General features: G+C 31.4%; 7 protein-coding genes and 2 long non-coding RNA genes across 12 annotated transcripts in view; 4 read left to right on the top strand and 5 right to left on the bottom strand.

Moving 5' to 3' along the window:
- Positions 1-10,193: 10,193 nt before the first annotated feature.
- On the bottom strand, positions 10,194-12,618 carry LOC128280838 (uncharacterized). Its single transcript, XR_008271020.1, has 3 exons — positions 12,494-12,618; positions 11,938-12,021; positions 10,194-10,549 (listed from the first exon to the last, which is right to left on the bottom strand). It is a non-coding gene; the product is annotated as an uncharacterized LOC128280838 (long non-coding RNA).
- A 1,943-nt stretch (positions 12,619-14,561) lies between these two features.
- Positions 14,562-19,654, top strand: LOC108457491 (protein FAR1-RELATED SEQUENCE 11). Of its 3 annotated transcripts, none has more exons than XM_017756595.2 (5): positions 14,562-14,880; positions 15,222-15,260; positions 15,489-16,557; positions 17,223-17,666; positions 18,687-19,654. In XM_017756595.2, the coding sequence occupies exons 3-5, from the start codon at positions 15,577-15,579 to the stop codon at positions 19,302-19,304; spliced, it is 2,043 nt and encodes a 680-aa protein (XP_017612084.1). In that variant the 5' UTR covers positions 14,562-14,880; positions 15,222-15,260; positions 15,489-15,576; the 3' UTR covers positions 19,305-19,654. The 3 variants fall into 3 exon arrangements, with proteins under 3 accessions (XP_017612084.1, XP_017612083.1, XP_017612082.1); XM_017756594.2 differs by having other exon boundaries at positions 15,222-15,353; XM_017756593.2 differs by lacking the exon at positions 15,222-15,260 and having other exon boundaries at positions 14,563-14,880.
- A 3,516-nt stretch (positions 19,655-23,170) lies between these two features.
- On the top strand, positions 23,171-26,464 carry LOC108454081 (probable NADH dehydrogenase [ubiquinone] 1 alpha subcomplex subunit 12). Its single transcript, XM_017752395.2, has 5 exons — positions 23,171-23,332; positions 23,459-23,485; positions 25,513-25,604; positions 25,923-26,032; positions 26,117-26,464. The coding sequence occupies exons 1-5, from the start codon at positions 23,241-23,243 to the stop codon at positions 26,273-26,275; spliced, it is 480 nt and encodes a 159-aa protein (XP_017607884.1). The 5' UTR covers positions 23,171-23,240; the 3' UTR covers positions 26,276-26,464.
- Positions 26,465-27,623: 1,159 nt separating this feature from the next.
- Positions 27,624-29,057, top strand: LOC108455857 (uncharacterized). The gene is made up of 4 exons (XM_017754423.2): positions 27,624-27,877; positions 28,038-28,104; positions 28,530-28,631; positions 28,812-29,057. The coding sequence occupies exons 1-4, from the start codon at positions 27,713-27,715 to the stop codon at positions 28,877-28,879; spliced, it is 402 nt and encodes a 133-aa protein (XP_017609912.1). The 5' UTR covers positions 27,624-27,712; the 3' UTR covers positions 28,880-29,057.
- Positions 29,058-31,320: 2,263 nt separating this feature from the next.
- Positions 31,321-36,137, bottom strand: LOC108454116 (tryptophan--tRNA ligase, cytoplasmic). Its single transcript, XM_017752440.2, has 11 exons — positions 35,590-36,137; positions 35,042-35,227; positions 34,881-34,932; positions 34,729-34,794; positions 34,388-34,474; positions 33,847-33,939; positions 33,010-33,090; positions 32,570-32,641; positions 31,995-32,063; positions 31,777-31,887; positions 31,321-31,680 (listed from the first exon to the last, which is right to left on the bottom strand). Exons 1-11 carry the CDS (start codon positions 35,925-35,927, stop codon positions 31,630-31,632), a joined length of 1,206 nt encoding a protein of 401 aa, XP_017607929.1. The 5' UTR covers positions 35,928-36,137; the 3' UTR covers positions 31,321-31,629.
- A 4,055-nt stretch (positions 36,138-40,192) lies between these two features.
- On the top strand, positions 40,193-43,410 carry LOC108454917 (uncharacterized). 2 transcript variants are annotated; one of them, XM_053019243.1, is made up of 8 exons: positions 40,193-40,481; positions 40,584-40,711; positions 40,876-40,923; positions 41,055-41,168; positions 41,639-41,865; positions 41,953-41,977; positions 42,147-42,302; positions 43,190-43,410. In XM_053019243.1, exons 1-5 carry the CDS (start codon positions 40,361-40,363, stop codon positions 41,765-41,767), a joined length of 540 nt encoding a protein of 179 aa, XP_052875203.1. In that variant the 5' UTR covers positions 40,193-40,360; the 3' UTR covers positions 41,768-41,865; positions 41,953-41,977; positions 42,147-42,302; positions 43,190-43,410. The 2 variants fall into 2 exon arrangements, with proteins under 2 accessions (XP_052875203.1, XP_052875202.1); XM_053019242.1 differs by having other exon boundaries at positions 41,639-42,302.
- A 2,055-nt stretch (positions 43,411-45,465) lies between these two features.
- Positions 45,466-49,330, bottom strand: LOC108455533 (integrin-linked protein kinase 1-like). The gene is made up of 11 exons (XM_017754080.2): positions 48,770-49,330; positions 48,544-48,672; positions 48,380-48,463; positions 48,200-48,291; positions 47,953-48,073; positions 47,002-47,081; positions 46,754-46,816; positions 46,301-46,392; positions 46,152-46,216; positions 45,722-45,825; positions 45,466-45,631 (listed from the first exon to the last, which is right to left on the bottom strand). The coding sequence occupies exons 1-11, from the start codon at positions 49,028-49,030 to the stop codon at positions 45,517-45,519; spliced, it is 1,206 nt and encodes a 401-aa protein (XP_017609569.1). The 5' UTR covers positions 49,031-49,330; the 3' UTR covers positions 45,466-45,516.
- Positions 49,331-62,910: 13,580 nt separating this feature from the next.
- Positions 62,911-64,977, bottom strand: LOC108457000 (calmodulin-7). Its single transcript, XM_017755788.2, has 2 exons — positions 64,768-64,977; positions 62,911-63,610 (listed from the first exon to the last, which is right to left on the bottom strand). Exons 1-2 carry the CDS (start codon positions 64,841-64,843, stop codon positions 63,237-63,239), a joined length of 450 nt encoding a protein of 149 aa, XP_017611277.1. The 5' UTR covers positions 64,844-64,977; the 3' UTR covers positions 62,911-63,236.
- Positions 64,978-70,680: 5,703 nt separating this feature from the next.
- Positions 70,681-70,957, bottom strand: part of LOC128280543 (uncharacterized) — a 724-nt gene continuing 447 nt past the window's right edge. Inside the window, exons 3-4 of the long non-coding RNA XR_008270638.1 lie at positions 70,798-70,890; positions 70,681-70,720 (exon numbers count right to left, since the gene is read on the bottom strand). This is a non-coding gene — a long non-coding RNA (uncharacterized LOC128280543). The remainder of the gene's footprint in view (positions 70,721-70,797; positions 70,891-70,957) is intronic.

Below are 70,957 nucleotides of genomic sequence, written 5' to 3'. Positions count from 1 at the left end.
GGTTTGGTTTCCTTTTCTTCCATTGTTCATAAGGGGTTATTTTAGTTTCTTTATTAGGAACTCTATTCAATATATGACAAGCTGTTAGAACAGCTTCTCCCCAAAAACCTTGTCCAAGACCTGAATATGATAACATTGAATTTACCATTTCAGTCAAAACTCTATTTTTCCTTTCAGCTACACCATTTTGTTATGGTGTGCAAGGGGCTAAAACTTGATGGATAATCCCATTGGATTCAAAATAACTTGGATTATAGTATTCTCCACCTCTATCCAATCTTAAACACTTGATAAATGATTCACACTGAAGTTCAACTTCAGATTTATAAAATTTAAATTTATCAAGTGCTTCATCTTTTGAATGCAATAAATATACATAACAATATCTAGAACAATCATCAATAAAAGTAAAAAAATATTTCTTTCCACCTAATGTAGGAGTATTATGCATGTCACATAAATCACTATGTATCAAATCAAGCAATTTTGTATTTCTTTTAACCTTAGGGAAAGGGTTTCTTGTAATTTTAGTCAACATACATGTTTTGCATTTTCCAATATTATTATTAAAAACAAGAATTAAATCTAACTTATACATGTCATTCAATTTCCTATAATTCAAATGACCTAATCTATAATGCCATAAACAAAAAGACTCAACCATATAAGCAGAAATAATATTTTTATTCTTATTAATAATATTTAGTTTGAACATACTCTCATACATATACCCTTTCCCGACAAAAATTCCTCCCTTAGACAAAATAAACTTATCTGCCTCAAAAACAAGTTTGAAACCAAACTTATTTATCAGACTTCCAGACATTAAATTCTTTCTAACTTCTGGTACATAATATACATCATTTAAGGTTAAAACTTTTCCAGAAGTGAATTGTAGCAGACCCTTTGCCTTTGATTGCTGTGGTGGAAGAATTTCCCATGTATAAGACATTGTCATTTTCACATTGTGTGAACTTTGTGAACATGCTTTTGTCTTTGCACACATGTTTGGTTGCTCCGGTATCAATCCACCATGTATTATCATCTTGAGCCATATTAATTTTAGATATCATTGCAACGAACTTTTCGTTATTATCAGCCTTAGAAGATGATTTCTTCTTAAAAATAGACATTCATTCTTGAAATGTCCCGGCTTACCACAATGATAGCATGAGCCCTTTTGTTTCTTTTTGAACTTAGGTGCTCTATCAATCTGTTTGAACTTTCTCTTCAATGGTTTAGTAGTCTGTACTTCCTCCGTAACATGCACTTTGGCATTTTCAGAATTTAGATTCTGATCTTGCTTTCGATATTCTTCTTCAATACAAAGATGATTTGCCAAAGCCTCAAGAGATATTTCCTCTTTCTTATGTTTTAGAATTCTTTTAAAGTCTTTCCAAGATGGATGAAGTTTGTCTATTATGGAAGATACAACAATCATTTCATCCATTTTCATATCATATTGCTTGAATTGATTCAGCATCTTTTCAATATCGCGGAATTGTTCCATAACAGAACGACCATCAACCATTTGATAATTATTGAAATGATTGACAAGAAATTTCTTACTTGTAACATCCTCGGTCATGTATCTTGTCTCCAATTTGTCTTATAATTCTTTAGCGGTGACCTCATTTTGGTAGGTATCGAACAAACCATCAGATAAACCATTCAATATGTGGCCCATGCACATGTAATCAGTATTGTCCCATTTTTGTCTTTCTTGGGTTGCAGCAATAGATTCGTTTTCAGTCTCGTCAGGTCTTGGAGTATCCAAAACATAAGCAATCTTCAAAGTTGATAATAAGAAGTGCATCTTTTTCTGCCATCGTCGAAAATTGCCACCATCAAACCGATCAAGTTTGACAAAATTGGAAGCCAACTCCCTTAGTGTTCCACTTTCATGAGTTGTGGTAGTCATCGTGAAATATAACCTTAAATTTGTTAGTACAAATCTTCAGTGAGGAAAATCTCGAACACACGAACATAACTCGAATAGAAGAATAAATAGGTCAGGCTCCAAGGCGTGTATCAAGCAACTATCTTTAAGGTTATATTTGCCCCCACCTATCTTCGGTGTGCAAACGAGTTCTAAGCAAATTAACCTCGAGGATACAATGAAGCCAATGACTATTTGCGTTTTGCACTGACGAGAATAGCCCACTACACACTGTGCAATGTATGACAAGAAACTCAATTTCTATAAAGGATTTCCGCAGTAATATTTTATAGAATAATCTAATAATATTAGAAAACGAAGGAAGGAAAGAAAGAATCTTAGAATTTGATGGTATGATTTCCAAATGAAATCTCATTCCTATTTATAGGAATTTTCATGTCTCTTCATAGAGACATCTTTCATTAATAGGTGTCTTTCTGAATAATAATGTCTTTAAATTATTCATTTAATTATAACTATTCAAATAAAATTAATTAAATAGTTATAATTATTTTTCAAAAATCAAACAATATAATATTTTGATTAATTACACCTATTCATTTATAGTTATTGGAACACTATAAATATTTGAAAATGTTCCAACATGTTATGTATACGTAAATTTCTTAATGTAACAAATCAATTGTTGCTTCACGATTGATTTTTATCTTTTTGAAAATTTATTAGTTTTAAAGGAAATTTTAAAATTTCATTATACTTATTTTCATTGTTCTTAATTTTTTTTTAAACAGATTCACCTCATTGAGCTGAGCTCCATAGACGTAAGAAAATTGAATTGTGTAATCAATTTGTTGTCCCCTGTGCAGCCTTAGGCAATTTATTCGTTTCAAATGCGCTTAAGTTAACCTAATTCTCGCAAAATGAGAATTCTCGCAAAATTTCTCTAAGACACTGAAAATATAGCAGAAACAACTCAAAGACAAAAGAAAGCTCGAAAGAACAGCATAGCCACAAAAAAAAGGCAATGCCCACAAGGTGTTTGAGTAAATGCTTTCAATTAATAATCACTACTAAAGAAAAGAATACAATGAATGATTACAAATGAGGGGGAGGCCCTCTATTTATAGTTGAGCTCCCCCAAATCCAACAGTATAGCTAGCTATACATCAACAAACAAGATCGAAGCATATCTACAATTAAGGGATTTACATAATCCCTATGATTACAAAATGAAAATTTTATCAGATTACAAATAAGATTACTTTCCCTATTTATCAAGGTAGCCCTAATTTTCCATAAGTACTTCCTTTGGGTAATTGGCATAATACTACTAATTATTTTCATTAGTTTATTAAATCTACAATTTAAATTAGTTTATTATTTTTATTTTCATTTTGTTTCCAATTTAATACTAGTAATTTGTGACTCAAGTATATTAGTAATTATTTCTGGTAATTGGCATAATAGCAGTTTTCTCCAAACTACAATCCTTTGGGTACGACCCTCAAAGTACTCTCAGTACTTTGTTGTACTAATAAACTATATTACAAATTAACTCGTACACTTGAGGACACTGTCTAATTTCCTATCTTTTATAGTAGTATACACACTCTTGACGTTAGCACGTCAAGAGGCAGTCAATAACTTAGGAAAAAGAATTGAGGACCACCATCTTAGGTTAAGAGAAATTGTTTCAAGATGATCAGAGAGTTAAATGTGTTTAATTTCTTTTTATTATTTTATTACTACCCCAGCAAGATTGAGGGCTATTTTGTGTAGTGAAGTAAATAAACTCATTGAGTTCAATTAAACTTACATAAGTTTTGGACTTGTGTTTATAGGGCTTGTTGGATAAGGAACTCAATGATGGACTAAGCCAAACTCTGTGAGACCAAAGGATATCAACAGTTAGATGTCATGCACATAAAAAGGGTACCTTTAGAGGCTTCGTCTAGGGGCTAAACACATTGTAATTAAGAGTTTCCTTAAAGAATAAAATTTCAACGTAGTTAATTATGTTTAGGTTAAATGACCTATTGTAATAATTATTCGAAATAAATTAGTAAAGGCTTTTGGATAGATTTCTGACCTAAGCTGTAACATCCCCACGCCCGAAACCGTCACCGGAGTCAAGCTTGAGGTGTTACTAAACTTATCTTACCTTTTAAACAACTCTAAACCACTTATTTTAATTTTCGGAATAAACTATTTTTCTGCATCATGGTTGCTTAAAAATTCATTTCTCGAGTTTCAAAACTCGAAATTAAGATCCGTAAATTTTTCCTGAAACTAGACTCATGTATATATCTACTGATTTTTTTCTAGAATTTTTGACTTAGCCAATTAGTACAGTTTATTAGTTAAAGTTACCCCTGTTTTAGAATTCGACTGCACTGACCTCTACTTACTACGAACCACTTTTCTCCCTGTACAAAATTCATATGACTATACCGTTTGTTTCTATTAAAACTAGATTCAATAAGGATTCTAACCATATAAAGTAAAACACCTAATTATTTTTTTAAAATTTATGGTGAATTTCCAAATTTGGAACAGGGGATCCAGAAATCACTCTGGCCCTATTTCACTAAAACTCAGATACCCTATAAAATACAAAACATTTACCTGTTTTGCTTATTCCATATGAAAATAGACACAACAAGCTTTAATTTCATATATTATTCACCATCAAACCATGTCTCTACAATTTTTTTTGTGATTTTTCAAAGTCACGTTATTTCTGATACTTGAATCCGTTTTTAAGTTACTTTCACATTTTTCATAGTTTTCATGTGATAGTTACTACTTAATCATACATACTATTAAATATGTATATCATCAGCCATTCTATTAGCTAATCACTAGCAAGTATTTACACATCATTCATTGATCATATCATATCAAAAGAAACCAAGTTCCTATACATGCCATACACAAAACGAAACGTCTAACTATACCAATGTGATTTCTTCGATAGTGTGATCGGGTCTCCGACGTTTCCTTCAATCCCCGAGTGGTTTGATAAAAACTATAAGAAAAAGAAAATAAAGAGAGTAAGCACTAGGCTTAGTAAGCTTACAAGCAAATAAATTACAACATTCAACATAATGAATAATTATACATAATGTCACCTAGCCTCATAAACTTTCTTTACTTCTCATTTTCTACCTTCTTCTTTACTCACTTACCTTCTTTCTTACCTGACCTTTCACTATTCATAAATATAATCTACCTTCCCTTTTGCTGATAATTCACTGCAATTTAACGTGTACAATGACCCGTTGAACCACTCGAATACTAAGGATACTAGGTCGTTCTTGTCTATCAATATCTCGCTAATGCCATGTCTTCGACATGGACTTACATGAATTATTCCTGCTCCAATGCCATATATATATCTAATATGGGCTTACATGGCTCATTCCTGTCTCCAAAGCCATATATCGATCTGAGACTTACATGGCTCATTTCATCTGTCTTATCCTGTCAACCCCAATATCCTAACATTCCTAAGGTTCAAACGGGCTTCCTAATGCTTTTTCTCCGTCACTTACGCCATTAATTCGACTTTAAATATTCTCAAAAAATAAGTATATAAATGCTGAAATTGACAATAATAATGTAAAATAAAAGAATATTGCATTTATTTCATCAGAAACTTACCTCGATACAAAATGTGACTAAACTTTACAATTTAGTCCTTTACTTTTTCTTTTCCCCGATCTACTCCCGAATTTCGCTCTTCTTGATCTATAATAGCAAATTTAACTTATTTAATATTCACATTTATCAAAACATTCATTGACCCAAACTTTGGCAGAATTACATTTTGCCCTTAAACTTTTGCATATTTACACTTTTGCCCCAAATCTCGTAAATTAAACTTCAGCCTATTTTCTTATGTTTTATGACATACTGATCATTTTTTCCCTTCTATAGCAAAATCAAATTCTCACTCTAACATATACTTATGACTATTAGGTATTTTTACCGATTAAGCCCTTTTTACTCGTTTTCACTTAAAACCGAGTAGCACAAGTTGTCTAACATAATCTAAGACCTCATATTCTATCATAAAACATCAAAATAAACACTTTTCACCTATGGGTATTTTTCCAAATATGAACCCTAACTTAAATTATTGCTAGCATAAGCTTTATCGACCTACCGGAACTCCGAAAACGTAAAGAACATTAAAAACGGGGCTTGGAATCACTTACTATGGAGCTTGAAAGCTTGAAACAAAATCCTAGCTATGGAGAACCCTTGAAATTTCGTGCTAATGAAGAAGATGATGAATTTTGTGTTATTTTTCCCTTTTTATTTCATTTTATTAACTAAATGACCAAAATGCCCTTACTACTAAACTTTCCAAAAATTCCATCCATGTCCAAGTTTTGTCCATAGACTTAGAAATTGGTCAAATTGCTATTTAATACCTCCTCATTGATATTCCAAAGCAATTTCATACTAAAAACTTCTAGAATGTAGGTTTTGCAAATTATTCGATTTAGTCCCTAATCTCAACTTAAGCACTTTATGCATAGAATTTCATCACGAAATTTTCACACAATCATGCAATCATATCATGAACCTCAAAATAATAATAAAATAAAATTTTCTACCTCAAATTTGTGGTTTCGCAACCACTGTTTCGTTTAGGCCCTATTTCGGGATGTTACATAAGCTTAGTGTTAGATAAATCCGGTTAGTTGGTGACACCTCATACTCGAATTCAGCGATCGGGTCGAGTAAAGGTGTTACAACTTGCCTCAGATTCCATTGTCTCTTAATTCAAACCTTTTCGCTCTTCTTTGGTATATCTCGTTTGCAAGAGCCCACTACTCTTATTTCTCCATATTGTGACTTGCCTCAATTAAAATTCTCTTAATCCTCACAAATAGGCTTCGATATGCCCACATTGAACACCGAGTTAACCTTGAGTATTCCTGCTAACTCTAGTTTGTAAGCCCCTCGGCTTTCCCGCTTCAGAACTTTAAAAAGGCCCTTATGTCCTTGCCAAGCCAACAAGTCAAAATGAATAACACTATTAAAGTGTTTGAGACGTACCTCACTCGTAGCATTTACTCATCTCAACTGCCTAGTTTGCATCACCACTTCACCCTCAAAATTTGATGCATAACTCACCTCTCTTGTAGGTGGCAGCCTTATTGATAACTCAACAGGCTTCATATCAATTTTCTACGTTACTAGCATTTTCAAGGGTTTCAAGTTCTTGCCATCATGAACATTTTTGACTAGCTGGGTTGCCAACAATACCCTGGTCCCAACCTTAATGTCTAGATTTTACTAGCATAACCTATCGTGGTTGCAAATCATCAAATATATTAATACATTCAGCAAAAGGAAAAAGACGCGCCTTAATCTTGTCAAAGAAGTTGAAGCCAAGAATAATGTCGTAATCATCTAAGTGGATTGCCTTGAAATCTTTATTGCCCTTCTACTCGCTGATTTATAGCTACACTCCTTGTGCTACTCCTATAGTTGGAGCCTTTTTGGAATTTACCGTATTGATCTTCTTAGTTAGTTTTCTAATCGACATCATCTAAGTTTGATGCTCTCGTATCAACAAGAGCACTCCTTCTTCGACCTACGATGTTAATGTCCACAAACATCAACCATACCTACCTGTTATTCCTCTTTGCAAGAGAGAGTGTTATTGACCCAAGCTTTGAAGCCTTACTCTCATAAGACTTATCTTTTTCTCCTTTACTAATTTATCTTTTTCTCCTTTACTAATTGCGAATGTAACACCCCTCGCCCGCATCCGACGCCTGTACGGGGTTCGAGGTGCTACCTGACTTTTACTAACACTTCCATACTAAACAAGGCCATGAAATCTCAAATAATTAAAAACTTTTCTTTTCTCATGCAATCTGTCCTTTATGCGAGCTTACGAGGCCCAATACATGCATTCGGGGTGGTTCGGGACCCAACCGAGAACTCATGAAAAACTTAGGAAATCTCTTGTATCAAGGCTCCACATGCCCGTGTAGGTATAGAACACACGCCCGGGTGCTAAGAACACGCCCGTGTCCCGAACCCATGTCCAAAACCTGGACAAATACAAGCTATTTTCCAAGCCATTTTGTCACACTCACAACACATGCACGCATACTTATACAATAGCATACAACATGGCAAAATTAGACACTTAAACCTTCCTAACATGACATGACCATGGTAATTTCACATGCAACCATTACAATAAGTTTTTCTTTCATCTTTACCATATTAATGCTATAGCTATCAACATGTCATCAAACCTCATGTCCATCACAAAGCATGCATAATCATATCCACAAACCATTCATGAAGCATTATTAACTATTTACCAATCACTTAATCCTGCATTAGTTATTAGCTCATCAATGAATCTCAATTCAATCTCTAGGCATACATGTTGTAAGCCACATCACAAGAGATAATAACATACATGCATAAGAATAATCATATGGGCCCATAACGATATTAGCCGACATAGGCCAATTTACATGACTAATACTACCTTAATAACAAGCCAATGCCTTTGGCTAAATCATAATATTACATACTCACATTAAAACCCTATACATGCCATAGACTAGAATCACTTGAGTTTACTTACGCCGATAGCGTTAACTCGACAGTGTGATAATATCTCTGACGGCCTCCAACCCGAGCTAACACGAAACTCTAGAAAACATGGGAAAGAAGGGGGTAAGCTTTAGCTAGTAAGTTCATATGAAAATAATAAGCAACTCATTAACTTGTTTTATCAATGTTTACAACATATTCTCAAGTTCACTGCAAGCTATCTTCCTGAGCAATAGTCACTAAATTATTTATATCTGGAGCTACGAAACTCCAAATTAAGTTCCGTTAATTTTCCATGAAACTAAACTCATTTATATTTCTTTCATAAAATTTTCAGAATTTTTGACTTAGCCAATTAGTACAGTTTATTCCTCAAGTTTGCTCCTGATTCACTGTCTGACTTAGCCATGTCCCAGACATGGTCTTACACTGGCACACAAATCTCATGTATTGCCACGGTCCAACCATAGTCTTTTCCGTCAATTCATTAGTGAATGATCGTACACATTCCCTGCGTTCCACCCAATTTGATCTTTCATTACAACTTTCATGCTATTGTGACATTTATGATTCTGTAAGTAAGATTATAAGGCATAACATTTCGGCATCTTGACTTCATTAATCTAGACAAAAATGTCAACCTCATGTATATACTGATTACTAATCATGCAATTAAAGCATTCATACATACACTCTGTCACTTCAAGCAAATTTCTTTCTTTTCATAAACACTTGGCCAAATCAAGTTGGACATTTAACATCGTATGAATACTAACATGCATAAAAACATTTTTCACAACTTAACTGTGTTTTACTCCACTATTTCACATTCTTTAACTCAAGAGTATCACATAGTGAATACTAGTTCATATGAAAATCATGAATATCTTTTCATACCTTTCCCATTTTCAGCATGTCACAAGCATGATTCAATAATCTCAATTTTACTCTTATCTTTATCAAGATTTGCTCGGTTCGAATTCATTCCTGTCTTAACCAACAGTTTTGTTAGGGCCGAGAGATATCACACTATCACGAGTAATACTTTGGCATGTATAGCTAGACTCTCTTAGGCTAGATTAGTCCGAGAACCGACTAAACCATGCTCTGATACCATTAAATGTAACACCCCTCACCCGCATCCGACGCCTGGACGGGGTTCGAGGTGCTACCTGACTTTTACTAACACTTCCATACTAAACAGGGCCATGAAATCTCAAATAATTAAAAACTTTTCTTTTCTCATGCAATCTGTCCTTTATGCGAGCTTACGAGGCCCAATACATGCATTCGGGGTGGTTCGGGACCCAACCAAGAACTCATGAAAAACTTAGGAAATCTCTTGTATCAAGGCTCCACACGCCCGTGTAGGTATAGAACACACGCTCGGGTGCTAAGAACACGCCCGTGTCCCAAACCCATGTCCAAAACCTAGACAAATACAAGGCTATTTTCCAAGCCATTTTGTCACACTCACAACACATGCACGCATACTTATACAATAGCATACAACATGGCAAAATTAGGCACTTAAACCTTCCTAACATGACATGACCATGGTAATTTCACATGCAACCATTACAATAAGTTTTTCTTTCATCTTTACCATATTAATGCTATAGCTATCAACATGTCATCAAACCTCATGTCCATCACAAAGCATGAATAATCATATCCACAAACTATTCATGAAGCATTATTAACTATTTACCAATCACTTAATCCTGCATTAGTTATTAGCTCATCAATGAATCTCAATTCAATCTCTAGGCATACATGTTGTAAGCCACATCACAAGAGATAATAACATACATGCATAAGAATAATCATATGGGCCCATAACGATATTAGCCGACATAGGCCAATTTACATGACTAATACTACCTTAATAACAAGCTAATGCCTTTGGCTAAATCATAATATTACATACTCACATTAAAACCCTATACATGCCATAGACTAGAATCACTTGAGTTTACTTACGCCGATAACGTTAACTCGACAGTGTGATAATATCTCTGACGGCCTCCAACCCGAGCTAACCTGGAAACTCTAGAAAACATGGGAAAGAAGGGAGGTAAGCTTTCGCTTAGTAAGTTCATATGAAAACAATAAGCAACTCATTAACTTGTTTTATCAATGTTTACAACATATTCTCAAGTTCACTGTAAGCTGTCTTCCTGAGCAATAGTCACTAAATTATTTATATCTGGAGCTACGAAACTCCAAATTAAGTTCCGTTAATTTTCCCTGAAACTAGACTCATTTATCTTTCTTTCATAAAATTTCCAGAATTTTTGACTTAGCCAATTAGTACAGTTTACTACTCAAGTTTGCTCCTGATTCACTGTCTGACAGTTTCAACCCTTCTGCACTAAAGTTCAATTATCTCATAGTACAAGATTCGAATAATGTTCTCGTCTATTTATCTTGAAACTATACTCATATGTATACTTACTAATTTTTTTCTAGAATTTTTGGTTAAGCCATTTAGTACAGTTTATTAGTTAAAGTCTCCCCTGTTTCAGGGTATGACCACTCTGACCCTTGTGCACTACGAACCGAATTTCTCCCTGTACAAAATTCCAACGATGATGCCATTTTTTCCCTTAAAAATAGACTCAATAAGGAATCCATTCATGTAAGGTATGAATCTTAATAATTTTTTTAAAATTTATGATGAATTTCTAAATTTAGAACAGGGGATCTCGAATTCATTCAGATCCTGTTTTACAAGAATTCAAATATCACACAATATAGAATTCTTTTTCTTCCTCTATTTCTTTCATGTGAAAATAGACTTATTAATCTTTAATCTCATATTTTATTCTGCCTCTAACTAATTTTCCACTATTTTTAGTGTATTTTCAAAGTTACACTACTGCAGTAACTCAAATCTGTCAAGGCTAAGTTACTCATTCATGATCATTGTTCACAAAATTAATACAACATCATTTCATCCATCATGGTAAGAACACATATTATGCATCATAGATCATCACATATCAAGGCATTCTCATAGGCTTAATATACATACTTGCACAACTCGTAACATAACTCAAGTGTATACTCACCAATGACTTACCTCGTTGGGACCATCATCAACTCTTTCCTTGGATTACCCGTTGAACACTTGGAATACTAATTGGATACTCGGAAAAGCCTTTGCACATAAGTGCCTCAATTGTAGCTAAAGCTACCTCATATCTCATGACATTTCAATGCTCACTCTCGAGCTAGTCATCTAGACTCATAATTCCTAGTGACATGTCACTCGTATCCTATTCTATTTCTAAGGTTCAAACAGGATTTTTCCTCGTCTATTAAGGCTTTATCTTATCATATTTCTATTAATCACATACACTTAATATCTGTACAATTCATGTAATGATAACATTTAAATACATGTATAGCATGGTATTGTTTACATACAAACTTACCTCGGTACCACAAAGGTGAAAAGGACATAATCATCCCTTAATCGATTTCTTTCCGTTCTAGGTCCAAATCTCGATTTTCTTGATCTATAATATCACATTTAGCCTACCAATCAGTCACAATATTCATATGGGTCTAAAAATCATATTTTTACAAGTTTTCATTTTGACCCCTAAACTTTTGCATATTTGCACTTTTGCCCCAATGCTCGTAAAATAATTTTTATCACATTTCTTTACTCCTTGAGTCTAGATGAACCATTTTCATAACTATAGAAACTCATAATTTCAACTATTTTACACATTACAACTCATTTTACAACTTAGCAATCTAGCCCTTTTTAAAGGTGTTTTCATGCAATTTCTTTCACAAAAGTTATTTATTAGACAACTAGGACTCATAATCTTCCATAAAAACACAGCAAACAACACATTTACTCTCATGGAAAAACCCTAGACTCTTCATCATTTTGCAAAACAGTCCCCTCTTATGAAAGCTCATGCTTTAGGGGTTCCAAAAATGTAAAAATCATCAAGCAAAGACATTAAAATCACTTACAAGCAAGGGAAATATGTTGCTGAAATTTTCCAGCTTCAAAACCCTTTCTTTGCTGCATATTTCGGTGAAGGAGAAGAGAAAAATGATAGCTTTTTCTTTTTGATTTGTTAATAATAAAACTAGTCAAAATTGGTGACCAAATTTCTCCTAATTTTGACTTTTCAACAATTTTGTCTCCCATGGCCGGCCATCACACTTTCAATGGCCTAATTTCACTTTAAAGACCCCCAATTTAAGATACAAGGCAATTTAACACACCTTTAGGTATTAAAACACAACTTTTACCTTTTACGCGATTTAGTCTTTTTTCGAAATTGGACTAGAAATTGCTAAAATTAACTTACCAAAATTTACATGCACTTATAAAATTATATTATAACACATAAAATAATACTAAAACAATTTTATCTAGCCTCGAAATAGTGGTCCCGAAACCACTGTTCCGACTAGGCCCAAAATCGGGCTGTTACAGCGAATAGCTTAAATCGCTTTGGATAGTTCCGCAACCTATACAGACCATAATACAAGAAACATTCCACTGCTTCTTCTTGTTCTCCTTGACCCTATTGTCTTCAACACCATTCGTAGTCGAACCAAATTTTATAGCCACTTCTTCCAATTCATCATCCCTTTTGATGGCGGAAAGCATGGATCTCTTTAGACAATTCCTTACCATATGCAGACCGTCACAAATGAAGTATTTTATCTCACTCCCCTTCTCCTTCGAGTCGTTGTTAGTTTTCCACTTCCTATTTTGTGGTTTCCCATTACCACTATTGCCACTATTATCGTTGTCATACTCGCAATGTCCTTCTTTATCTTCCCCACCATTGCTCTTCCCATTAGGCTTGGAAGACTTGAACTTGTCTTTCCTCGGCACAAGTTCAATTGAGGACTCCGCTACAGTCATGGCTTTGGTAAGTTCATGAACTCCTCAATGTTGCAACTCATACTTCACCCATGGCTTCAACCTATCCATAAAGGATAAAAATGCCTCTTTCTCACTCAAACCGAAATTTTGGAGCATAAGTTCGCTGAACTCTTGCACATACTCCCCAACTATGCCATGTTGCGTAAGTTGACGCAACTTTGCTAATTTAAATTAAGGTTTCGTGTCATTATTTAGTAGATAAAATTTAACAAAGGGTTAGTTTGCCCATTTTTTCGTAAAGGGGCCGAAATGCAATTTGCCCCTGAGTATAGAGGCTTCCCTAATACTTTAATCATAAAAACTCTATTATTTTAAAAAAGAAACTTATTTATTTAATGTTGATTTAGTAATTAAATAAACATTCAAGGATATTTTATTGATTTAAAAATTTCTCCAAACTCATGCTTTTATTTTATATATATTATATATATGTACTATATAAGTTATTTGGAGTGTGTTTTTATCTTTTATATTTTATATAAATTCTATAAACATTAATTTAAATAAACATATGATAGGATTCATTATAGCTTTCAAAGTCTCAACTTTATCAATTCAACTAAATTCTTATTAGTTTTAGTACAATTTTTTATAAATATATTTCTTATATATTTTTTTCATATACATTATAGATGGGTTATAATATTAATAATATTTAATAATTTAACTTTGTAGTTTCAACCAAAATTAATCTATTCTATTTATAAATTTATTTACTGAATTGGTATTACCCAAGACTCAACTTCGTAAGGAATTATCAAGAAACTTTTTATTTGCAAAGTAAATAATATAATTATGTGAGTGTTTTTACTTTTATATTTTTATAAAAATAAAAATTGTTTATAATGAATTTTGAACCAAAGATACAATAATATATACAATTGTAATTATTTAATATTTTTAATCTAATCTATTTTTATATTTAAATTTTATTTTACTCACAATTTATTTTTTAATTTAATATCATAATATTTATATATAATTATTATTAATTAATTTTAAACTACACATTTTATTTTTTTACAAACCGAAAGAGGTTTGAACTCTGATGATCACGGTATCAACAAAAGAGGCTTTAACCACGGATGAATTTCTAGTTTAATTTAATTTCTTTTGAATTTTTTAATTATTGATTTTAATTTCAACAAATGTCAGCGACGCCGTTTGTTTCTCGCATTTATCCTCACATAATTTTCCACTTCTGTTTTCTCGTCGACCCTCCTTCAGCCAAACGCCTTCTTCCTTTCTGCCTCTCCACTGCAGCAATTCCTCTCATTTTAGTTTCTTTCCTCCATTTCCTTTCCTTTCCCTTCTTTTCTCTCCTACTCTCATATTCTTCTTCCCTGTTTTACTGTTAGTATCAATAATAATATCTTTTTTTATTTATATATATATTTCCTCTTTCTCAGCTTCTTCCTCTCAAACTCCTGCAAACCCACACTCCTTGGTCAAATAGGTAAATTCCTTTTTTATTTCTTCGATTTTTAAGTTACTTTTGGATGACCCAGATTTTATTTCCTCAACTTTTTCCGCTACATGTTTCTGTTTCCTATTTTTACATGAATTTCAATTCATAGCTTATTGAACTTTATGATATTCATATAAGGTGTATAGTTTGGAATTATTGAGTCAACCTTTTGAGCCCATTGAAGATCTTCTTTAATGCTGCTTGTTATTATTGGTTATTTGCACAAATTACCATTTTTTTTTCATTGCATAACTTGATTAAATATTCCATGAATTCTGAATTGATAGTCTAAATGGGTCATCAGCTTAATATAGATTTTTATTGTTCAGGAAGATGGAATTTTAGATGAGAGGGATTGGTTCGATAAGGTCAGTACTCAGTACTGATAGACACTCGAGAATATTCCATTTTGTGAAATGTGAAGTGTTAATGCTTGCGTTTGGGAAATTGGGCATCAAGTGGTCTGTGTTCATGCTTGATTTGGGATTTTAATGAAGTTGAATTGTGATTTACTTTTATACCAATGAACATTCTTTGATAGTTTTAGTTTCTTTATATCATTTTAATTTTGATGTGTTATTAAATTGTATATACAGATTACATTGGTTTACGGAATTTCATTTTCTTCGCTTTCGTGCTGGATACATGATCTTGGTTTGACCTAAACTGGGTTAGTCAGAAAAAATGATGTCTGAAGATGCTGGACAGATGTTGGTCATGTATGATGATCCTTCGGATCAACGGTCCTTGTCTTTAGATGAAACAAGTAGCACAGAGGAATCACCTGATGAAGCCCGACTTTCTCTGGAAACCACTGCTGATTCCGTTCCATATATTGGGCAAAGATTTGCAACTCATGATGCGGCTTATGAATTTTATAGTGAATATGCAAAGCGATGTGGTTTTTCAATCCGTCGTCATCGTACAGAAGGAAAAGATGGGGTTGGAAAAGGACTTACAAGACGTTATTTTGTCTGTCACCGTGCTGGCAATACACCTGTTAAAACCTTAAATGATAGTAAACCACAAAGAAACAGAAAATCGTCCCGATGTGGATGTCAAGCTTACTTGCGGATAAGCAAAGTAACAGACTTAGGACCTGCAGAATGGCGTGTCACAGGTTTTGTGAACCACCACAATCATGAACTTTTGGAACCAAATCAAGTTCGGTTCCTTCCTGCATATCGAACTATCTCAGATGCAGATAAGAACCGAATCCTTATGTTTGCCAAAACTGGAATCTCGGTACAGCAAATGATGAGGCTGATGGAACTTGAGAAGTGTGTGGAGCCAGGATATCTGCCTTTCACTGAGAAGGATGTGAGAAATTTGCTTCAGTCGTTCAGGAAATCAGATCAAGAAGATGAAAGCATAGATTTATTAAGAATGTGTAGAAACAATAAGGATAAGGATCCCAACTTCAAATTTGAGTATACGCTTGATTCAAACAACAGGTTAGACAACATTGCCTGGTCATATGCATCATCAGTCCAGTCATATGAAATCTATGGTGATGCTGTGGTGTTTGACACAACTCATCGTTTGACTGTATTTGACATGCCACTGGGGATATGGGTTGGAGTGAATAATTATGGGATGCCTTGCTTTTTTGGGTGTGTGCTTTTACGAGAAGAAAATTCAAGGTCATTTTCATGGGCTTTAAAGGTAATGTAGTAGGATATAACATATTAATATACTATCATATTATATAATGCAATGTAAAATAATATAGCTTTTCTCAGTCTATCATATGGTATAGCTATGGCTGTCAATTTTGTGTCCTTTGCGCCTCTTGTGACATTGCTGAAAGCAAAGGCGGAAAAGAAATGGGTGAAGGAGGGAAACAATAATTCATTCAAATGATGATTTAGTGTATGGTATGGACTAATAGGGAGCTGGTAGGTTTACACAAGATGAAGACCTTTTTAACAATCTTTGTAGTTGTGCAGGGTTCCTCGGTGGGGAGCATGGAAAAAGAACCTATGTATAAATGGTTTAGTGAGTTCATATGCTTTATTGAAACTGCAAAATGCTAGGCCAATTTTAGCATAAACCTATCTGATTTATAATATATGGTCAATTTCTGCTAAATCAGGATGGGGTGGTGAAAAAGAAGGATGCTGGAACATAATTTTGAATGGAAGCTTTTCCTTATACAGAAGATTAATACACACAGACACAGGCACACACTATGTCTTTATCCTTATAATCTTGTGGTTCTCAAATTTGCTACTGTTCATCTCTTTTCCCCCTATTTCTCCCTTTCTTCTTTATGGTGTTTTAGGGGCTTGCTAAATCAGTGTCTTCTTATTTTTTCTCTTCTCCAAAAGGCTTTCTTAGGATTCATGAATGGCAAGGCACCACAGACGATATTAACTGACCAAAATATGTATCTGAAAGAAGCCATAGCCATTGAAATGCCTTCAACTAAACATGCACTCTGCATATGGATGATTGTGGCGAAGTTTCCATCCTGGTTTAATGCAGTTTTGGGGGAACGTTACAACGAGTGGAAAGCTGAGTTTTATCGACTCTACAATTTAGAGTCAATTGAGGATTTTGAATTGGGCTGGAGGGACATGGTCGACTTTTTCGGGTTACACACTAACAGGCATATCGCCAACTTGTTTGCACTACGTACACTATGGGCTTTGCCATACTTGAGAAGTCATTTCTTTGCAGGAATGACTACAACTGGCCACTCAAAGGCCATCAATTCTTTCATTCAAAGGTTTTTAAGTGCACAGACTCGGCTTGCGCAATTTGTGGAACAGGTATGTTATCTCTATCTGTAATTTCCTTCAAACCCAATTGTGAGTTCTTTATTGAATCTCTTGACTCATGATTCCTGAAGCACATGCATCTGGAATTTTCATTTTCTGATCCTCATTCAAGGTATAAGAAAGAAATTGATTGTTTTAGGATTTCAGAATAAGAAGATTCTATGATAGTAAGTGCATAATTTAGGCTTGTACAAACTTTTGTTTGTCGAGTTGCCTCGCATTGCTTCTTTCATCAACGTAGGAAGTTGGATTTTAATGCCCCTCCACTGTATATCCTGAATCCTGTACACTTAATTGTAAAACTGTTGCTCTTTGAAACATGGATAATGTCATCCATTCAGCGTCTGCATTATCACCTGAAGCTTTGTTTATTCCATTTTTATGGCTACTCAGTTTTAACCAAAGAATAAAAATTGTAGTAGAGGATTTTTCAAGATGTCTAGAAAGGCAATGAATTTTTTAGAGCACCTTTTGGAAGTTATACTTTCTTTATTGTTACAGTTCATCTACATGATTAAACATTAATAATTCTACATCCTGATCTCTAGAGCCTCGATTAGATGCTACGGTTTGATCAACTTGCCTTATATCTGAACTTATGCCTGATTCAGCAGTTAGGGTTAAGATTTCTTTGTGCCAAAGCCTGACAAGTTTATTGAACCATGCTTTAATCAGTTGATGGGGGTCAAATCTTTCCAGTCTAATATTGGTTTTGGAACAATATCTGCCAATTAACATATAAACTTGAACCTCGTGCTGCTCAACGAAATTTCATTATCTTATGATCTCCACACCACCATTATCATGATGGGGTTGGAAATTGGCTTCTATCTGGAATCTGCATTTATCTTGACAAGTATTTTCCTTTTGTTGATTGTTGCACTTGTTTTTGCTTGTAATGCATCAACAATGTGGTTCGCAAAGGTGATTTGGCAATTCTTCATTCTTTGTATTATCAGCTATCATGTAGCATGATTTTGCTTCCCTTGTTGATATAACTTTATCAATTAGGTTGCTGTTGCTGTGGATTTTAAAGATCAAGCAGCAGAACAACAGACAATGCAGCAAAATCTTCAAAATATTTGCCTAAAAACTGGAGCTCCTATGGAATCTCATGCTGCCTCTGTCCTCACTCCTTTTGCCTTCTCCAAGCTTCAAGAGCAACTAGTTTTAGCTGCTCACTATGCATCATTTCAGATGGATGATGGTTTCCTCGTAAGACATCATACAAAACTCGAAGGAGGCCGGAAAGTGTATTGGGTTCCACGAGAAGGCATTATAAGTTGCAGCTGCCATCAGTTTGAGTTCTCCGGAATTCTTTGCCGCCATGCCCTTCGAGTTCTCTCGACAGGAAATTGCTTTCAGATTCCAGACAGATATCTTCCCTTACGGTGGAGAAGGATCAGCACATCACCGGCAAAGCTTCACCAAAGTTCTTCAAGTGATCATATGGAGCGGATTCAACTGTTTCAGAGTATGGTATCAACCCTTGTAACTGAATCTGCCAAGTCAAAGGAGAGGTTGGATATTGCCACCGAGCAAGTCTCCATTCTTTTGTCTCGCATAAGAGAGCAGCCAGTTGCATCACAAGGTGCGCGGGATATTTCCCCTATTCATAGAAATCTTTGAAAATCTTAAGCAATTAGTGCAGAAGGCAATATAAGAAATTTGGAGGAGAGGAAAAAAAATCACTGTTGAGGTTAGAAATGCAAGAGTCGATGAAGGATTCGGCATTTGCATAGTAATTTTGTAGTTATGGAATCAAAGTACATAAGTTGCACTCAATAGGCATCGTTTTGTCCGTTCCTGTCAATGCTTGTTTTCAGTACCTAGACTTTGGTGGAGGGAAGGGGAGGATATGTTCTTGATGATTTCTAAATGTAAAATATATAGACATAGAGAGCTTATTTTGTATTTTCTGATATTGATGTGAATTTTCTTTAGGAAAAAAAGAAAGCATAGGAAGAAATTGTTCTAAATGAACTTGTTTCTTTTCCAAGGCAGCTGATTAGTTCAATAGCTCTCTGTTTTATTATAATTATTATTATTATTATTTTGGTAATACTTGTCTCACACTGGGATACACTTGGATACGAGATTATCCACCAAATATCCATGTCGGACAAGTAAATATCCGCGTAAAAAAATTTTGGAAAAAAAATCATTTTCATTATTGATATGAATTGACAAAAAAAAAACTTCAAATAAAATTTAAATCTTTGGTTTCCATCTTTATAAATAGGATTTTATTATTATTACTATTTTATCTTGTTATTCTATTTTAAGAAAAAAAGCTACAAAACATATATTTAAAAATTTAAAATAGAAAATGAAAAATATTTTTAAAAAACAAATGAAGCTTAATTTCGGTTACCCAAGTTTAATATTTTGGAAGTTGAGATAGTAAAACAATATTAGGGCTCAACCAAAATCAACCAACTCAGGTTAGCTTGTTAATATGGGTTATCAACTTTATTATATCAAATTTTATGAGAGATCAAATTCTAAATTTAAAATAACTTAATCTTTGAAATGTCTAAAGAATTTATATTCAATTTATTATAATGAAAAACAAAATTTACTATTATGGAAGATATATTTTACTCTTTTCTTTTTAAAATTTGTTAGCTCATTTAGTTGGAAGATTCTAGAAATGGGTGAATTTATATATATGTTTTTTAGTTAAAAGAGGAAAAAAGTAAATATTGATTTATATTTTATCTTAATTTATTTATGTCTTTCTCATAATTCTATTTATTAAGGAATTCTCAATTCACTAACTTAAATGGATATCTTTTAAAAATAATGTATGACATTTATAATTTTTTATATTTTTATAGAGGCTAAGATAAAAACATCTCTCTTATCTTTACAATAGCTGGTATAAAAATTACTCTTGCTTTCAATATTCAACTAGCAACCTCTTCAATTACAATTGGTGTTTTGTATAAATAATGAGAACCTCTCTAAGATAGGATGTTTACAAAGTTTATACAAGTATGTCCAACATTACACTAATGTATATGTACAAAGAAAGATGACAGAAATGAATGTTCTGTTGAAGATTTTTGTAAATAATTTATATCCTTGCTCGGATCATCAGTACTTGCTTCTTTTTTAAGTGTTGTTGAGGTCCTTTTATACTAAAAAAATTGATTATAATAGTTAAATTCACAAAATAATCATTGGAGACATAAAATTCAAGATTGATCTTGGGATTGATCCGTTACCCTTTTTCATGTTCAATTTTAACATGGTGAGGGATTAATTTTGAGATTGATCTTTGAGATAAATTCGTAGAGGATTGATCTGAGATTAATCTTAATACGGTTAAAAATTCTTTAAAACAAGCTTGAAACAATTTAGAATGGATTTTAACTAATTAAAATATATTAAAACATATTAAATTATTTTAAGCAAACATTTTTTTATCTTTTGAATGCTTGAAAATATTTTATGAAATTTTCAATAAGTTTCCTATAAAATATGTTATAGTAACAAATTAGTAGAATTTGATAGTGGAGTTCAAGATTTAAGTAGGAATAATAGTTTAGGGTTTATAGTAGGAAAGTTTAGAGTTTTGTGAAAAAATAAAGAAGAGTTATATATAAATTTAGGGTTAAGGTTTAGAGTAATTGTGTTTAGTTAGACTTTAATATTCGTGGGTGTTGAGGTTTGATGTATAAATCTTTATATGATATCATTTTGTAATTTAAAGGGCTAAAATTTAAAATGCATTTGATTTTTAAAACGATGGCATGTGTGCATGATAAAACATATTTTGATAAATGATTTGGATATTGCCAATTCAAATTTTAAAAATAATATTATTATGAGGGTAGCCATAAATTTTAAATATGAATCGTAAAAGACACAAAAAATATAAAAATAAAAATAAATTAAGATATCTCTATTCAACAAAATTAGCAATATTTAAATAAAAAATCTTATACTATGAATATTTATTTATTTAATTAATAAAATTATCAAAAAATTAATAAAAAGTTAAAACAAAATAATTTACTTTTTAATAGAAATTTATTTTATTTTATTTATTAACCCAGTCGTTTTTTCACATTTGTAAAAGAAATGTTAATGCAGTTATTAAGTATATTTCCGCTGCTTTATTTTTTATTATTAGATTTTATTATATCCATAATATTAAAATTCTGTTTACAAAATAATCAAGTAAAAATTGGATTATAGGTAAAATGAATGAAAAGGCTTGAGTTTAATCTCTATCCATTTTAGTTGTTTTATTTAAATATTTCAAAAAATTAAAATATAATAATATTTATTATTTATTAAAAAAGAAATTTTAAGTAATTTTATTAATTGAGTAGATGTTGAGTTGACTCATGACACCAATTTAATCAAACATATTATACATAGTATTGGTTTTACTTTATAATATATCTTATAAATAATTAGTTATTAATTAATTCAACAACATTCGTTATATTACCTAAATTATGATGCACTCACGATTTAGGTGAAATTTTTATGTAATAAATATATTTATTAGTAGTTTATATAAGTTTTTTTTGAGATAATAGTTTATATAAGTGTTAAATAAATTTTAGATAAAATGGTAAAATTAAAATTAAAAATTTATTTGTTTAGTTTCAAATATTATACTGTGCAAGTTTTTATTGATTTTTATTATATAAAACGACAAAAACACCACAATAACAATAATAATTTGCTTTGTATATAAAATGGTATTTTAGTCATTTTTCAGTTGAGTTGATGCCTAGTTAATTCATGACTTCAATCTAGTCTTGAAGTTTAAATATATTATAGGTGTTATTGGTTTTAAGCATCCTCATAATTATATAACTTAATTTGCATATAAAAGGTATTTTAGTCTTTCTTCAATTGAATTGATGCCCGATGAACTCGTAACACTAACTTATATAACTTAGTTTTTATGTAAAAAGGTATTTTAGTCACATTTTAATGAAATTGATATGCAATTTAACTTGTTTTACTGACTTAAGTAAGAAGCTTAAATATAATATAGATAGGTATTTTTATAAAACGTATTGATTTGTATATGAAAGAAAAAAAACATTTTAAAAAGGTTGATGCATCATTTGGTATTTAGTTTGGTTTTAATATTCAATTTGTACCTAAGTTTTTTTGTCCCAATTTGGTACCTAAGTTTGGTTTTGATGTTTAATTTAATACCCATACAAAATCACATCATGTTGCTAATAAATATTTGACATGTGTGCTTTAGTAAGAAAAAATATAGTACCTAATCGGGATTAAGAAATAATCTCAAGTATGAAATTGAATGTTGAAGCCAAAATCAGGAACTTAATTAGGAAAAAACCTTGACTATCAAATTGGAAAATCTTAGGTACCAAATTGAAAGCGAAATTAATATATCAAATTAAGACAAAAAAGTTCAAGTACCAAATTGAATATTAAAGCCAAACTCACGTGCCAAATCCTATATTAACCCTTTAAAAAATAAAAAAAATATCATATAATACCTAAAGTCCATAAAAAAAAAAAAAGCTCATTGTTGGATACACGAAAGACAAGAGAGGTCTGGCGATGGCGACGACGGTGGTGAAGAGCGCGTTGCAGGCGATTCGTGAGAGGGGTCTCCGCACTTTCTTAAGGGAGCTCAAGGATGATGGCTTCACGTTCGTAGTTCCACTCTCTTCCTTTCTTTTGTTTTTTTCGATTTCTTCTAATTTCTATTGTTTCTTCGATTCAAAAAATGGATAACCCACCTTATTTACTGATTTTTTCCCCTTTCCTTTCCTCAGGAAATGCTTCTTCGATGGAAACCTTCTGTACGTCTAATTCTTTCTCTTAATAATTTCCAGCTCCTTTTTTCTTAATTGGAAATTTATCATTTCTTTAAAAAATGGAATTAGGAGGTTACTGAAATTGAAGTTTCAATAAATTTTAATTAGAATCAATAGAATCCGACTGGAATATCTATTGGATTTAGCAATATGATTATTTTTATTTTACTTTATTTTCACGAGATTTGGATAAATAGAAAAAGAGAAACTTTAATTATCCTTTAATTTTAAGCTAACCAAGAAGAACTAGAGACTTGGATGTAAATCCACTTGATTTGGGGAGAAATAATGGAAGCTAGGACTATTATCCAGATTCAGTGAGATGTTTCTGATTTAAAGATTCTAAATCTACAGCTTGCATAGATATTCAATGGCTGCTGGGAAAGGAAAAGGGGGAAGTGATTTTATAATTAGAAACTGATTCACTGATAAACCATGTGAATAATTTTCTTTTAGCTCTAAGTATTTAGAAACATTAGGATTTAAACCCCAACTTTCATGGGTCTAATCCATGTTACTTGGATCACATATTATGGGATGAAATGAATTTTTCTGAAGAAGTTTTGAACGCTGACGAGTGGTATGGGCATTTTTAGTGAATCTTTTTGCGATGGCATGAAAGAATGTTTTTTGCTGGCTTTGAACCATGATGCACCGTTTCATCAGTTATGAGTAAATGCTATCAAGTCCAGACTCTTAAAAGTGATAATGCCCCTTGGCATTTCAGAACTTTGTGAGAATGATAAAAAATGTTTGCAGCACTTTCCAGTGTCAGCTCTTGAACCTTCTGTACTTTGTCTGACTTCAGATTTAAGGAAATGATGTTTTCATCCCGTAAAGCCTCAAGAAATTAGATAAATTCCAACTTTCCACCCCAAATACATGAGATGAAACTCTTCTGTTCTTCTGAGCTTGGTATGTTGCATTTAGAGACATTTGCTTTGGTGGTCATTCATTGAAACTAACATCTTAGGTTGCCTTTGCATACGCATATGACATTTATGTTGGGCACATTGACTTGTTCATCTTTCTTCATATAAACCTTACTATGCTTAATATGACTTGAAAGAAAAGTTGCTTTCATCCATCCCATGAAGCCTCAAGAAATTAGATCAATTCTGCTTCTCCCACCACAAAGACATGAACCATAACTCTTGGGCTCTTCTATTGAGTTAGACATGCTGTATTTAGTAACATCTTGCCATGGTCTTTCCTTGAAAGTGACATCTTATGTTGCCTTTTAAACAACTACGTTTATGTTGGCCATGTCTATATTGGCATTGTAACTAGCATTATTCTTCTTCTGTTAGAGTTTCATTATCCTTAAGGTGGACATATTGTCTTGTTCCTTGTTCTTCACATCAATCTTAGTCTCACTTTTTTCTGTCTAGACTCTAGAGTCATCTTAAGAATGAAGTATTGAAATAGGCATGGCATTTTTGTAAAAAGCTCATAGATTTCTAATTAATCTCTTTGATTTTCTGGTCTCAGAAGACATGTTTGTTTGCTGCAATGCAAGTCAAGAAGCATTGCTTGTGAGTTGTAACCGGTGGGGTATGAATGGCATATGCAATTTTGTTGCTTGTGAATCCTATCTGACACTTTCTTTCTTAAACCTTTATGGTAGCAAATGATTATCGCAATTTACAATTGTAAGGGAAGGCTATCTAGTCTAGATATCTTCCATTGTTTCCAGGAAGTTGTCAAGCTGGAGTAAATAGGAGCCTTCATTTGCTTATATGGTCTTGACAATCATCTTTCCTGTAGATTAGTTGCTTTTTTTTTTTTTCCAGGTTTTCAATTTTACCATTTATATATTTACAATAGAAGGATATCTTTTATATGTCCAGTTCTTCAAGCCTTAGGAGTTGTATATATCTTTTTCTTTTATCTAAGTATCCATGAGTCTGAAATTATTTTGGGTATATCCATGAGTCTGAAATTATTTTGGGTATACTCTCATCATTGTTATTTATTTCATCTTTTGATGGCAATTTGATTGGTTGGTCCAGGCAAACCAAAATCCACAACATAGGGGCAACAGTTGTGGGTGTTGATAAATTTGGCAATAAGTATTATGAGAAACTCGGAGACACACAAGCTGGTTAGATTCCTCTCTGTTTTATATGAAGCACATGTTGAAAATGATAGAAGGAAAATTGGATGATTTAAAATCTGCATTCTTGAGCCTTTAAATACTTGAAATCTACAAGATGGTCCTTTCAGCTGTATTCTCGAGATTATTTTGGTTTTCATATTTCCTTGTCTTGTCTTGCATGCTTGCATTGCACATGGATGTATTTGCTTGTAATGGTCAACTATATGCAAGCAATAAACATCATCTCTATGAATGTATGTAACAAGATGTCATCGTCTCTAATTTATGTTTATTACCGATGCATACCATTTATGGCATTTATAGGAAGACACAGGTGGGTTGAATATGCGAAAAAGGATCGTTATGATGCTTCTCAGGTACCACCAGAATGGCATGGTTGGCTTCACTTCATAACTGACCATACCGGTGATGAGGCAAGTCTCGCTTTGACTAAGTTTGCATTACAGAATGTAAGACTGAGCATGTGCTTAAAACATTTACATATTTTGGTATTGCAGCTTTTGATGCTAAAACCCAAGAGGTACGGGGTGGAGCACAAGGAGAACTTATCTGGTAAGGGGAATGAGTTTATCTACCATTCTAAAGGACATGCACTTAATCCGGGTCAGAGAGACTGGACAAGGTACCAATCATGGCAACCAACCAAGGCTGAGTAGTAATCTTTTGACTTTGCAAGCTGTGGGACGGATGTTTGACTTTTGTTTTTGATGAATAAATATGGGTTGTATTCGTCTCAAAGGATAGCTTTTGGGCATATTTTTTAAATACAAGAAACTGCAAACTATCAACTTGATATTTGGATGTTGCCAAATAAGTTTGAAATCATCATCTGATATTGTTCAAAATTTCAATCTACATTTTGATGCTTTAGTTTATATTCCGGAGTGTAAACTGCATAGGAAATGATAGTCCAGCATATGATCCAATCCAAATAAAATGGGAATAAAGTCCTTTGATCGAATGGTTATAGTTTTAGGCCGTATAGTATAGGATTCAGTGTCAGTGGGGTATAAATGCCGAGGATTAGCATGTATACTATGCTAATCATGATTTTCTTAGACTCCTGAGCTAAGGATAGGAATAATTTATATTAATAATAATTTCTTGGCGGAATTTGGTATCCCCAGCCAATTCAGTGATATTACAAACGAGAACTATGATTCAATATTAAAACAAAAAGAATTCTGTAAGTACCTTTTTGAAAAGGGTAAATTGCACCTTAGGTCATTAAACTATTAGTTAATTTATGTTTTGGTCACTTAGTTTCAAAAAGTTACAAAATATTCACTGAATTATTTGAAAGTCCTTTTTTAATTAGTTGAATTATTTAAAAGTTTTTATTTAAGTCATTGGACTGGATTGTTTTGTTTTTATTTTAAAAAGTCCGGCTAACGAGCTCTAAATGAAGATTTGATAATCGATATGGTGGATCAGTACCCACTAACAAGTAAAAGAGCATACCTTAGATCTAAGTCAATCTGATAGCTGGAGACGGGGATTGGAGAAGAAAACTATTTGGATTTGGTTCCCAAATTTGTAACGTTCAAAGTTATTTCATGAAAAGTTAAACTGTAAAGGAGAAAGGGGAGAGAGCTTTTAGCTAGTGCATGTAGTGCGAATAAAGAAAGCCATACAACGACAATTTTAATAGCCTAGTGGTTTAAATGAAAACTTTTGAATGGTTTAGTGACAATATTGTAACTCTTTAAAGTTAAGTGACCAAAATGTAAACTTACTAATAATTTAGTGATATTGGGTGCAATTTGCCCTTCTGAAAACTACTATCTTAAGAAAAGAAAGGAATTATCCATTTTGTATTATAACCTTAAACCCACTGATTCACTGAATAACTTTTTTTTCACCTTTACCTACAATTTTTGGACAGGTTTAGTGCTAAGACTTGTGAGGAAGGGGTGGGCCTAGGAGCCCAAACCAAGACAATTCACAAAATATAAATATAGGAGTGGGCCTAACGTAAAGCTTACTACAATCCCCTTTAAGTAAATTTATTAAACTAGAAAAAGACTTGGATCAATCATAGAAGAAGAACCGAGTTTTAGGGTTTTGGTAGACAAGAAAAAAAGAAGAAAAGAATGGCAAAGTGTTTCAACGTGGTTCAGAAGCAGAAGAGAGCCCAAATAGCGGAGAGAAAAAGATTAATTCATGGTGACCCTGCAACTAAGAAGCTAAAGAACAAATCCCAATCACTCTCCGTCTCTGGAAAACGCAAACGGAAGCTTCTCAAAAAATGGCGCAGGGTATGATTGCTTTATGTTAATGTCTTCCCATTGAAAATCTTTTTTTTTTCCTTTTCTATATTTGATGGGTTATTTGTTTAATGGATTATTTGGGTTTTTCTTTAAAAATAAATATTTGGTTTATTATTATTATTTATTATTATTTTGTTATGAATGATAGGAGCAAAAGGAGGTTATAGAGAAGGGTTTGGTGACTATGGAAGATGTGGAAATGGTGGCTGCTGAAGGTTTGGAATTTTCTTTTCCTCCTTTTTTTAAGTGGTTGATTTCATGTCTGTTTTGTACTTCAAAAACTGCAATTACTGCTGAAGGTTTGGAATTTTACTAATTTGGGTTAGCTGTTAGGTGCTGAATGCTGATTGATAAACTCAAAAACAAATTAAATTTATAAGCTTATAAGCTATATTATAAAAGCTGTTTGATATATTAATATAAGTTTTTAAGTATACCCTGCAATTATCATGCAGTGAATCCCTCACAATTCTGATCCTCAAAAACATGGATCCTTACATGATTTTTGTGTTTTGATTGTATAATTGTAGTAAAAGTAATTGCAAGTTAAACAACATTCATTCTATGTTAACGCCAGTTAAATAGATTGGTTGATTATATGTGGTTTACATTATAATTATAATGTGATCCTAAAAAACAGGTACAACTGAAGATGGAGGCACATCCCAAGATGCCACCATCAAAGCGCCAACAAAGTTCCCCATGAAGAAGAATTTGAAGCTCAAACGCATTAATCGAAAAGGTAACCCAATCCTCTCTCATGCACCATTCTCACTCGTTAATGTGACCTGGACTCGAGGCATGTGTTGGCCATGTTTGTGGAACATGAATAGCCTAGTCACTGTCAATGCATTATTCTATGGTTTATGATGTTAGTTTTGGGTTGAGTTTTTGTTTGTTTTTCAACCTCATTGTACAACAGGGAAAAAGAAGGGTGGTAGTTCAAAGGCTGGGATTGAAGCTGCTTCAGTGGATTCCATGGTAGAATAAGTTTTCGAGGACTCAATAGTGTTGTACCATTTTGTGTAGAAATCAACTTGGTAACGATATTTGATAGCTAATGTAATTTTTATTTTATTTTATTTTATTCCATTAGTAGCATCTACGTTTTGCACACAATTGTTCTTACCTTAACAATCATGAGCAAAAGATGTTTGGATATTAAAAAGTCGTGAGAAATTGGATCGATATTTTTCTTTTTACATCATTAATTTAAGAAAAAAGCAATTTTATGAAAAAAAAAATGTAAGTACATTATTTTTAAAATATGTTCTTTTTAAATTTGTTGCTTTTAATTTTAAAAGAACTGTGAATTTAGATCATCCATAGCGGTGAGATTGAATACTGTAGCAGTGAGATTGGAAACAATGGTAGCGGTGAGATTGAATACTGTAGCAGTGAGATTGAAAACAATGGTGGGGTGTGTGTTTGGATTCAATCGCAGCTGTAGCGGTGAGGTGAGGATAAAAAATGACTATTAAAGACATCAGATTAGAATTGATGTATAATAGAAGTTTTTTAATTTATTTTACTTTTATAAAATTATTAAAATATGTGAATTTATAAATTCATTTAATAAAATATTAAAATGTATCTTCTAATATTTTATTATAAATATTTTAATGAATTATATAATCAATTTAAATTATTTATTAGTTAAAATGATAATTATTTTTAATTTTTATTGTTAAATATTTTTTATAACAAGGGTAAACTAAAAATAGTCACTTTTGTTTGTATAAAGAGAGAAAGAACTTCACAAATAATACAAATTTTATTCAAATGCATAATTTAGTCGGATGAAGTATGTATTAATGAGATATACTTAAAATCTAGTTGGCACTTAAAATCTAGTTTTAGTTCTCAAATATGAAAAATAAAATGCTAAGACTTTAATCATTTCAAGTAAATAACTAAAATTAATGTCTAATAATAATTTAATTAAAAATAATTAAAATTTGAGAAAGAAATCTTAAATATTTTATTTAATATTTCAAAGCTAATTATATATTTAGCTATAATTGTTCAATTTAGTATTACTTTAATTATTTATATAGTTAGATATTTTATTTTAGGTTTATATTTAACTACTTATCATTATTTACTTTTATATTATAAATTTTATTACGATTTCTTTATTTTATTTTAAGTTGTTTTATGGGATTTATTAGGAAGGAAAAAAAAGGATAAAATGCTACAAACGCAACTTTAAAATTTTAACTCGGTAAAAATAGACCAATGGGATTTTTAGAGTCTGGTGTGATTATATCTCTTCAACTGCAATGCAGGCTTGTCATCCAAAGGCAATATTGGCTTGCGATTGCATAATTTTTCATATAAATCTCATTGCACTGAGGCTGAGGCTGAACGCGGATTCAAAGGAAGTCTTAGTTTATATTTTTTTAAGAAAACAATTTAGTTGTAATTTTATCTCAAATGTTTTCGAGAACATTTGATCCATCCGGTTGAATTAAATTCGATATTTTTAGATTTTAAAATTTAAGTTTAATTATTGAACTTATTAATTTTAAAAAATGCTAAGTAGTTATATAACAAGAAAATAATATTGTACTTTGAATGGTATTAAATGTTAGATTTAATTTTTAAATTCAGTAAATAAATATTTGATTTCTTGAAAAAAATAGAAATCAAATTTCAAACATGGATTTAGAGTATATTTTAATATAAGGGTTAATAAATATTTTGTTTCCTTTTATCTTAGTTACTTATATTTAGGTGATATTTAAATTTTTCTAAAAATTAACTGATACTTAAATATGAAAATTTTCCACACTTTGATATTTTGGTTCGAACCATTAGAATGCAATGTTGTAGCACTAGCCGTTAAGAATATTATGACAAGTGACAAACATTAATAAAAATTATTTCACAAGAATAGACTAATAGTTTCTAGTTTAAATTAATTTTTTAAGATCATTTTAAACATAATTTTTTTTTTGTATTTATACGATATTTTTTTGCACTGTTCTGGATAAATTTTCATCTTCAACGGTCATCGACTTTGCTTTACTTTTGTTAAAATATCATTTTTTATCCCTCACTTTTCTTATCTACTATATAAGTGTTTTTTGATAAGTGAACCATGGAAAACCCAACAAAGTTTATTTATACATTATTTTGGTAAAATATTGATCTATAAAATATATAAAATTATTAAAAAAATAGATACGAAATAAATTTGACCCTATATATAATGAGTAATGACTCAACTCAGCTTGTGAAAGTACCAAGTAGAAATTGTCTCTTTAAAATAATCATAAATTCATCAATCTCCGAATATTCAAACTTATGAGCTGATACCAATTACTTTAATATATATATACGCATTTTTAATGATTTAAAAAGCTAAAAATAGATAACCAAAAGGCAATGTTCGATAATTTTGCACCCACAAGTATGATAAAATGAAATAGTTCCAAAAAAATAACTCCTTGAAATTATTAAAAGTAACGTACTAAATTCATAATCCATATCCAAAAGCATAACTCTTAGTCTAAGATGAAATTTGCAGTAAGCAACTGAATCAAAATTGTACACTCACTTCACTATATTTCTAGAGTTGAGAAATTGCACCACAAAATACATTTTCCCTAAAGCTAAACTCAGTAATTTAGAGAATTCTAGCAAGGGAATACAAATAAAATATAACCAAATGTTGTGTTCTTCCTCGATAATTTGGAAAACATCTCACCAAGTTCTTTTCATTACCTGGTATTAATTCAATCAAACATATTGGGAAGTGGTCTCACAGCCATAAATGCATCCACCATCTGGAATAACGTAACAAAGGAGACCCCCCCATCAGTTCTTGACTTTGATGATCAGACAATACATGATATATCGATGGAGTATTTCAAGAACCTCACCTCATCCGTTACTGCTGCTCGAGCCCTTCGATGTCTTTCTACTATTTCAGTCAAAACTTCTATCAGTCGCTTTTTCACCTCACCTGTAAGCATGCGTCCCGCACCGTACTCCTAGCAGATGACAAGTAGAATGTGAAGAACCAAGAAACAAAAACAAAGAACCTGGCAGTTAAAGCAACAATTGGACACAATGAAAACACAGAGAGCAGCACGCTTACCTTCTTTATGTGCTCAAGTTCCGCATCATCCTCAAGGAAGAAGTTAAGATATTTAATTGGTATATCTACCTGAAGCCCACTCAATCAAAATAAAGTTTTATCATTTAGTATTTAGAAAGATACTAGCAAATAAGCAAATAAGCAAATAAGCAAATAAGAAAAGAATATAAAAAACAAAGGAAACTAAAATGCTAACATCTTCTGCAAAGCAATATCCTAAGTGAGCTTCTGAATAGACGCTTAAATCTCTCCCTAAAATGCAGACAAATGAACACACAACCATTAATCCTAGCCCAGAAGAAAGAAGGAAACCAGAATACCAACAACTTCTGCAAAGCTAAACAACGAACTGTGTTTGTGCGGAAGCATGTGCATTTGGATTGATACGTGTCTGTGTGTGCATTTTCTAGGCAGCTAATATACATATAATGAGGAAGCCAAATCACCATCCTTGGATGGTAACAAAATTATAAAGAGAAACCTTCCTGATAACATGCAATACCTAAAAGCTGAAACACAAACTAGCAAGAAAATTTTATCTGATGCCTTTAACAAGGGAACAACAAATCCGTTACCTCAAGATTTGCTCCATATTGTCTGTGTTTTTCTATGGTTTCTTGTCCTCCAGTAAATGCATGCTTGTTTACCTAAAGATAAATGCCAATTACAGCATTTTTAGAGATCAGTCGGAGCAAGTAATTAATAGTAATCTATTTGATCTTTCTCATTGCTGTAAGCTTTCCTTGTAATTGACTCCTTCAGTCATAAAATATTTGCAACAAGAACAGCCTATATCGTTATCACTTATCATATGAGATAACATTGCTAGAAAATGGATCAAGGAAAAGGTGGTATGCAGAATTTGCAATAACACAGGCAAGAAAGTGAGAGGAACAAGAAAAGGAGATTTAATCTGAAGGACTAATAGATCCAATCCAACATGCTATTCCGAAAGCAGTACTAGAGAAAGTCAGAAAGTAGCCAAGCAGAATGATAAGGAATTTCATGAACAAACCTTGTATTTAATGTCCTTTGCAGAATCAGTCACATAAATTGCAGAATTTGGATCACTAGCTGACATTTTCCCCGTTTCACCCTGCAGTTATGTGTAAAAAATTAATTGACTATTGTTTTAACTAGATAAGAATTACAAGTATATGAATTTATAGAAGCAAATGTAGCACATTTCAGAAAGAACGTGGTACCACATTCAATATTCTGATGCCTAACTTCATGTCTGGGTTATCTCATATAAAGGCCATTTGAAGACAACAGAATAGTAATCAAAATACTTGATGACCATGTCCAGACACATATTCCATGAAGAGCCTCCTAGTAATAAAACCCTCTACCATAAGCTTACGGAATTTGAAACATAAATTTTTACAGCAAATGCAATGCCATAATGTAGACAATATGCATTTTTTAAGCTTCCAGTCTCAAATGAAACATCAAGAAAAATACCTAATCAAATGAAGGAGATCAAAGTAATACAAGTCAAGATTGCTTTATGCATAAAAAGAAGCTATATCAAATACTTCTTTGCCTAAAAGTTAAAATTGTGAAATAACTGCACAAGCCATTAAAAACTTTTATGTACAATCAAAAGACAGAAAAAAAGGCAAAAGAAAGCAATACAAAAGAAAATAGATGGGTACAATATCAAACTTTGGCCACATACAAACAATAGACTTTGTATTGCAAAGTCATAGGCCATAATATAACGTGAAAACATTGTTACAGGAAATAACCCATTTGGCAATAATCGATCTTTATCCAGCAACTACAAACTTATGATGAATTCATCTGTATATAATTATCTTAGTAATGTTTCTATGCCTACAAAGAATACCTGGAGAGCGGGGAAGAATAATGATTCAATCAATGCAGGCTTGTGATACCCTATCCGAGGGGCAACATCTCTTGTCATTCTAAAATATGGATCCTGTGCACCAGCAATAAAAAAAGAAAAAAAAATGAAAAATATACCTGCACACAAACACAGCTAGAAAAATTTTCAAAGGGAAAGGAATGACGAGATGATCACTTAAAATAACTAAGATGGTCATTAGTTTTCACCAATTGTCAACAAACAATTAAATAATGAATATAGATAAATTTCAGATTTAGTTTGACTTAAGGCTTTCTTTAAGGCCAAAAGACCCAACATCCAATTTGCACCAATTGTCACTGTTTCACAAATGAAAGGAACGATAAAAGGCTATTGTGAGCCCAAAACAAAGTGCATGGAGCAATACATTAAACTAAGAACTAAAATTCAGAAACCACGGTTATCATATCCACAACCATATACTGTTAACTAGATTCAAGTAAGAGTTAATATGCTGTCCTTGTATAATTAAACATAGAAAAATCTAAACAAAGCACTGAACCTGATCAATTGCACATGGAATCAGACAACGTAGATCATCCTTGCCAGAGAATAGATGTGGGAATGAAGAGGGAAATGATGGGACAGCCTGCACCAATAGAATATAAGCATAATCATCAACACAGGCATATATTTGACAGAAATAGGTTAAAAAAGACCGATACAGCAGCTAGAGTTCCTTGTAAGTGGCCAGTAGCCAAATTTTAAAGAATATATAATGATGAACAGCATCTGAAGCTCGCACTAAAGCAAAAGCAGCAGTAAAAAAGCTTAAAAATTAAAGATATCATCACTGCAGCGCGGTCATCACAAACTGGTGAATGCTGGAACAAAGAAATATACCTGCACAGGTGGAAAGCTAACTTTTCCAATATGATCCTCTCCCGTGAATCCAAATATGCCAACAACCTAAATATAACCAGAAAGGAATATAGTTACTCAAACAATGAGGTCAATGGCTCTTCCAGTCACAAAGAAAAGAATACAAATAACACCTTGTTGTATGTGACACACTTGGCAACCTTGACCATATTTTTATAGAAGGCACTGCCAAATCAAAAGAAAGAGAAACCTATAATTATAATTAGCCTCCAAACGCATGTCCAAGAAAAGGTTGGAAAGAAATGCTTAACAAATACTCTGGTGTTTTTCATACCCCCCAACATAATCAAAGTCTGAGAATATGAATGTCTTTGATATGTCAAAACCACAAGCAATGATGTCTTTAGCATTCTCACGGGCGAGTCGTTGGCTCTCCTCCACAGAAAGATTTTTCCACATGCACTTCTCGTCATCAGTCAGTTGTATAACAAGAGGGACCTTGAAAGCATCTTGCAGGTATCTGCAAGAAACATCAAGCATTGACCAAAATTAACAAAATCATGCATATGACCAATCTCAGAAACATAAAACAAAATTTATTTTCCTTCTAATTCTCTGTAAGACCACAAAAGCAATTAAACCCCAATCATTTAGAAGCACTTACTAGAACCTGTGAGTAAGCTTCCCACTGATTTATCTCCTTTTAAGATAAAGTCAGAAAAATAATTACTTAATAATAATGAAATACTTCTACGTACATATTCAAATGAATCATAGTTCGATTGAGCCTTCAGTTAATAAAAATTACACCTAATTGCACAATTTCAGTTCCTTTTTCGTTTATAGGAAATAAGCACTTAAGAAAATGGAAAAAGAAGTTACTTGGTAAACATGAAAGGAATCAAATGGCCCAAATGCAAAGCTTCAGAAGAAGGTCCTCGACCAGTATACAAATAAAACTTCTGTCCTCGCTCGTAGGCATCCAAAATATCATTGAAATCGCGATGGGCAAAGAAAACGCCACGGCGGAGGAAGACGTGAGGGGGACGAGAAGTGAGGCGTTGGACGCGGTCAACAAAGGATTGATCCAGCCTTTGGCAGCCGAATTTGTCAATGAGCTTATCGTAATCGATCTTACCGCCATCTTTGGCCGATACTTCCCATGGATTCACAACTTGGTCTTCTTCTTGCTGGGGATTCTGGTCCTCTACCTTCTCCATTGTGGCTTCGCAATCGTCACTGAGAAATGAAAGGAACTAATTGGATGTATTTTGCTATATACTAGGTTACGGCGACGGCTATATGAAACTGTCCACTGTCATATCGCACCCGACAACAAATTTTTAGAATTCGGGTTTCATCCGATCCGCTCTGCTCCGGTTTTTTTTTCAAAATTTTAAAGAAAGATCAAGGATAAATTATATTCAAAGCTTATCTATTTGTCACATTTTGATTTTTTTTTTCAATTTAATCATTTTAATTAATATAATTGTTGAAATTAATCACTATTATTAAAATTTAGTGATTAACACATGTTTACTTTTCACTAAAATTAGTTCGAAGCAAAATTTTTTATTTTTCTTTTTTTTATAGGTAAGAAATTAGAATCTACTTCTCAATAGATCGTAATATTATTGGCCTTTTGAAAGATTCCTTCTTTAAGGATTTCTGTAACAACGACCCCACAATTCTCAATTGGCACATGAAAATCAAAGTAATCCTATCCTATATCATCGCAATTGTTTCCTGTTATTGAGAGAAATCCTTCATTCGTTAATCTATTTCATGCTAATGATTCTAACATATTTCATCGATACATTATTTTTAAGAAATTCTTTCCCTTTTATAATTGAAGGTTTTGATGTTACAAAGCTTGAGATTCATGGAAGACTTAGGATGATTTGTCATGCTATTCTTACTGTTGAACCAAGTAGTACTGCCCTAGGCCTCACTATCAAATGTTTAAGTTTTCATATACTTTTTCCCCCCTCCTTCCTTCCTTTTTTTTTTTTTCTTTAATTATTTGATTATAAGACTTTTGGTTATGAATGTTGAACTCATTTTGATGCACTTCCCGATAGTTTCTGTAAAAAGAGGATAGATATGTGAAGTAGGCTATGGTTTCTCCTTTTCTGAGGCATGGAGGGAAGAGAAAGAAAAAAACAAAAAAAAAAGGTGATTGGACTAATTATAAAGAAGCCCTTATTTTTAGTCAAAAGTTAAAAGAAATGTCGCGTACAGTCACTTAATGGGCTAATGTGTCATGTCAGCAATTCATTAATAAATTAATGAAAATTGTAATGGTAATAACTAATTTGAATAATATCTTAATTACTGTGACTAAATTGAGAAAAAAAAATTATAGTGACCAAAATAAGATAAACCTATTTTAGAGTGACTTTAAGTGTAATTTATCCTGAACTCAAAGTTCCAATGACTAAGATTGGAACTTCTAACAAATTTCTTTACTTTGAATTTGATTGAGTTTGATTTTATGGGTAAAAAGATTTCTCTAGTCCCTCTCAATTTTGATATTGAGCAAATTGGTGCTTTTAAAAAAAACTAGAGCAATTTAGTCATTGTTAATTTTGAAAGTGAGCAACTAAGGATAATTAATCATAACGTTAATATTTTTCGTCAATTTTACATAAATTTAACTGGTATAACAACTAATTTAGCTCTCATAATTTACACTTTCTATTAATTTGGTCAATATTTAACAAATTTGGCTTGCAATATTTTTGTAAATGTGTAAATATTGAAGATAAATTTGTTGATTTTTTTATTTAAAGTCAATACCAAATTAACAAAATATATAAATGTCCGGGCTAAATTTGTTATTATATCAATCAAAATTATACACAACTGATGAAAGAGATTAATGCCATAATTAATTGTCCTTAGCCACTCACTTTCAAAATTGTAAGGAGTTCAATTCCTCCATTTTTTTTTAGAGAAACTAATTTACTTATTTTCAAAATCGATAAGGACGGGAGGAATTTTTAATTTTTTTTTCTAAACGATTTTACAATAATATAGTAAAATAACTCTAAATTTGAAAAGTCAATTCGGAAAAAGTTAAGGCCAGACTCGTTCCAACTTAATCAAAAGGTCAAAATTCCAACTCCAAAAAGTTTGAGATTGAAATGATCGAATTTAAACAACCCTCAACTTTAAGAAATGAAGCTTGAAATAACCTAAACTCTAAATGAAATTTAATAGTAAAATAAATAAATAAATAAAATTGTGACTATATATTCTAACAAAACTTTAATTATTAATTTACTCTAACTGTATATATTTTAAAATAGAACTTTATTTTACTAATATTTTTAATAAATTAAGTATATATTTGTATAGGATAAAATAGTAATGTTTGAGAAAGTAAAATTATATTATTGTAAAAAGAATTCCATAAATTATGGTATATGAGTGAAAATTTTATATAAAAAATTGATACAAAATCAAATATAGCTTTAGTTAAAAATGATAAACTTGATTGTAAACACTACACCAAAACAGGTTTTTAGCGGCGTTTGAATGAAAAACACCACTAAAGAATGAGTATTAGAGGCGCTTTTCAAAAATGCCGCTAAAGATTGAGTATTAGCGGTGCTTTTTTAAGAAACGCCGCTATAAATACACCTTTAGCGGCGCTTTTTAAAAAACGCCGCTAATGATTGATCTTTAGTGACGTTTTTCAAAAAACGCCGCAAAAGAATATTGCAAAGTAACATCGTTTTGTATTGAGCTTTTAGTGGCTTTAGCGGCAATTTTCAAAAAACGCTGCTAAAGATCGAGTATTAGCGGCGCTTTTTTAAAAACGCCGCTAATGCTTGATCTTTAGTGTCGTTTTTCAAAAAGCGCCGCAAAAGAATTTTTCAAAACAACCTCTTGAGCTTTTAGTGGCTTTAGCGGTGCTTTTTAAAAACTCCTCTAAATATCGAGTATTAACGGCTTTCTTAAAAAAACGTCGCTATAAGTACACCTTTAGAGGCGCTTTTTAAAAAACGCCGCTAATGCTTGATCTTTAGTGTCGCTTTCGCGGCGCTTTTAAAAAAAAGCCACGCCGCTATAAGTACACCTTTAGAGGCGCTTTTTGAAAAACGCCGCTAATGCTTGATCTTTAGTGTCGCTTTAGCGGCGCTTTTTAAAAAAAGCCACAAAAAATGAAAAATTAAAATACTATTATTTAAAATAATTTTAAAGATTTTTGGTATATGACTAATTGTTTTTTAATTTATATGTTAAATATTTTCTTATATAATTGTAAAAGAGATAGTATTAATTTTAAAATATTGAATTAATTATCATTATAGTTTAGGGTTTACGATATATGGTTAATGGTTTAATGTTTATGAGTTACTATTTTAAGGTTTATGGATTATGGGTTTAGGGATTATGGTTTAAATGTGGTTTAAGGGTCGGGTTTTAAGGTTTAGGTGTTAGGGGTTCGGGGTTAAGGGTGATGGGTTCATGGTTTAGGGTTTATGTTTTAGGGTTTAAGGTTTAGGGAGTAAGAGTTTAGGGTTTAGATTAGTTAGTGTTTTTTAATTATATGATAAATATTTTCTTATATAATTATAAAAGAGATAGTATTAATTTTAAAATATTGAATTAATTATCATTATAGTTTAGGGTTTAGGGTTTAAAATGTATGAGTTATTATTTTAAGGTTTATAGATTATGGGTTTAGGGATTATGATTTATAATTTCCCCATTTTCCCTAATCCGAATCTTTAAAATAATCACCCCTTTTTTCCCAATTCAAAATCCAAAATCCCCAGTAAATGTTTCTTTTTCTAACAATGGTTTAGTGTGCAATTGTATACATGAACTTTAATTTGATCCAGTTCTTGTAAATTATTAACACAATTATTGATATAACATCATTTTATATTTATATATTGCATACATAAATATTTATATTTATCCAATAGAAAAATATATTGATGTATTTATTTTTAAAATTTGTATGATTAAATCAAAATTAAAGTTTTAACTATACATTTAAACCACAATTAGAATTTCACGTCTACAATTACACATTAAACCGAAATTCATATATAATTCTAAGATGTATCTCTATTAAAATTTAGGTGTATACATATAATTAAATGCCATTTATATAAAAATCTAAACAATGATGCGGACCATACTTAAAAGAATAGTACTTGTATTCTTGTGTCATTTTGTATTTTTTAATTCATCGATTTTATTTTATTTTTGTTAAAGTTTCCTTTTGTATTTTATATGATAATTTAAAAATTATAAAAATCTTCAAAAGAAAAATAAAAATAAAAATAAAAAACTTAAAATTTAATATTTAATATTTTAGTTTATATTTCAGTTAAAAATTTAATATTTAAAATTTTAAAAAATTCTAAAATGATAACCCCAGCACAAAAATTTATAAGAAAAATAAAAAAATGTTAAAAAAAAAAATTAAAATTGAACAATAATGGCGTTTTTGAACAAAACGCCATAAAAAAATTGAACTCTAAAAACGCCACAAAAAAACTATTATTTTTTATCCAGTTTTCAGAATCCCGCTCACAACCAAAAAATAAATTTTGGTTACCCGCTTCTCATCTTCTTTCTCATCTCCTTTTACTCTCAAAATTTTGATTGTTGTTTTCACTTTACAGTGTTGATGGTCGCCGGTATGAGTTTATTAGTTAGGCAATTTAATTTGAGTGTGAATTTAAATAACAACGACCACAACCTCTTGATCCGTGAATTGGATGACACCAAGCTAAAGCTGTCTCGTTTGGGTATTTTCCCTCTCAAATTCTTTTTAACGATAAACGCTTCATTAGAAACAAATTACTAATCGTAATCTTCAATTCTTTGATGCTTTGTAAATATGATTGTAGAATCTGTTCTCGAAGAAACAATTCAAAGCATTGATGCTAAAACCCTTCTTCTCAAGGAACGCGAGAAGCTTTTCGAAGACATGGAAAACAAGATCACTTATCTGCAGTCTGTTATATCCACTCTTAAGGTTCAATTCTTAGCCAAGAAGCTTTGCTTTTTTATTATTATGTTTTCAATTATTTTTAGTTATTGAATGTCTTTCCCTAAAGAAGCGTAGATTGAAGAGCACAGTGTACTAAATTAGGGTTTATTCGGCTATGAATTTTAATTTCTATATTATGTTAATTGCAGGATGATTCATTACTTGCTGATGAAAAGCTTAAGGCTCTACAAGAGGAGGTTCGTTTTAAATGGTTTAATATAAATATAATCCCTAATTCCATTTTTTTCTACTATTGGATTCCTTGCCTGTAATGCTTGCTTTATTTGCAATATTCATCTGACTTGAGTAGTAGGCCTCGTTCTCCTAGGTACGTTTGCTTTGGGATGCTTCGAGAAAAAACAACTTTGAACTTCATGTTTTGGAATCGGAAGCACAGGACACTGAAGATAGGGTGGAAGCTGTTAATTTAAAAGTTGAAAAGGTCAGCATTGTGCATGCATTAATTTCATTTCTGTGTAGAGACTCTGCTAGTGAATGTTGAATGACTAAGCATTTCTATGTATTATTATGACCTTTATCAACTTAAAGAATTTTCATCAAGAACAGCAAAAATGCTTTAAAGACCGTCTTATTGTTGTTCTAATTTCTAGATTTATGTATCGTTTTTGGGGAAGGGGGTTCATTCAGACTTCATTTTCTGGTTGCTGCTAAGATGTTAAACCATGAAAAGAAAAAGAATAAAGGAAGTTTTTTCACCCGGATATTCTTTTTAATTTGTTAATCGAAATGACCATTGTTCTCAGAACTCAATCTTGGTTAATTTGGCCTTTGCTTGATTGTGTTGTGTCGAAAACTTGAAAAAAATTATTCCGTTTTGATTTTGTTTTCTCTATTGCTGATGTTGAAATAGTTGTACTTTTCTCTCTTAAAGTTTCATTCCCTTGTTTTCAGATGGCAGAAGTTGTTACAGAACAATGGATTCAAATTCCACATCTTGAGCAGGCGCTTCAACTTGCACAAGTATTGCCTTCGATGGACCCTATTAATATCAGTTATTCGTCAATTCATAAGGAAGTTTAAAAGAAAAAAGTAAACATTCTGCCATTATAATCAATCTGTTAATTAGCATAATTGCTTTTTGTCATACAAAGGAGGGCATTGCAAGATCAAAGGAAAAGGTACATGAGATGCCCATTCTTGAAGGAAATATAATAAGCTGACATAGTCTTTCAGACCTTTTATTATTATTATTATTTTTTTACAAGGTACATGAGATGCTCATTCTTGAAGGTAATATAATAAGCTGACATAGTCTTTCAGACCTTTTATTATTATTATTATTTTTTTACATCTCTCGCAGTCCATTTGAATGTTTTGTAAAAGTAATGATATTTTGCCAAATGCTTATCTTTCATTCAAGTCTTAATCAAATCAAATCAAATCTTTTCTGCAAATATAGTTCTTTAATGACCTTTTTGAAAGACATCTTCCAAGGATGCTTGGTGCATTGGAATATTATTCATTCGGAAAAGGATCTACCATTAAGTACTACATGTCTCAAGCTCTGCAACAATTGAGAAGATTTTACTCAGCAATTAAAAAGTATCACCATCAGGTATGTTTAGCATTGCAATGCGATTTCCTAGGATTAATGTACCTCAAAATGAATTAGGTTACTCTTGGAGATCTTCACATGTCAAAACTACATAAAAGTATACTTTGTGAAAGTTTCCAACAATAGAAAATGCTCAATGGATAAGTTGACCATTTCCTTTGGCTCTGTGTAAACTCCTAGGCATGATCTCTTTCTACTAAATTAGTTTTATGCTTAATCACCATGAATCTGGAAACCTTTGGCCTCTTCCAACTAGGTTGCTCAGTTTTGTAAACAAGATTGTCAGTAATCATAGAATCATAGTACTATCAGCCAAAAAGATTCTTTTCCCCTGAATTATAGAGAGTATGATTAGTGTCTTGATGACTTAGATTGTGAACCTTCTTTGGCTCTATCTTAGAGTCCCATGCGAATGTTGCCTAGAATGGTTTCAGCTTTTTACGGGCATTATTTTTCAACACACTGAGATTAATTCATTAGACAGGGTCAAGAATTATCTTGATTGTGTATTTGATTGGTGGTTAAACAGGTGATGTGTCGGTCATGCCTGATGTATCTGTTGATCTTGTCACTAATGCTGTAGAAGGTTCTTGATTCCTTTTCTTATGTTGATTTTCTTTTTAAAACTTTTGGCATTGCGTTAGACATATTTCTGCTACAGGTGTTTCTAGCTCACGGACTACAGCTTGAGAAAATAAACAAAGCTTTAATATTTGATTGTAAATTGTGTTGAATTATATTGTAAAACCACCAGAAAATGTTTGTGTCCTCTAAATATCAAACTCTAGAGTCTAGAATCCAGGCACCTCGGTGTGGATAATAGATTGTAACTAGATTTATCTTGCAAAGTGACGATGAATCTGATCATTTGGTTTTGCATCCTTTAGACATTGAAGGTGCAGCAGAGGATTCAATCTCTTCAAGCTGGAAAAGCCAAGGCTTAGCACTTCTTCAAGTGGAACGTTATTTAATATTGCATTCCATGGTCATTCATCTTAGTCAGAACTTGAATTTTGTGTTATAAAAATAGGGTTTTGTAGCTACATTGTGTACCAGCTTCTTTAACCATGATGGTTAATTATTACGAGTTTTGTAGCTTCTTTTATAATTGGCCGAGTTAATTATATAGATCAGATGAGTTGTGAGCTTGTGAGTTAGATTGCCCATTTATTTAAACATAATATTTAAATTCTAAATTTAAATTCATTAATTTTATATTTAGTTTTAAAGTTAAAATTTTAATAGAAAATTTAATTTAATTAATATTTTTTATTTATCCTTAAAAGTATAAAGTTTAAAGTTCAAATTTAAAATTTAAAAATAAAAAATATAATATTTATCATAGAAAATAAATATTATTTAATTAAAATATATTTTTAAAGGTTATATTCTTTAGCGACGTTTGCGGGAAAAGTGCTGCAAAAGGTTATGGTTTTTAGCGGTGTTTGTGAAAAAAAGTGCCGCTAAAGGTCGTGGTCTTTATACTATATGGGTTCAGATCTTATCATTCCCGTAGTGTGTATGTAATCTTTCAACTAAGTTGAAATCTGATTGATAGGTGACGTCAACTGTTATTAATATCTAATTTTTAGGTTCCTCCTCAATTTCTGCGAATGTGAAATTCATTTCTACTAAAATCAAAGGCAAAGTAAAAGTCACACTAAAGAAAAGGCAAGAAACAAAGTATTCTTACCTAAAGAGTGTGATCGAGTAGATGATCCCAACTATTATAAATATCAATGCTTGATTAGCCATCCTTTTGAAAGGTACTTCGTGATGAAAGAGAAGATCATGCAACACTATGAATAAGGAAAATTGAGTTTGAAGAATAAGCAACACCCTCAAAATCAATCACTATGGTTTCTCAATATAATACGATGGAGAAAACCATAACATTTGGCTCTTTCAGTCCTACTACATTAGCTTCAAGCTCAAGCAAGATGATGGATTTCTTAAGAACTAAGGCAATTTTTCGTTCCCAATATTCTGAATTATCATTGTTGTGCTCCAATCACATGGTTTCTCAATCTAATATGATGGAGAAAACCATAACATTTGACTATTTCGATCCTATTACATTAGCTTTGAGCTCAAGCAAGACGATGAATTTTTTTCATTCCCATTATATCCAAATGATCATGGTTGGACTCCAATCACATATTAAATAGGCTAATATAACATGTTTAGAATGAACCAAGTCGAGCTTTTTGGAATTTTTTAGGGTTAAGTATAACTAAAGTTTGTTCTTTTAGAGTGTTCATAGAATAATTCTAAAATGAATAGACTCAATAGGTGACTAATCACATCTAACCTAAAAAAAGTTAGTGGTGTTCACATGTTTAGAATGAATCAAGTCGAGCTTTTTGAAATATTTTTGGCACGTCATGTAAATGTCTATCAACCATCTTATACAAAAAAGGTCTTAAAAAAAATTCTACATGGGTAAAGCACATGCATTAAGTATTCCAATGGTTATACGATCACTAGATATGGATAAACATAATTTTCATCCTTGTGAAAATGATAAAGAATTTCTTGGTCCTGATGTACCATATATAGTTCCATTGGAGCATCAATGTATCTTGAAAATAACACATGAGCTAATGTAGCATTTGATGTAAGTTTGCTAGTAAGATTTAGTTCTTCTCCAACATGTAGATATTAGAATTGACTTAAACATATTTTAAGATACCCTAGAGGAATAGTTGATATGAAGTTATTCCATTCAAATGAAAATCTCAATTAGTTAACTTTGTAGATGATGTATATTTAATTAAATCCACAAAAAGGTATATCTCAAACAAAATACTTAGTTGTAAGTGGAGGTGTTCAAAAAACATTAGCTTTTGCCTCTTCAAATTATAAAGAAATAATTGCAATGCATGAGGCTAGCCAAGTCTTAACATATCAAAAGATATGTAGTTTATCTCTAAAGGAAAATAGCATCTTATACAAAGTTGATGTAACATTTATAGCTCATTTAAAAGGAGTATACATCAAAGGTGAATAGAACAAAACATATTTCACTAAAAATTATTCTTCACTCATAATCTTGAGAATAAGAAAGATATAAAAGTTCAACAAATTCATTCTAATGATAATTTGATAGATTTGTTTACCGAGACATTAAATTAAATTGAAACATTTGAAAAGCCAACTCAAATATGGTAAAGAAGTTGTTTGTTTTGAAGCAAGTAATTAAACATTTAATTGTTTAGACACAATATTGTCTAATACACGTTTTTCTCATATTTATTGAAACATCTTCTAAAGTTCTAATGACAGCAAAAAACGGGGGCGGATCATTACTTGTGCATTTTTGTATAAGCCTACAAATTACAACACCAATATATTATTAACAATTAGAAATAATTAGATAAATTAATGTAATTTAACTTAAAATATTAATAATAACTTACTCTTGAATTCCTTTTGGACATCTGCTTATTGGAAACTTAATTTCGAAATCAACAAAATTCAAATTTATATAGTCAAAGTTGACGTCCTGTCTTCCTTCTAACATCTGTGCCACACTCATATTTTCAATAATTTATATATAGAGAAAATATATTAGTTTAAACAAATAATAATTCATATGTTTGTCCATTTATTCTTAAATTAGTTAGCAAGTTAAAGTATATTTAAGCACATATTATTGTTTGATTTATTTATAGATTACAATGAAAAACATATAAAAATATATTATGTATATTTTTTTCTAATTATATGAAGAATTTAAGAGTTAGATTTTAAAATTTTAATAGTAAAAATATAATTTATAATTTTACGGATAAATATAATTTATTCTCTTAATATATATTGTAATTTAATATTATTTTGAGAACAGACCTGGTAAAGTATGAAGCCAAATGCACGAACATCTTTTTTGGTGTCACAAATTTCATTTATTTGAGCTGTGAAAAACGAGAGAAATGAATCAAATTATTAAAAACAAGATATAAAGCTATGAAACTAAAGATACAAAGTTGGGGACATACAGGCGACTTGATTTGGTTGTATTTGTTCATACAGCATTTGTACCCAATACTCCCCAATTTTTAAGTGCCCACTTTCATCTTGCAATAAATTTCTACAAGACAAAAACAAGTTGTTTATAATCTAGTAAAATATAATCTAAGTATACAATAAATAAATAAATATATCAATTTATTTTTATATTAGATAAAAGTAATTATTTGTATATGTAATATATTAAAATAAAATGATGTTATGTTAAAAATACATAAAAATTGAATTAAATCAAAATTTTATATATACAATTACACATTAAACTAATATTCATATATAGTTTTGAGATTTATTTAAAATTATTAATTAATATAATAAAATTACACTTCAACCTTTTAATCATTTATGATTAATTACTTATTCAGAATATAAAATACCTTCTCTAAAATAACTATTTTCAAATTAAATAGGGTAATACATACCTGGGATCCAAATTATTATGCACTATTGGCTTGGGCTTGTGCTTGTGAAGATAATTCATTCCCCTATGCAACATTTAAATAATTAAAGCAGGCCATTGACAACATTTAAATAATATGGAAACTTTTTTTTTTTTTTCATATTTCAATATAAGATAATATAAAAATAAATAAATTATACTATCCATTTTAAGCAGTATTTTAAAATATATAAAAAAAATCACGATAGATATAAGGAAAAGTAAAGTTACCTAGCAAGATCAAGTGCATAACGCAAAGCAGTGGGGAAATCAAGACGACCTTTCTTTTTCAATATAAGATCCAAATTATCCTATGTTTACCATAAAAAGAAATGAAATTGGATTGGATATAGATATATTTGTTTGAAGAAATAACTTTTATGTAAACCTAACAATATTAACAATATATAATTATTAATATTTACTTTTAATATATAAATAAACAATTTTAATCTAGATACAACGATCTATGGACAGTAACATCTTCAAGTATGAGAATGGAGTGAAGTTAAGTTCGATATTACTAAATCCATCATCGTTCCACTATTAATATGTTTTGTCTTATTTCTCGTACTATTTCATTGTGGATATTAAAACTTAAATACTAATATCACCTCTGTCAATGTTAAAAATATCTATAATTACTCCACCTCATCTTCCCAATTTGATATTTATTAATTACTAGTATGATTCCCACACTTACATTAGGTTGATTTTTTTTTATGTAAAATTATAGAGTAAAATTTTAAAGATTAAAATGTGCTTTAAGTCTCTATACATTTTATACATTTGGAATTTAGTCCCCACTTTTATTTTTAGGAATTTAATTTCTCTACTCTTTTAATTTAAAAATTTAGGGTTAGTTGATATCACTATTAAAATTCTTATAAAATAAATTTACTACAGTGATATTATAAAATTAAATATATATTCACTTGATAGTTATACATCAATAGAAAAACGTGAAAAATGCTAATTAGAATTTTTATCTTAAAAATACTCGTTTGAACTCATCATGATAATTTTTTTGTTGTAATGTTCTTAAAAAATTGGGGTTAACATTTTATTAGAATAATTGACAATATTAACTATTTAAATTAACTAATGATATTATAAAGAAACAGTAATTAATTAAAAATAAAATAAAAGCAGGGAAATTAATGTTAAAGTGAAAGGTATTACTTTGGGTAGATATTCAGTAATCAAAATCATTTCCTCTCCTTGCACAATTGAACCCAGGAACTGTAAGATATTGGGATGTCGAAGTTCTTGCAACAGTGTATTATCCTTGGAAGACAATATCCTGACCAAACCCAACATTAAAACATTACATGCTTCAATTTCTGAAATTCTTCACAGACATATATACATGCATGTCTAAATTAAAGTAAAATTAAACTTAATCATAATATACAATATTCATACATACATTTTCACTGGGTGTTGGATCTGGCTTTTTATCACTGTTTTAACAACCCATGTTCCACGCCATTTTACCTTCTCGGATTCACCATACACACCCTAACATCACCATCCACATTTCATCCATATTTCCTCATCAAAAAAAACAAAACAAAACAAAACACAAATTTCTTATTCTTTAAGTAACCTGTGGATTAATTACTGAAGACTTGTCTGTATTCAGTTCTGAGATATCAATTACTTCATTTGAATCAGGTTCATGTCGAACTGTCTGCAATAACAATCAACAAAACACATATATCAATAGAATCCAAAGCATTGTATTTTTGAAATAATTATTAATATTATTACCATGGGAGCTTGATCATTCAATGTTGGCTGATCATTGATGAATTCTTTATCATCCATGTCTTTGCCTCCATTTACTTCTAGGATTCTGCATATATCTCGATGTCCATAAAGTCTTGCATCTGTTAATGGCTTCACAAACAAAAACCAAAGACATTAAAACCCTAAATTTGTAATTGCTCTCAGGTTTTACGATGTAGCAAAGAAGGTGATGAAGTTGGGTGCATACAGTACGATTCCATCGGTCAATGAGGTTAACATTGGCCTTATAAAGGAGAAGTAGCTCAACAATAGGGGCATGACCTTCACTGGCGGCGAGATGCAAGGCAGTTCTCCGATCATAATCTTGGACGTCAGGTGAAATTCCATCCCTTAGCATCTGGTTCAGGCCAACCCTATCTCCCCTAGATGCAAAGCTCAAAAAATTTCCGATCAATTGCATATCAAATCCACTTGAAACATCGTAATCATGGTTTTGCCGTTGACCCATTTTATGTTTTTGTCTTAATTACTCGAATCTGGTTACCAGTTTGGAGTGGCTTAGTTTCTTGGGGAAAATAATGTTGAAGAAATGGGTGAGGTTGAGTGTTAAGAGAATAGCCCAAATTAATGGCAAAGACAAGAGTTGGCCATTGGTTTATGAGAGTTTCAAAGACAGGCGATGATGTCTAGGACAAGGTCAGAAAAGGGCTTGGTTTTAACGTCAACTTATATGTTTATTGATTAGGTTATTGAAAAATATGGAATTAATGAGATTTTTTTAGTTTTAACTTTTCATCCTTTTTACCTCAATTAAAATATATTGTTAGACTTGAATCTTATAGTTGGAGAAAACATAATAGAAAAAAGATTTTTTTTTTTTTTAAGAAAAGTCGACTTGGTGAAAGCTTAAAATAATATTGCATTGAAAATTTCATGAGATAGGTGTCTTTTATGCCATTGAAATTATAAGCAACTTGGGAAGCATTTTGACTTTTCCATTTATAATTCCTTACCTCATCCCCCAACCTCAAATCTCTTTTCTTTTTTCTACTACTATTATTATTCCATCACCATTTGTAGATAATGGAAAAGTATAGCTTTATTAAATTATTACTAAATTTATGTTTTAGTTATTTAATTTTTAAAAAATTATAAAATAGTAATTGAATTATTTAAAATTTTTATATAAATTATTGGATCAATATGTTTTAAAGTTCGATGACGAGCTCCAAATAATGATTCGATAAATAGTACGATGGAACAATATTTATTAATGAGTAAATAAACATACATTAGATTTAAGCTGATTTGACAATTAATATCAAAATTTGAAGAAAAAAGTTACTCAAATTTTAATTCGTAAATTGATGGCGTTCAAAGTTGTTTTATAAAAAAAAAAACTAAATTGTTGAAAAGGAGGGAAGTGAGAGCTTTTGATTGGTGCTGGCGGTGCAAATAGAGAAGGCGATACAACAGTGATTTTAACAGCCCAATAAATTAAATGAAAACTTTTGAATAGTTCAATGATCATTTTATAAGTTTTTAAAGTTGAATGACCAAAACGTATTTACTAATAGTTTAGTAACCAAATAGTAGTTATTAAAAAAACCTTGAAATGAGGAAACTTCTTTGGTTTTTTCAGAAGTTACAATTATAATTATAATCTTTCCTAGTTAATACCTAGATTAAGGTTGTACCATGAGTTAATCAGATATCTGTTTGGTTAGAAAATGATTTAAAAGTTTTAATTCTACTACTAATGCATCTACTCTATGTAAGTTGTGGATTTAGTCCCTATACTTTAAATTGAACAAATTTAGTCATTGTACTTTTTGAACTAGTCAATTTTAGTCTTTGTACTTTTTGAATTTTGAAATTTCAGTCCTAACCCAAATGATGGCAGTTAAATTATGCTATTACCTCGTACTAAGCATAAAGTTTTAGATTTAATCTAGTTGTCCAATTGGATTATTCTTAGTCCCTATATTTTTTTGAATTTTGAAATTTCAATTTTGATGCAAATAAACACCATTAAATCCATTAGCTAGCTTTTCTGTGAGTAATATTTAGCAAGCTAACATGGCATTACACATGTAATAATATGTTTCTCACATTAGATTTTGAAAAAAATGAAATTTAGTTTAATGAATTTAATAACTACTATTTGGTCAAGATCGAGATTCTAAAATTCAAAAAATATAATGACTAAAAATGACCAAATCAAAGTATAAGGGCTAAATCAACAATTTATGCATAATACAGGAACTAACGACATAATTTAACCGACTTAAAAATATACAAAAGTACCGAATGCAATTATGGGGTAAATTACCCAAAAATGCTAATTTTTAACCATAATTATCGGATTAGGTCGATTTTAGAAAAATGCGTCTAATTGGATGCGCTTTCAGCTTTGACCAGATGGCTAAATGTTAGTATTTTATCCTTGTGTCCTGGGTTCTTTAGTTAGATGGTTAGATTGTTGTAATTACATCCTTAAGTTTTGAGTTTGATTCCTCCCCTACTCATATTTGTATTTTTTATTTCATGTTACTTCAAGCTTTTTAAATTTTTAATTATTTTTTTAACATATTAGTTCTTTGGTTAGATAGTTGTAATTACATCCTTAAGTCTTGAATTTGATTCCTCTCCTACTCATATTTGTATTTTTTTGTGACAGCCCTAATTTGACCCTAGTCGGGAAGTGGTTTCGGGACCACAAAATTGAGTCACAAAAATAATTAAATGTTATATTCTGTGATTATTACACGTGAAAGTGCATGTGTGAAAATTTCATGCTTTGATTTTGTCATTTGTGAGTGAAATTATGAAATAGGACTTATGTGAAAATTTCAAAATGCTATAGGTTAATTTGTAGTGGCCAAATAAATAGTAGTGCAAAATAGGAGGATTTGCATGTCAAACCTCCCATTTTATGTGTAGTGGCCGGCCAAGGTGATGGGTATTAGATAATATATGTATTTTAGCATTATAATAGTTATAATGGATGATGGTCATGATGAACAACATGTGCAAATTTTTTTATTGAAGTTATGGCATAGGTATGGCACAAATTAATATATGCCATTTTGTGTCATAAAATGTTTAGGAATAAAGAATAATAAGAATAACAAAAGGGAAGTAAAGGAAGGTTTTTGTTCATTCTTGGTTCTTCATAGCCGAAAATTGAGAGAGCAAATAGGGGAGGAAACCCTTGAATATTCGGTCACTAGGAGGAGGAAAATTGAAGGTAAGTTCTTGGTACTTTGCTTCTATTTTGATGTTCATGGGTTCTTATTGATTATAGCTTAACTCATGAAGCATATTTTTGATTTTTGGTTGCGTTGTGAGCATTCGGTCATGAATTGAAATGAGGGAAATGGTTGTTGTTTCATGTTCTTTTGATGAATAATGGAAGATAGGTGAAGTTGAGCCAAGCAAATGAGCATGCATGTGCCTTAGATGCTAAGGGGGAAAATCAGCTAACATGTTGTGTGTGAACTTGGATAATATTGAGTAATGTTTGTGCTTTAAAATGATGAAATGGAGTTTATGCTTAAGTGAAATTATATGTATGTGATGATGGATTTGTGATATGCATGTTTAAATAACATGCATGCAAGGTATGTGTGAAAGAGTGATTTGGTAATAAATCTGCTTGAGACAGCAGTAGTAATGTGATTTTGGAAAATCACCATAAATTATGGGAGATGAGTTAGAAGCATAATAAATTATGTAATTAAAACTCAATGAGTCTAGTTTCTTATAAAAGAAACCGTGTAAACAAAAAAATTTCCGATAATGAGATATTTGAAGTGATGTGGGACAGGGTCAGAATGACTTCTAGATCCTCTGTTCTGTTTTTATAAAATCAATATAAATTGTACAAAATTGGTCTTAAGATGAAATTTATATGCTTAGCCTCCTTAATGAGTCTAGTTTCAAATGAAATAAACGAGAACATATTTTGAATTCTGTACAATGAGAAATTTGATTCATAGTGAAGAGTGGTCAGATTAGTCAAATAGTGAAACAAGGGAAATTTTAAGAAAAATCTGGTATTGATTGGCCAAACGAAAAATTCTGAAAATTTTATGGATAAAAGATATATGAGTTTATTTTCAGAGAAAATTAACAGCACTTGATTTGGAGTTTCGTAGCTCCAGTTATAAATGATTTAGTGATTGTTGCTCAGGAAGACAGCTTGCAGTGGAATTATGATTATGTGGTAAACATTGACAAAAAAAAAATTGTTAATGAGTTGCTTATTGATTTCTTATAAGCTTACTACGATCAGTAGGTGTGAAAGTCGAATGTATATATATATTATATTTTGAAAGTGATGCTTGAATAGTTGAATAATGACTAGTTTAAAATCTTTGAATTTAAGCTCAAGAGCATAGAGGGGCAAATTCGGATAAGGGAAAAGAGAAAGTAATCGAATAGCCGTTGTAATCGTTCGGAAACCTTCAAGGTAAGTTCTTAAGTGTTTAAGCTTGATTCCCTTTTATATGCCTAAGAGTTAAATTAATATGGCAAGGAGAATGTAAATTTTATTTGGTTAATGTGCCGAATATGTAATGATTTAAGGCTATAAGCCGATTATGGCTATTATGCTTAAGTTGAATTGGATTTGGAAATTTGATGCACTAAATGAGTGTTACAATGAATAAACTATGCTGTATATGTGCTGGTAGAGATATCACGATTTGTGATTATTAAATATCTAAAGGAAACCATGATGTGTATAAAATTATTATTATTAGTCCTTTGTGGTAGCCGAATATGGCTTGGCACTAAAGTGATTAAATGTGAACTTCGATGAGGTAAACTGTTAAGAGTGTGGTGCTATAAGACTATGGGCTAATACGATATGTGGATTCGTTTCGTAAAGTAAATTATTCAGGTACGAACAACCTAATTAAGTAAATGTGAATTAAATGAATTTGATGATTGGTGTGAATCGAAATGTAAATGATAGTGTTCATATGAAGCTTATATCCGAATGTAGCAAATGACTACTAATGTGATATGTTGAATGAGATGTGTTAATATATGATTAAATATGCATGATATTTGATGTGTATCCGGGCTTAAAGACCCGCAGACTATATGCTAGAATTATATCCGGGTTAAATCCCGCAGGCTTCGTGCTGGCATTATATCCGGGTTAAATCCAGCAGGCCTAGTGCTGGTATTATATCTAAGTTTAAAGTCCCGTAAGCTTCGTGCTGGTGTTATGTTCGGGTTTTATACCTCGCAGGCCAAGTGTTAATGAATTTGATAAAGTATATGACTTCGAGATCCTATGCTAAGATGATAAATTGAACTCAGTATTACACATTAAGTGATTACGGTATGTGATACATATATATATTATATGTGAGATTGATCTGACGGTGAGAAGCATATGAAAAGATGTTGTAAATTCATATGTATATTTGTATATGTGTGCATTCAGTTATTATGTAAAGTTACAAGATAGTTTTCGATATGCCATTTAACTATGAATGTTGAAAGTAAGTGTGGGTAAGAAATGATACACTAGTGAAATTTGAAAGAATTAAAGTTAATCCGGAAGCTTGTAAATACTATGTTTATATGAGTTTGAGTATAAGCGGAGTAAAATGATATGTGTTTGTGCATAATCGGCCAAATAGTATTGTACTCGAAAGTGTTATGTGATTTGAACATTTGGTTTGTTTTAAGTTCAACTGTTTAAATTGCTTAAGACTTACTAAGCTTATGAAAGCTTACTTTGAATGTTATGTTTCTCTGTTTATTTTTGTAGATCGTTGACTCTTACTATTAGCTCGGGGATCGTCAGCACTTCATCACACTATCTACTATTGTAGTAATCATGTGATTTGGACTTAGCTTATGGCATGTATAGACTATAAGTAGAATGATATTTTGACTATTGTATATAAGCCATGCAAATATGGCATCTTATGGAAGTTTACTTTTATAAGTTTTAAATTCGATCTTTGTTTGTGTCTATTAGTTATATAAATAAATGATCTTTTATTTAAGAAAGGGTTCAAAATTTTACCGTTCTGATCCGATTCCTAATTTCTGGTAACGTCTCGTCCTATTCCGGCGACGGTTACGGGATAGGAGTGTTACATTTTTATTTCATGTTGCTTCAAGCTTTTTAAATTTTTAATTAGTCTTTTTTAATATTTTAGTTTTTCTGTTAGATAGTTAGATAGTTGTAATTACATCCTTGAGTTTCGATTCGATTCCTATTTTACTCCCATTTGTATTTTTTTTATTTCATGTTGCTTCAATTTTTTTAATTAATATTTTTAATATATTAGCTCCTTTCGTTAGATGGTTTGATAATTGCGATTACATCCTTGGGTCTGAAATTTTATTATTTTTATAAGCATATTAATGTATTTTTTATTTAATATTGTTTCAAACTTTTTATTTTTATTTTTTTTTCTTTAGAAGGTTGAAGCAGTACAACACCACTTAATGATCTCATGCCTAATCCTATATCGACTCAACTTTTTGCTAACTCGGTAACTCATTCAGATCAATCGACCATTATGGATTTCTTGCAACACATGTATAAGCAACAACAAGTGTACTAGAGATATGCTAAAATTCGAGATGACTCGAATCAGGCTGCATTCCAAATTTTTTTTTTTAGGTATTTTGGCTCTTTACCTGAGTTTTCAGATTTCGTCTTCGAGCCATGGGACCCGACTCACAGAACTAGACTTGAGGATTCTACTGCACCTAGGCAAGATGTCGATAACATGGGTGAAGAGTGGGTGAAGAGAAAGAATCAGATAGTGATGGGTCAACAAATAAGAGGTGTTTTCTTGTTCTTTTTCTTTTATGTCTTTAATACTTTTAGATACTTTTGAACTTAATTATTTTTTTTGTTTTCTACCTAATAAATTTTTAAGTTGCAATTATAAATAAATTTAAGTGAATTTGCAAATCATTCTTTTTTAAAAATGAAAAGTGTGGTAATTTGAATGCATATGTCTAGGATAAGCTTTGGCAAGGAAAAACTTGATATTTAAGCAGTCAAATGAGACTCATCCCCCCTTCTTAGGAGTCTACCTGATGCATAGTTCACATTTACTTCTTTGATATTGTCCCTTTTGCTATATTGATGCGTCGTTGAGAGCACCAAAAATATCCTATTCCCTGTAAAATAACGAAAAAGAAATAGTAAAGAGGAAGTAGGGTCGAATCCTCAGGGACCGGATTATACGAATGCTTGTTTCTCGAAATCCTAGGCAGAATCGTGCCCAAGAAAACCTGCGTTCCTGGAAAAAATAAAAAAACAGAATTCAAGAATTAATTTTGGAAGCGAAAAATAAAATAAAAACAGAATTTAAAGTTTACTGAAATTATGATTATGAAAATAATAAAAATAATAAAGAGAGTTTTAAGAGAAAAGAAATTCTTATGGGAAAGTTCCAGCCTCTGGTTGTCTCATTCCGCCTTGGGCTCAACCCTTGGCTTTTGGATGATCTTTCTCGACTCAAGTAAGCCAGTTATAGTGGAAGAGGACGACTACGACCACCAGCTCCAAAGGTTAGACTTACGATTTTTAGGGAACCTAACTCTAGCCAGTAATCTATGCTAGATCAACGCTTCTCAATGGCGAATCCCACGCCATTTTGTCTCTTTGGCTCGCCAACCTCTGACGCAGTAAGTTAACGAACCGACTATGCAATCCTTCCAAAACATACAAAGCGGCCGCCTTTGCATATGCTGAAAAGTTTACTTCTTAAGGGCCATGGACGGAAGCGTCAACCCGTAGTGCGGAGAAACGATGAATACTTGGCGAGAAGGCTAAGTACGGATTCTAGGCCTCAAGACCCCTTTTTGGGGAAATATTGACAACTTTTGGCTAGAAGGGTTTAGTGGCTCATGATAATGGTGGAAAAGAAAATAAAATTGTGGAAAAAGAAATTTTATTAAAAGAAAAAAATATGGAAAGAACAAAAGACTTTTAGGGGGGGAGTGTTTACAGAAAAGATCAACCCGAAATAGAGTTACTTCACCCCCTATTTATAGTGCTAGGGAGATAGTCTAATTGAACTTAAATTCTAAAAAGATAAATACATTTAATTAAAGATAATTAAAAATAATTAAAATTAAATCTTAAAATTAAATAATCCTAATATTTATCTTAATATTAATTATCCTAATATAATAAAATAAAATAAAATAGAGTCTTCCAAAATAAAATCTCTTATATTTGCTTTTAAGTCCTTGTGTCTTCCATGTTCGCACTTTTGGCACCATATTTGTCCCACGTTGCATATTGGCTCATTTAATCTCCAAATTGATGCTTTTTCCCTTGAGTTTACTTTTCGCCTCCAATTTAGTCCCTAAAAGATAAAAAGACATAAATAGCTCAAATTAGTAGGCTCAAGCTCAAAATAAACACATGATTAATATATAAAAATACGTCATTTTAGAGTATTATCAAATGCATAGTTCACATTTACTTCTTTGATATTGTCCCTTTTGCTATATACTTTTAGGTGATGAGAACATTGCTTTTCTTTAGTAGGGGGACCGTATTATAATTTCTTTGAAATTATAATTTTTCTGATGCTTGTTCAAGAAATTATTATTTTACCGATACTTTTTGAAAATCGATTCTTCCATAAAGGTGTGTTTAAGCAAATTTTTGCATAAATATGTTAACTCTAGTATGCATGAAATCCTTTTATTTTAAGTATTTCTATGTTAACTAAGTTGTGATGAAAATGCAAATATTAATAATTGTGTATAATGTCAACCATGAAGCTTTTAATTCCTTAGGAAAACTAAGCATGCATGAAGCTTTAAGTCTTTAGAATTGACTTAGGAATTTCCTTAAGGTGAAATCATAACGGCATAACAGTTTAAAAATAATTTAGGCAAATTTTTGTTTGAATCGACTGAGCCTTTCAAGCCTATCGTATTAAAACTAACTCTTGAAACCCACTTTTGAGTTGATTAACCTATTCTTTTTGAAACCTTGCATTAGCTAACTATCCTTTACTTACAGTACTCATCTTTATTTTTTCACCAAATCTTAAACTCAGTTTGTTTGAGGACATTTTTATATTTAAGGTTGGGGGAGTTAGAAAGAGGTATTGGGTGCCTTCTTTAATGCTTGGAGTGTTTTTGAGCTTGAAAAATTATACTATGTTTATGCTAAAAAATGGTCGTTTGTACGAAGAAAAGGGTACTAGTGAGTACATACTTTGAAAGTGAAAAGGAAGAATTAGGTACTTTAGGGGGTAAATTGTATCCTAGAGGTTCTGAGTAAGCTGAGTTTGAGGTTGTCTAGCCTAAAAATAACTATCTCTTTCCATACTTTTGATCAAGCCTCAATACAACCCTGCTAAAAGACCTATTGATTTTAAATATTATACTTGCTAAATTAGTGCAGAAAAATTACTAAGTTTAATATATGAAAACATAATTTAACCTTTAGGATTGCTGCTTAGCTTAATCAAGGGAAACAAAAATTGTTTGGAAAGAACTTAGTGTATAAGAGAAGGCGTTTAATTCATGATTACAGTTAGAACTTTAATACTTGAGAAAAATTAGATGATATATGTACTTCAGTTACATGTTTGCAACTTCTATCTTTGAGCATAAAATTTTCTAAAGCATGGAAAAATGGAGAATTAATTACGTTGAGGGTGGATGAATTTGGATGTTTTAGCATTTTTACAAAAGACATTACACAGGACGAGTAATGAATTAAGTTTGGGGGTGTGATAACTCTAAAATATAGAGTTATTTTCAACAATTTTTTGTTTTAATTTATGCAAATTCGATTAATTGACAACACTTTTTATAGTTTTTATTTGTAATTTTTATATTAAATTTTATTATGGAAGTGTGTCAATTTAATTAATTTTATGTTAAATTCAGTATTTTTTTATATTTTTTAGGAGTTAATATGAAATTTTCAGTTTTGTAGGGTATCTCAATCTAGCTTCCTTAGGTTTCTAAAAGGCAATTCAACCAAGTAGAACGTAACTTAGCAGATGTAGAGGCCCAACAAGCCTACATGAAATTCTTAGATCAGATTATGAAATTTATTCAGACTACAGTATGAAATTATAAAATTTATTATGTACTTAATATAAAATTTTAAATCCTTACATAAATATTATATAATTTAAAATTTCAAAAACTAACATTGGCTTCTAATAAGTGATCTAACAATACCTGGATATGTTCGAGCTCGTCCGGTATGCCCACATGACTCGCCTTATTATTCCACCTATTCAAATAATATGTTATTTCAAAAATATAATAATGAAAAAAAATATTATGATAACTATATTATCAAATGAATTTTACCTTACTACGAGTGAGAATACATAAAGGGCGTTTACTCTGAGAAGTAAAAATGGTAGCCAGTACCATATACCCATGACTGAAGAAGGAATATGCAATCATCAATTTTAATTTTTTGTGATTTTGTTGCCCGACACATCTCTCAGTACAATGTTGCCAACACAATTGATCTCCAACCGAGTCGCTTCACTTCTTTCAAGTCAACTAATTGTAGTAGCCACATTAAATGTACCAAATTTTGAGATTTATTTGGCATTAGAATATCCTCGATTAACTTCAGGATGAATGCTCATGCGTATTGTTCACTTTCAACGGCACTCGCGGAGTTGTCAATATAATTGAAATTGTCTTCTAACCATTTCATCTCTATCCGACTACTACTAAATTTGTTTGACACCTTACCTAATAGTTGCTCACAAATTGCACTCCAATCGCCAACGCTCGCTACTCCCATGACGACTGCCCCATCCACTGGTAAATCGAGTTGTAAAGCAATGTTCTTGAGTGTAATTATACACTCATTGCACAAAAGATGGAATGTGTGTGTCCCAGGTCTCCATCTTTCCACCAAAGCACTGATAAGTGCAGGATCCAATTTAGTCCCTACGAGCATATGAGACACGTGCAAGAACCCCGCTTCTTGCAAGTGTAGGTTCAATAACACATGGTGCCCTGGCACTTAAATTCTGTATATACCTCTCTATAATTCGATCTTCGGTCTGATTATATAAACATAAAAAAATTATAAAATTAATAATGTTAACAACTTAATAATTAAATTAATTAAAATTAAAAAATTAATAATATTTTCTTATCATTTGCAATTGAATGCTAGAAATGTGTTTGTCATCCAAACAAATAAGTGACATCGACATTTTTAAAATTATAAAAATTAAATAAAATCAAAGAAATTACGAAATATAAAATTAAAACAACAAGAATTTGAGAGAAATTGAATGAAAAAAAATGAGAACTAAATAGTTGAGAGAATTGAGAGAACTGAAATAATAGGATTTAAATGCAAAAGAAAAAAAATGAGTTAGATTTATATAGTAAATAAACTAGCCATTAAAAAAAAAGTAGCCGTATCAAAAAAATTACCGTTGGAGGAAAATGCGTCCAGTAGGACGTGTTTTCAGCTAAGGTCGCAGCATGGACACTGAAAGCGCATCCTGCTGGATGAGTTTACTGTTTTTCTCTTCAAAATCGACCTATTTCTCTATTTTACTAAATAGTTTTTAAAACAAGTATTTTTAGCTAATTTATCTGATAAATATGACTCACTTTTAATTTTTTTTAAAGGTTAATTTATCACGTTGGAATATATGTTAAGGAATCCTATCCACTTCTTATTATGATTTGATCCACATCATATACGACATGGGGCTTAACAATTAAACTAACTATTTTGCTAACATAAAGACTTGGTTGATATAATACCAATAGTTTTGATATACAATTAAAATATTTTAAAGTTTTGGGACTAATTCAAAATTAGTCATAATTTAGGGACATATGGTGCAATTAACCTTTAAATGGTTTTCTTCTTCAATATGTTTTTAGGGGTAAAATTACTCCACTATACCCTAAATTACATTTTAATCTCTCTATTAAAAAATAAGTAAATTAGTTCACATACGTTAGATGAGTGAGAAAAAATCCTCCGTTAAAATACAATGTTTATATATAAGGTAAAATAATAAATTTAGCCCTTAACCTTCAAACATTTAGTTAATTTGACCCTACTCTTTTATTGGAAGTACATTAGAAAATTTTGAAATTAGGCTAAAGAGTCAAAAAACCCCAGTAACAAATTTAAAAAAATCAATTAAGCTATTTTAAAATTTAAAATTATTAAAAACATAAAACTATAAACAAAATTTATAAAAATTTAAAATTTAATTTTTATTAAAAATTACAATAGCAACTCAATAACAAAAATAGGGTCAAATTTTTAAAATGTTATAGTGATTAGATTTTAATATTGTTATTTTTTAATAAAAATTATAATTTTAAAACTGTTACTTCTTTGAAATGGGGGAGTGCTGTGAAGCGATTTTGATAATCTTGGCTGTGGGCCTTAATAACATTGCAGAAGATTCAATCTCTCTAACTATTAGTTTGGTTTTTATTCAAACGGGGAAAAATCATGGAAACCGCTAATAATATTTGGGATTTTTGTTGAAATAAATCGCTATACATATCCATTGTTCCTCAAGGCCGTGATTATGAAGCTAAGTCTCCTCTTAAAGTTGTCCTATTTTACCATCATCTACAATTTTTAGAATTAGCTTATAATAGGAGTGCATATACCGATAACTCCTCAAGGAGTATCATAATGAAAATTTTGACAAGGAGTAATTGGAAAACCAGTATTCATGTATAAAGATGCAGAGAGGGTTTTGAGATCATGGCTCCTTACTCCGAAGGAAGATGAAGACGACCGTGGAATTGTTTCATCTCCAAATGTAACCAAAGACTATATTTAGGAATCTGTGTATGTAAATTAGATCAAAAGATGAAAGAAATTTGTGGATGTAATCAGATGCTTAACGATAGTGCCATTTTCGTTGGCAAACATTTTAATTCATATATTCCATTTTAATGGGTGAAACATATTCCCAGTATTGACACCCCAACAAGTGTCGATGGCAGACTATTGGCAGGAGGTGGTATTAAAAAAATTTGATGTCTAGCTTTAAATTTATTCGGATGTGAATTTTATCTAATTTTTTTATAAGTCAATAATTATACTCTAATTATATCTTTTAGTATTGTTATAGTTGGTAATTTCATTCTTCTTTAATCTAGTATAATAATAAAAATAATTAACCAAACTTATACGATATCTCATCTTTGAGCTCAAACCTTATGCGATATTTGTCTCTTATTGCAATTGAACATCTTATATTATTTATCTTTTTAGTTAGTAACTTATCTCACTCATTTTTTTTTTTGGTAGACATCAAGAAAACATAAACATTATTTTAGTGCATTTAGAGGCTGCCGCTCTTCATGCAAGGTGATTAAACTTCCGGCTGAGAGGACGTTGACGTGTTTGCATCAGTATACAGGTTCCCTGTTGGGGCGTCCGAATATCTGCCCTGGCAAGTTCTTCCTTCCAATGTACAGCTATTTGGCCCCGAAAAAGCTTCATTTTATATTCTGGTGGCATAACCAGTAGGTTGTTATGCAGAGTGTCGTGAGTTTCCACAGTATTTGCTTTGGCGAAGAGGAATTTGCTGTGAGGTTTGGAAGGTCTTGTGTAGAATGTGGTTAGGAGCAAAGGCGAGGGGGAGTACCCTACAATTACCGCAGCTGCTCCAAATAGTATGGATTGATTTCTGTCGTCACCGAGAAGGGCGAATATTCTTGAGTAGGTATTATGGTTGAGCTAAGGTTCCTTCCTGGTTTTTGCAGAGACTGCTCTCGTCTGTCCACGTTTTGATATCTGGATGTAGATTCGCGCAACGTATCTCTGATAATCTTGTTGGTATGCATGAATGTTTTTGATGATTAGGAGTTCGCCTGTTAAAGCATACTTCATTCCTGTGTTCCCAAATATACCACAGGACTAATATCCATCCATTATAGATGGATTTTTTATTATTGAAATTGATCCAGTCATTAATATCAGAGGTTCTGGGTTCTACTCTTACAATCCAAACCAAATGATTTTGGCAAGAGAGTATATCCGAGATAGGATATACCGCTTCTTTCTCGCACAAAGGGTAATGGAGATCCGTGATTATATTACCATCGGATAGAGACGTTATGACAAATCTTCCAAAAGAAATATCAATACCTTAACTTCACTTACCAATACCCTAAATAATTATCCAAATAGATAGATAACCTTTTAGAACCATCATCAGCAATTCGGTTAGTTGAAAAAGTAAAGCAGGAGCGACTTCTGCCTAGTCCGGTGGATTGATTCTTTACAATAATCTTAAACCTCGGGGTGGTTGTGTGGTCAAACTTAATGACCATCCAAATTATAACAGGTTAAAAGGATCAGCTTTACCATCACAGAAATTCCTCGACAAATTTCCTAAAAAATTAGTCAATCATAAAAAGCAAAAATAACATCGAATCTTCCAGTTTGTTCGAAAGAAAGCACAAAGCATAAAAATATTGACGCTAACAACCCAGCACTACTGAACAAAAAAGCAGAGCAAACAAGCATAATACTAAGGTCCGGTCCACAAAATAATGCAAACATGAAACAAAGAACCATCCAACAAAAGCTTGTAACTTAAAAACATTGATGTCCTATTCATTAATAGATATTTTAGCAAACTTATCTGCCCTGTTCCTTTCTTCCTTTTTTTTAAACCCCATTTTTTAATCCTGGTTATAGTTGGAGAGGTCCTTTACTTGGCCATCATGACTTTGACAAACTCCTCGTAGTTGATCTGCCCATCACCATCAACATCGGCTTCGCGGATCATCTCGTCGACTTCCTCATCTGTAAGCTTTTCACCAAGGTTTGTCATGACATGGCGCAGCTCGGCTGCAGAAATGAACCCATTCTGATCCTTGTCAAACACCCTGAATGCCTCTTTAAGCTCCTCCTCAGAGTCTGTATCCTTCATTTTTCTTGCCATCAGGTTAAGGAATTCAGGAAAATCAATGGTCCCATTTCCATCAGCATCGACTTCATTAATCATATCTTGCAGTTCTGCCTCAGTGGGGTTCTGCCCAAGTGATCGCATCACAGTTCCCAACTCCTTGGTAGTAATGCAACCTGCAGCACCGATAAGAATAAATACAAAAAAATAAGAATGCAATATTGGTTATGAAAAATCAACATAACTATATACATCCCACTGGAAAACCTGCAGGCAAAATGATAGTTCCAAGTTTAAGAAGTTAAGTCATGATTTTCAGACTCTTGGTCAGCAATGCATTCAGTCTAACCTTGTAGCGGTACAACAATATAGGAATTAAAAAGTTTCAGAACAAATACACATCTATAAATTTGTTCATGGATCAGCTCATAAATACCAGTCATGTAATTGACAAAAAAAACAATAGTGCATGCTTATCAGTCACTAACTACTTCGATAAACTTCAAACTAATAATTATCAAACAAAATAGTTTTCACTGAGGACTACATATCACAAAATTAACCAATTGAATCATTCATAGAAACTCTCGAATTCTCATGACATGTCAAATCCATGGACATTGTGATTCTAGATTTATAACTATCATGCACACTTAGTACAACTAAAAAAAGCTTATTCAGGATGAAACAACCAGTCAACGACTTTACCAGAGATACGCAAATCCAGTTAAAAAAAACACTAATAATGATCCTATAGTTCATTATAGGTTAAGAATGCAGGTTTAGTCGAGGGGAATGTCATACCAAAACCATGGGAGCTTCACTAATCAGATAAAAACTCGAACAAAGGAAATGCGATATTAATCATGATTAAATAACAAATAAAATCAAATCAGTAAATCATAATCCAAATCTCAAACATAAATTATACAGCAAATCACCACATAAAATGACAACTAGCCGGGTTATGCTTGCCCTTAAAAGATCTAACACTAATCAGTCATACAATGAAACGAATGAGACGACCTAGAAAGGTCAACAGTAATAGGAAAGAAAAATAAATTTGAAGTCATAAAATCAAGAGCCGCAACAATCAAAGCAAAAGAAATGAAATACACGATCACACTCGACCATAAATTCACAAATCAAAACCCTAGATCCGTCACATCATTACAACCAAACTTAAAAAACAACGCAAAAATTAAACAGAAAAAAACAAAACAAGGTTTAGATCTACGGATCCAAGCTGAACCGAATGAAGAAAATTATAAAAACATAATTCATAATTAAAAACATCAAGAAGAAAATAAGAGAGGGAGATGAGAGAAAGGACCATCTCCGTCCTTGTCGAACAGGCTAAAGGCCTCCTTGAATTCAGAGATCTGATCGTCGGTAAGCTGATCGGCCATTTTCTTGTTCGCTCAAGCTTTTTCTTTTTCCTGGGAAATATGTGTTTGGGTTGAGAGAAGGTAGCGGAAGGAAAATGATGAGAGCGTGCGAGGTTGAATGTGGAAAATATAGAAGGAGATGTTATGGCTATATATAGGGCCCAAGTTGGGTCCAACACAAATTAAGGCATCTAATTTTCTCTCATCCGCAAGCATTGCTCGCTTTTTTTTTTTTTTTCATTTTTTTTTAAAATTAAAAAATTTTATTTTACTAAACAAAATATTTTCCTTTTAAAAATGTACATCTTTGAATACTTTTTCTTTTGCCCACTCTCCCTTTGAAGAGTTCATGCATCTACCTCATGTTCAAATAATTTTATTGTTTAAGTTAGGTTGAGTTGGAAGCATTTTTAATTTTAAGATATTCTAAAATATAAATATATATATTAATGAGATCTTAGTTTAATAGTTAGATTGAATCAATGAATTTCATTTAAATTTATTCAAATTTAAATTTGAACATATTTTAATAGTTAATTCGATTGTACTTTATAATGTTGCATTATAATAATATTTATTTGAATGTATTTACAACTTTAATGTATATCTAATTTATAATTTTTTGGGTGGAATATATCTAATTTATAATTAAAATCATAAAAGTTTAATTTGAGGTTTGAAAAGTAACAATAAAATCGAATGAAAATGAAGTATAATTAATATAATCAAGATTTAAATAACACAAATTTAATCTCACATATCCCTTTCTTATTCTCCAATAATTAATATAATATTTCTTTTGGAAGTGAGATGATAAAATTCCTTTATAAGCTTAGAAATCACTACTTCAAACTATATGATGCAATTTTATCGGGAAGTTTATAAATTATTATATCTTTTAGGTGTATTTATGTTTTAACCCATTTTACTATGTTAAAATTACTTTCAAAACGATTTTATTAAATTTAAAACTACTAACATTATTTATTTATTGCCATCATTAAAGTGATCGACATAATTTTCGTAAACAACTTTAAATATTTTATTGGTTCAATATAGTTGATTGAATTTTCATGTAGTCTTGATTATATGATCGAATTATCACTTAAGTTATTATCAATTTACTAATAAAACTCTAATTTAAAAAGATTAGGAGTGATGTGTAAAAGTTTTTGAAAACAAGTTATACGTGCTTGGATATTTTTACTTCTTTGAATCTTCCCTGGTGCATTTATTTCTATTTTCTGCTGATGTAATTTATGAGGATTTGAGTAGTTAATAATAAAAATAGGAGATTAAATCTTAAATTTTAGTATAATATAGGGATTAAAATTAGAATTAAACCCGTTAGTTAATATAATTTTGACTTTTTAAAGGATTATATTGTCTTTTTTTTGTTAAATCTCTAAATGAAAGTGTGTTAAAAGCGTGTTTGTTTTGGTTTTTAATTGTTTATGTTGGACGCGTATGGATGGGCGGTCCATGAACTTAAGCGTGTGGCTAAGAAAAGAACAAGTAAACCATAGGGACCAATGAGGCAAGTTTTAGTTTATTTAGTTATGTCATTTGTCCCCTCTGAATTTCAGACATAAAAGGAAGATATTATTATTTGGTAAATTGATGTGATGTGACTATTTTTTTTTTTCTTTCAGTGGTGTATATGTGATTTCATAAAATAAAAAAATGGTGTGATGATTATTGAATTAATAGTGAGACCTCGACACCCGCATCAAGGTCCGTGTCAATTTTTAAATTTTAAACTATAATAGTTTATGTATTATTATTTTTAACTAGTGTGGATAATCTTTTAATAGAATTCTGACATCTATAAATGTTGAAGTATTTGTAAAAAATTTAAATATACAACTCATATTTTATAAACAATTCTTTTAATTGGAGAAGATTTAAAAAATTAAATTAATTTCGTCACCCATAAATGAATAAAAATCTTAATAAAATTCCTAATCGTTTGTGAAAAACAATAGCTGCAAACCAAATAATTAACCCAATTGTTTGAATCTTCTTTATCACTATCTAATCCTCCAATGGGCACACCCATCAATACCAAGTTTGAAAGGAAAAAAACATTTCCCTCTTTCGAGTATATAATCAAATGACTTTTAATATAAACATTGTTCAACGTCTTTTACTATTTTGTTTTTCCACTAGCTATATCAAGTGTTCGTCAATATATATAAAAGGTTAAACAAACAAGAAGCAAGCCTATAAATAAAAAAAAAACGCTAACATAAGCAAAAGCTAAGCAAAAGTTGGATAGTTAAGGGCTATGCAATTTGAGTTTTCCTCTGCATGCTTGCCTAGACATTGCTCATACTCTTTTGGAATCATCATGCTCTTGTTTGATGAGAAAAATAACAGGATAACTGCTTAAGCTACTGGTGGTATCTTTAAAGACTGGTTGAATGGGGTGGTAAAGATTTCATCATGTCACTGAGGCTAATATTTTAGGATTTTATTGCTTAATTTCCAGATACCAGACAAGAGTAGATTTCTTGCTATAAAAATGTTACCAAAATCTTTCAAGGTCTTGAGCTTGGTCATCACCTTATCGTTATCTTTGTCTTGTTTGATATAAACAGATGCTTCACATTCACTTTTGCTGGAAGTCAATTTGTAATGATTTTCTACGGAAGCAAGATCACCTTGTAAGGTAAATTAACTCTTCACAACTTTCTCCTAAAGGTCTTGTTGGACGGATTTGAGCTTTTACTTGCATCATACTCACCACTAGCAAAACTATAAGTAGATCAAGTGGTGAAGATCCCAAAGAAGGTATACTTCCACGTTATATTATCCTCTTCTTCACAATTAGCAGGTACTTTCCTCTTAATCTGTTACATATTATATTGTTTAGTTGAAATAAAACTAGCCTCTTCCTTATTCTATTTGCCCTGAACATGGTTGAAATTAACCTTCACTAGAGTAGTTACAAGTTCTGCCAGAGAAGAGACCCACAATTGGGATATCATCTATGATGAAAGCCTTGTTTCCACATCATAATTTCCATTACAAACCTTTTATGCATAGACAGTTTCCTTGAAGAAGTCTCTTTTAAACTCAAAAGTCATTTGGTTTTGGTTTGAGCTTTAAGAAATCCTTTTTTTTTCTTCTGGCATTATTTCCTCCTGCTATCATTCTCTAAGTTTGCTTGGCTAAGTGACTCAATTTCATGCATGTATTTTTTGAATCTAAGAACCCCTTGTGAGTAAGGGAGACACACCTGTGAAGAAACGGTAGTATTGAATGGCTAGAATCTTTTCCACTGAAAATAGATTCAATCTCATATAAGTCCTTCCTACCTATCTAGTATCCATATTTATCGTAAGTCTTGTTTCAAAGCTCTTACATCTGTGTGTGAAAGAATTGGCAATACTATAAAAAAAAAAAAGGGGTTTAATGTACGTTTCCCTCAAATTTGCACCCATTTATTACTTTCGTACCTATTTTTTTTTTCTATCAGTTTAATACCCGAAATTTCCAATCCGTTATTAATTTATCCCAACCGCTAATGCTGTTAAGAAAGGGTGACATGGCGATCAGTAGCCTCATTCTGATCACAGCTTTGGTTGGAACATAAATAGATGAACCCACCAACTTTGTACAGGCGATGCTCAGCCCACTAAACATTGTCACTGGGCCGCCATTTACGCCCTCAACTTTGGATATATACAGATCATTAGACCTAATGAAGTTAAGCTTCCGAATACCCAAGTTGTGCCCAGCACCACCTTATTCCACAAACAGTCGCCATGAAAATAGCTTATAGTGTAGGGTTCATTAATGCGAAAATATCTACTGGTGTACGTATTATGCCATCTAACATGCTTGGTTTCAGTTAAAAAAGCAAACAAACCTAGGTGTTTTATTGCATTATTTTGGTTATGGGCATCAATTTATTGCATTATTTTGTCTTACGTACGTCTAATTATATCCGTTTTCACACTTTATTATTTAAATTTTTTTTGTCTTATTTTTTACTCAAATTATTTTTTCATCATAATTTTTGGTCAAAATATTTAACAATACTAAAAAAAAAAAAAGTAAGTCCCACACTCAAACAATGATAATGTATCTTGTGTTTGGCTTTTCACTTGTCATCGATGTTATGATCATTGACCTATGATATGATTGTTGAATTACGATGAAAATTGATCAAAATAAATTTAGACAAATGATCATTTAAGTTCTTATAATATTATAAAATTTTTAAAAGTTATAAAATATATAAAATCTTAAAATAATTACAAATTATTAAATTTGTAAATTTGTAATGAACATAAACAAAATGACGCTTCAGATATTTGAATCTGGACAATCATTTATCCAAAGTCTTTCTTAACATAGTTGAGAATATTGCAACAAATATTAAAAAGTTGTAAATAATTATATTTAAAATTATTAAAAATAATTATCAAAAATTAAAATTATAAAATAAGAAAAACAATATTATTAATTTTTTTATCTTAAAATGACTGGGTATTTTATTTGAAATAATAAAAGAGTATAAGCCTGTTAACCAACTGGGCTCACTACAGGAAAACAAACTTTTAGCGGCGCTTTTAGGCGCCACTAAAACTTTTAGCGGCGCTTTCTAAAACGCCGCAAAAAAGCTGCTATATGTAACGCCACAAATTTTTGTGGCGTTTATTGGAAAAAAACGCCGCTAAAGGTCAAGACTTTTAGCGGCGTTTGTGGGAAAAGCGCCGCTAAAGGTCAAGGCTTTTAGCAGCGTTTGTGGGTAAAGCACCGCTAAACGTCAAGGCTTTTAGCGGCTTTTGTGGGTAAAGCGCCGCTAAAGGTCAAGGCTTGTAGCGGCGTTTGTGGGTAAAGCGCCACTAAACGTCAAAGCTTTTAGCGGCGCTTTTTTTACAAACGCCGCTAAATTTGGCGATTGTAGTAATTTTTTCACCAATATCCAACCCTTCCCGCATTAAAATCCAACCAAATACAACAAATATAATATAAAATGCACCAAAAAACAACAAATTTAACATAAAAAATACAACCAAAAATATTAATTCTAAATGATACTTCAAATTTAACTAAAGATATATGATATAATTAATAATAAAGTATAATTTAAAATATTTTTACAATAATGTTAAACGTGACAAAACTTAAAAACATTCTTACAATAAGAAAACTAATGTCTAAGATGGCGGCTTTTGCGATTGTTGAAACATATGCATCATCTGCTGAAGTTGTAGCTGGAGGTCATCGTACTTTTTGCTCTGTTCTGCTACCATCGCTCGTGCCTTTGCCTCTCTCGCTGCAGCCGCTGCCTCCCCCTCTGCTGCCTCTGCTCTAAGTTGTTGCTGGAGTTCTTCATATTTTCGTTGAACCTCGGCAATTTGCTCAACCATGTCCGCTTGCATCTGAGCTATCTGGTCTCTTAACCTCTAAACTTCAGCTTGAGCTTGACTTCCGGAAGGCATGTATTGCTGGGAGCCGGATCCAAAATATTGGGTCGGGGTAACACTAGATCCTTGAAATCGAACCCGACGTACCTTTCAGGACCCAAAACTTCAGTGATAATTCTGTTATCAATGTTCTCAAGATTAACAGAACTATCACTCGAAGCAATCGCTTCATATTCTGCCTTCTTCTCCTTTAGTTTCTCCTAAAAAATCAATTAAAGAGTTAGAAACGAAATATATAATAAAAAGAAATGCAACATAACTTAACATTTTTTAAAACTACTAATGATGAATTGAATTAAACAATTATAATTAAAGATTATAAATGTTTAGAATAAATCAAATATTATTAAGTGAATATACCATAATTTCTCCACTTGGATGTCATAGGAGATCCATCTTTCTTCCTATCGTAATCTCAAAAGTCAAGGCGTCCAACTTTTTGTCCGGATTTGACTTCCTACAATATAGTAGTAAGAATATTATTTAATAATAGAAAGTTATTAATATTTGAAAGAATTAATAAATTCATAATACCTCGGCCTCAGCTACAGAAGCAAAACTTCTCGACCCTGCCGTGTGCGTGAATTTTTGTTTTTGCCTGCTGCTTGTTCCAACTCGCTCACGGTCCTACATAATAAAATTATTATTACGTATATAGTAAACACTATATATAAGAGTTTGGAAATACGCAATA

The sequence above is a fragment of the Gossypium arboreum genome, chromosome 9 (assembly GCF_025698485.1).
Source record: "Gossypium arboreum isolate Shixiya-1 chromosome 9, ASM2569848v2, whole genome shotgun sequence".
NCBI lineage: Eukaryota > Viridiplantae > Streptophyta > Magnoliopsida > Malvales > Malvaceae > Gossypium > Gossypium arboreum.
Note: the sequence above shows the minus strand (reverse complement) of the source record. Positions and strands in the feature narration are given on the sequence as shown.

Bases quoted from the DNA above. Each gene is read 5' to 3' on its own strand.
- LOC108457491 (XM_017756595.2), top strand. From the start codon at position 15,577: ATGATGTCTGAAGATGCTGGACAGATGTTGGTCATGTATGATGATCCT. The intron at 16,558-17,222 runs GTAATGTAGTAG...CTTCTCCAAAAG, and splicing joins CATTTTCATGGGCTTTAAAG to GCTTTCTTAGGATTCATGAA. The intron at 17,667-18,686 runs GTATGTTATCTC...TTTATCAATTAG, and splicing joins TTGCGCAATTTGTGGAACAG to GTTGCTGTTGCTGTGGATTT.
- LOC108454081 (XM_017752395.2), top strand. From the start codon at position 23,241: ATGGCGACGACGGTGGTGAAGAGCGCGTTGCAGGCGATTCGTGAGAGG. The intron at 23,333-23,458 runs GTTCGTAGTTCC...TCCTTTCCTCAG, and splicing joins CTCAAGGATGATGGCTTCAC to GAAATGCTTCTTCGATGGAA. The intron at 25,605-25,922 runs GTTAGATTCCTC...TGGCATTTATAG, and splicing joins ACTCGGAGACACACAAGCTG to GAAGACACAGGTGGGTTGAA.
- LOC108455857 (XM_017754423.2), top strand. From the start codon at position 27,713: ATGGCAAAGTGTTTCAACGTGGTTCAGAAGCAGAAGAGAGCCCAAATA. The intron at 27,878-28,037 runs GTATGATTGCTT...TATGAATGATAG, and splicing joins TTCTCAAAAAATGGCGCAGG to GAGCAAAAGGAGGTTATAGA. The intron at 28,632-28,811 runs GTAACCCAATCC...ATTGTACAACAG, and splicing joins CAAACGCATTAATCGAAAAG to GGAAAAAGAAGGGTGGTAGT.
- LOC108454116 (XM_017752440.2), bottom strand. From the start codon at position 35,927: ATGGAGAAGGTAGAGGACCAGAATCCCCAGCAAGAAGAAGACCAAGTT. The intron at 34,933-35,041 runs GTATGAAAAACA...TTGATTTGGCAG, and splicing joins GACTTTGATTATGTTGGGGG to TGCCTTCTATAAAAATATGG. The intron at 34,475-34,728 runs GTATATTTCTTT...CTATTGGTGCAG, and splicing joins TTAGCTTTCCACCTGTGCAG to GCTGTCCCATCATTTCCCTC.
- LOC108454917 (XM_053019243.1), top strand. From the start codon at position 40,361: ATGGTCGCCGGTATGAGTTTATTAGTTAGGCAATTTAATTTGAGTGTG. The intron at 40,482-40,583 runs GTATTTTCCCTC...ATATGATTGTAG, and splicing joins GCTAAAGCTGTCTCGTTTGG to AATCTGTTCTCGAAGAAACA. The intron at 41,169-41,638 runs GTCAGCATTGTG...CCTTGTTTTCAG, and splicing joins TTAATTTAAAAGTTGAAAAG to ATGGCAGAAGTTGTTACAGA.
- LOC108455533 (XM_017754080.2), bottom strand. From the start codon at position 49,030: ATGGGTCAACGGCAAAACCATGATTACGATGTTTCAAGTGGATTTGAT. The intron at 46,817-47,001 runs GTAACTTTACTT...AATGTTGCATAG, and splicing joins TATGCACTTGATCTTGCTAG to GGGAATGAATTATCTTCACA. The intron at 46,217-46,300 runs GTATGTCCCCAA...CGTTTTTCACAG, and splicing joins ACAACCAAATCAAGTCGCCT to CTCAAATAAATGAAATTTGT.
- LOC108457000 (XM_017755788.2), bottom strand. From the start codon at position 64,843: ATGGCCGATCAGCTTACCGACGATCAGATCTCTGAATTCAAGGAGGCC. The intron at 63,611-64,767 runs GTCCTTTCTCTC...TCGGTGCTGCAG, and splicing joins GTTCGACAAGGACGGAGATG to GTTGCATTACTACCAAGGAG.